The 72,089-nt window shown below is 35.9% G+C and overlaps 4 protein-coding genes across 9 annotated transcripts in view; 3 read left to right on the top strand and 1 right to left on the bottom strand.

The window, feature by feature from the left end:
* The window catches only part of DYNLL1_1 (Dynein light chain 1, cytoplasmic), a 4,876-nt gene extending 3,542 nt beyond the window's left edge, over positions 1 to 1,334 (top strand). Inside the window, exon 4 of the mRNA XM_051209027.1 lies at positions 1,077 to 1,334. The gene's annotated coding sequence lies outside the window, so the exon portion shown is untranslated. The remainder of the gene's footprint in view (positions 1 to 1,076) is intronic.
* Positions 1,335 to 20,034: 18,700 nt separating this feature from the next.
* On the top strand, positions 20,035 to 20,971 carry MS3_00001559 (uncharacterized protein; the record flags this gene model as incomplete). Its single annotated transcript, XM_035733994.2, is given in 2 exon segments — positions 20,035 to 20,215; positions 20,232 to 20,971. The coding sequence occupies 2 exon segments, from the start codon at positions 20,035 to 20,037 to the stop codon at positions 20,969 to 20,971; spliced, it is 921 nt and encodes a 306-aa protein (XP_035590202.1).
* Positions 20,972 to 24,823: 3,852 nt separating this feature from the next.
* FADS1_1 (Acyl-CoA) lies at positions 24,824 to 45,751 on the top strand (the record flags this gene model as incomplete). Of its 4 annotated transcripts, none has more annotated exons than XM_051209026.1 (11): positions 24,824 to 25,039; positions 25,077 to 25,244; positions 26,448 to 26,594; positions 31,310 to 31,471; positions 31,863 to 31,998; positions 37,475 to 37,551; positions 38,936 to 39,033; positions 42,011 to 42,187; positions 43,158 to 43,283; positions 43,598 to 43,675; positions 45,448 to 45,745. In XM_051209026.1, exons 1-10 carry the CDS (start codon positions 24,878 to 24,880, stop codon positions 43,608 to 43,610), a joined length of 1,266 nt encoding a protein of 421 aa, XP_051074444.1. In that variant the 5' UTR covers positions 24,824 to 24,877. The 4 variants fall into 4 exon arrangements, with proteins under 4 accessions (XP_051074444.1, XP_051074443.1, XP_035590203.2 ...); XM_051209025.1 differs by lacking the exon at positions 43,598 to 43,675 and adding an exon at positions 41,860 to 41,973; XM_035733995.2 differs by lacking the exon at positions 43,598 to 43,675 and having other exon boundaries at positions 45,448 to 45,529.
* Positions 37,393 to 64,734, bottom strand: TSPAN3_1 (Tetraspanin-3). 3 transcript variants are annotated; one of them, XM_051209023.1, is made up of 6 exons: positions 64,684 to 64,734; positions 58,727 to 58,833; positions 58,422 to 58,688; positions 58,290 to 58,385; positions 58,040 to 58,252; positions 37,393 to 37,712 (listed from the first exon to the last, which is right to left on the bottom strand). In XM_051209023.1, exons 2-6 carry the CDS (start codon positions 58,784 to 58,786, stop codon positions 37,611 to 37,613), a joined length of 738 nt encoding a protein of 245 aa, XP_051074440.1. In that variant the 5' UTR covers positions 58,787 to 58,833; positions 64,684 to 64,734; the 3' UTR covers positions 37,393 to 37,610. The 3 variants fall into 3 exon arrangements, with proteins under 3 accessions (XP_051074440.1, XP_051074439.1, XP_051074441.1); XM_051209022.1 differs by lacking the exon at positions 37,393 to 37,712 and adding an exon at positions 45,246 to 45,317; XM_051209021.1 differs by lacking the exon at positions 37,393 to 37,712 and adding an exon at positions 54,719 to 55,487 and having other exon boundaries at positions 64,684 to 64,726.
* Positions 64,735 to 72,089: the final 7,355 nt, after the last annotated feature.

The raw sequence follows: 72,089 nt of genomic DNA, 5'->3' as shown, positions 1-72,089 counted from the left end.
ACTATTTTGAATAATTTCAGTCGGTACATCATATTCCTCAGGTCAATTTCATTAGAATGAAAGTCATGGGGTTTGTATATCAATAAGAATTATTTTAACCACTTTCAGAATTATATTGATTTATAAATAGACCAAAATATATATTGAAACACTAAAACCAAAGCACATATTTGTCCTTAGGCAGCTCCTAAATTAGTTAAATTTATAGGCAATTAGTTTAAAGATATTTAGTTAATAACTAAATTACATGAGTTCGGAATGTTTTAATGAGTCTAATGGATAAAGATATAAAATTGGCAATTAAAAGTACATTTTCAAATCTTTTCTGAAATCATAGATATTTAGAAATTATTTATCTTAGAAATATTACTGTAATATTGAATAAAACTTTTAACTATAAACTAGCTATTTATTATTGTTATTATATACTTGTTAGTCTATATTCTAGATTTTGAAGTGTTCTCATACATTCGAAATTTAGTTTATCCTCTCGAAATGTTTACAAACTTTGATTGTAATGATATTTACCAAAAATGTCATTTAACCTGAATAACTGAAATTTCAATGCTTCAAATATTTAGTGCATAACCATAGAATAGCATATACATATACATTATATACATATATTCTTTCATTTGTATTAGTTCACCTAAATTATATAAAATAATTACACAGTTATAACATTACATATCAAATATGCTTACATAATGAGAAGAAATTACTTTTCTCAAATCAGTAGTATTACGTTACCATTCAGAAGTGAATATAATGGCTGTATACGAATTTTTGATTATGCTTTAATGTATACATATATTTCTTCAAATGTAAATGTAATCATAAATTCTTGGTTTACTTATTGTTATACTTGATACTTCTAAGTAAATACATCGTAAACATGACATTTACAAAAGTGATATGATTTGAGATTAGTATGTCTTATAGGCATTAATTTCATCATTTGGTAATTATCCTAAAGAATCAGAATTCAGTGAATTTGAGTCATGTTTATTTTGTAGAAAATATTTTATTTAAAATTTTATGATTTTGTTACAAAAATCTTATATTTTACTGGCCAGTCTGATATCTTTTTATTGGAGCAGTGGATCGATAATTTGGATTCGTGATCAATTGTCCCTTGGCCACATTTAGATCATCTCAGTTGACACCCATACAACATTTTGTTAGTAAATTGAGAAGTCATATCAACATAACACTTAAATCACTTTTGTTTGATAAAATCAACATATCAACTTTTCAAAGCAAAAAAATACCAGACTACATCTCGTTTAACTTACATTTCTCCTTATTCATATAGAATCATCGAAGTAGCTCATAGTATTTTTCTCGAAATTCATAAACACAAGACAAAGTTTCATTTATCAACTACCTTATTTTATACTTAAAAACCCATTTTAAAATTATAAATAGACAAGAATTTTAAACCTCACTTCGTTCTCTATTCAGTTTATTCATGAAAGGAGATAAACAGCATGAGGTTCATGGAAAGGTTACACAAACAGTAGAAATAACCAATAGAGTATGTAATAATTTTTATCATCACTAAAAACTTTCGATTACTGGTTCGCATAGCCTAAATAACATATTTATTTGAATCTAAATTTAATTAGAGCTAATGGCTATTTACTGAAATGTACAAGAACCAAACGACTAATCATTGAATGAAATAAAATTGTTGTGATAAATTCCACTGTTGTTCTTTAACATATATTACCATGTTATCCACAACAACTACGATTGAGTTCTTACTAGACTATTTACTTACAATGAAGAAAATATCATTCTCACCATATACAAAGCTAAATGATAACTCTTATAAGTTTTACTCATTCTTATCATTCAATGATATGCGTCTGAATCGTCGTCTTCAATAAAGTTTCAAATCCATTACAGTCGAAAGCATAAAACAGAGAATATTATATCCAACGTAAATTGCGAATCCTCGTGTTCTTCTATAAACTTATCACGAAATTTATATTGCACAATTCAGTACAACTTTCAGTTTGTAAGATTGACAAATTTCATACATTTATATTTATTTAATATATAATTGGGGTAAGTTGACCCATATTCAATCATTTAGCCTTCTTGGTTCATATATCAACCCTATAGTTTTCAACTTTAACAAAATAATGGAAAGTTCGCTTTATCTGAACACCTAGCAACCAACTAGATATATCCATATCACACCAGGCTTATGCTTTACAGCTTCGAACTCTCATAGTTGTAATTTAGTTACTCAAAATCTTCTTGAACGAAGAATATTCTTTCCGATAAATCCTCTTCAGGTTCTACAATTATACATCCAAATTATAATCCGAAAAATGGCCAGGTTAAGGGCATTCTTTAAACATACTTTAAACTATGTACTTTGCCCTTACCCTGGCTATTTTTCGGAATAATAATTTGGATATATAATTGTAGAACCTGAAGAGGATTTATCGGAAAGAATATTCTTCGTTCAAATATTAGTCTCGTAATATGACGTCACAGCAAGAGGTTCTTAGGTGATTTAATGAAGTACATTCAGCCATCCAGTTTTCATTTGAAGAAGAGAGTGATGGTTGAATAGCCATTTTGGAAGTTCTCTTAACTAAGAGAGAGGATGGATCGTTAAAAAGGAACTTAAACAGAAAAAGTACATAGACTGGACAGCATACGCATTTTCTTAGCTTTGTACCTCTACAGTACAAACGAAACTTGATCAAAACCTTTAGTTACCGTATGCGCACTATATGTTCTGTTGATATAGTTGGAAATGAGCTTAATGACTTGCATAATACTCTCAGGGAGAACGGCTACCCTAGAAAGTTTATAATTAAATATATGGTCACGATGGCGAAAGTAGGCGAAATACAAACAGCGAAGAAGAAATCCCTGTTCATGTGTCTACAATTCAGAGGGGATGCGACTAACGAAATACTAACTCAGAGATTACGTAGGACAATACAAAAGTCTTTTAACACCAGAGAACTGCTATTAGTATTTTCTACGCGCCCAATGGTTACACCTAGGCTAAAACATGAATTACCTAGAATGACCACCTCATTTTGTATTTATCAGTTCGACTGCTCCTGTGGAGCGAGTTATAATGGTCGAAGTTCTAGGAATTTACATTTTCGTGCTCGTGAACACCTTCCAGCGTGGTTATATAAAGGTTTGATGAAGAAGGTGAACAGCTCAATATTGGTCCATTTAGTACAAACCGGTCATAGTGTCAGTATAAACCAATCTTTTTCAATTATTTATAAAGTAAGTAATTTTTTGCCAAAATTGGTCAGACTGAAAGTCCTTCAAACGGCCGAAGCAATAGCCATCCGGATGAAGAAACCGGAGCCATGCGTACCGAAGAAATATATTCAACCACTCCTTCTTCCCTAGCCAACTTCAAAGCCAATTAATCAATAGTAATCTTAGCTACTGAATGACCTAATTTGACTACGACCTTTCGCAGTCAATTGTAATTGACCCTGTTATCTTTATTCACAAATCTTTGTATTATTATTATTATTATTATTATTATCATTATTATTATTATCATTGGTTAAACATCATTATTAATCTCCCCTATAAAGTGGTTCATTCACTCCGCATTCATCCCTCCTTAATACGTCTTACTAATTTTTCACACAATATAGCCTTCCACTAAACATTTGACCGAATTGTAATTGCACTATTATTTCTCTCTCACCCTATTTGACCCACATTTATTCTGATCATGGATCTTAAATTTCACTTAACATATACGCAGATTCAAGTTAACATTCTATCTGAATGATATCGACATTAACAATTTTATTGTATTTTGTTTAGCAATCCTAAATTCACATACTTTAAACGATGTACTTTACCCTTAACCTGGCCATTTTTCGGATTATTAATTTAGATATATAATTGTAGAACCTGAAGAGAATTTATCGAAAAGAATATTCTTCGTTCAAAAATTAGACTTTAAATATGATGGGGATCTTTAAACAATTTTTTATTCAAAGCATCCAACAAGTTACAATCTGTTAATGTTGACGACCTCATGATTTGGGTTGACAATTATTGCACGGTTCTTGTGATTCCTGGTCTCGATTGATAAAAACGTCTTGGGTGTGATTAAAATTTTTTTAGAAATAAGTGATTGGTTAACTTGTTCTTGAAAGTGTGTGCTCATGTGATAATGAATAAACATTTTGTTACCTGTAACAATCTGTATTGCAAAAATATTATATCCAAACCTAGTCAAAAATCGTTACACTTTTAGTGGGGGTAAAAATACTTATAAACAAATTTTTCAGGAAGTCTTGAGATATATTTGCTCAAATGATACTTTTATGTTCACGAAAATATAATTCATAAATGTATTTGTTCTCTATATTTCTCAATCTAAGACACATATACATGGGTTTGTGCCATTACTTTTCAGTAAATAATTCTCATGCTTCTAATTCTTTACCCTCCCCCCTTTCCGTTTGTATCCTAATAATTATTGTGAAAGCACAAACTACATGGACATAATTCACTAGTTTGTGCTTTCACAACCAACATATACACTGAAATCCCTCAAATTCTAGATTTTGCAGGCCATAATTTGTCTTCTGAACTCCAGTACCTAGTTCTAATCGTAACAAAAGTCTATTTAAATTAACTAACATTGTTCTCATATTACAGTGGCAGAAATTAAATATATTGTTCTAAATACTTCGAGCGTCTTTATTACTTTTATTTTCTTCAGCAACTTTCAATAAAATTAGTCTTTCCAAGATTATTGATCTTTGATTTGAAACAGAAGTGTATCATTATGGTGGAAATTGACTTCAAATAGAAAGACAAAAATGAAAAAGTTTTGTTATCACTTTATTTTTCTGAAGGTTATCTTATAAGTTTAATTGGTCACGTTAAGGCCGGAACATCAAAGATATATATCACTGTGTAAGCGACTACTTTATCTTTTATGTGCCATATGCTTTCGTTATCACCAATGAAATATCTTTCCAATGTAAAAGGTATCTTCAACAATTAAAGGTTATCGATATTTTAAGAAAGTAGTTAACCTGTTAGGTATAATTTCAAATCATGAAATGTACCTAAGAGTCTTTGTTATATTTGTACGAATTAATACTTCTTTTGCAAATTATCCCACGCTTCATTTGGATTACAAAATACAACACCTTTGTAGGCACTCACCTATTTCTCTCCGAACTGAATGTCCATTTGTGATAACTAGTTTAGATTTTGTATTGTTCAAGTCCTAAACGATTTACCCTTACTTTAAACGAATGAACTAAACTTCCTGACCATTGTGTCATTTATATATGTGACCTTGAACATTAGTGTACAACTGCAGATATGTGGCTCCTTGTATCTTTCACATTTCTAAATGCCGAGTCACACTTTAATTAACTTCAGTGGACTGGTAATCATTTATCCATATCGCATCTCTTATTGTCCTCCTGAATAAATTAATGTATAAAATAATTTTTTCAAACTCAATTCGTATTTTGCATGCTTTACAACGGTTGCTCAAACGAGGTTAACCTAAATACCATGTACGAAATTAGATGAATTCATGTTCATGGACTATAAAAAGCTAGAACCAAGTGTTGAGTGCCAACTAAGAACTAAACACAGCCCTTCAGAACTCCATTTAGATAAAGAACTATCCTCAACTCTTAACATCGACAAGTATGGGTCGCTCATTACATGTTTCTTAAGAGAGTTCAAAATGACAAAGCGGTTTAATATCACATATTTCATAAGTTCCTATCCAGGTATTGTAATGAGTTCACAGTCTACCGATTCGTACTTCGGGAAGATTTGTGTGGACTCTTTCATGAGTTTTCCTCCAAATAAGATCTCAAGTAAATACTGAGAATAGTTCCATATAATTCCGGGATCGGCCTACTGATACGGCGGTGTAGTGGTAAATAAATCCTAGAAACCAACAGCTCTGTAACACGTTGACACTTGTTGCCAACCACATCAGTTTCAATGGACTCACTTAGCTGAAGGCGTTCGGCCACTCATCCTCACCAGATCACAAGTGGGTACGTCATGCTTCATATCTCTCACGACCGTTATACAGCTTAGATTGATCATTTATCGACATATCGATAACCTACCAAATATATCTTCGAGCCTCTTCTGTTCTGACTTCTGATTTCACTGGGAAGGCAAATTACGATTATAAAAGTTGCTACTGGTTAGGATGTTGTAAAACTCTTAATACTTGTGTCATATTTAAGGTGAACCCGACGTGATCTGGAATACCAGTTTGTAAACTGTGAAACTGCTCCTTTTTGGAAATTTATATATCATTTTTTACCATGGTTTTTACATATTGCGATACTTTTTACTTAGTATTTTTGGATGTTTTGCGTTTATTGCTATACTTCGTAGTTATCATGACCGAACAGACTTATAAATTATTTCAGATCAAGACTCTTACGCCACCCTCGTTCCAGCTAGTGCCAACATTGAAGCCTGGTTCTGTTACTCAGAAGCTGACTTCCACGAGCACGACGTGACATATTCACATGCATAATTTTTCGCAGTAGTGAAGGAACTGCCGGGCGAAATCAACAGGTACATCACATCTAGTATATTCACTGGTGATGTCTCAGAACAGCATGAAACTCCATTCTATTCTAGTCTGATCTGAAATGCGAAGATCTAGCCGATCGACATAGATTAGATCAACTCCCTGACAACATCGAACTACAATATGGCTCAGCAACATACATGTTGTTACGGATGAGAGAGGTCATTGGTCAAAGGACCTTTCACGATGGCTTGATTAGACAACATGCCTTATCTAAGCTTTCCCATCAGGTTCAGGCACTGTTTGTTTCACTTTAAAACAACGCTGTAGACGAGTTTGCTGCATCTGCCGACCGCATTGTAGAGATCACCGTAACCTCTAACGCCAAGACTTTCTCAGTCAAAGAAAAATCTCAAACGACACGACATGACGTTGCGGAATTCTGTCACACTATCACACGTTACCTTCGTATTCGTCATGACCTCAGACGCCCCAAAACTCCTCGAAGGGGTACTTCACGAAGACGATCTGACCTTAGATCACGAGAGATAGATAACCCTGAATGGTGCTGGTATCACACTCATTACAGAAAGTCTTCTCGATATTGCAGGAAACCATGCAGTTTGTCGGCTCCAGAATATCGGACACGCGAAACGCGTCGGAAAACTGTCTAGCCGTCACGCGTTGACGGCAACCGTAGCCAGCAAACATAGTCGTCTGTCATAGACCACCGATGTGATTACGAATGTTCGCTTCCTCGTCCACACTGGCACAGAAGTGCATGTTCTTTCAGCAGATTCTGACGTCCGACTGTACAAAGCAGTTTTCAAATTACAGATGGCTAATGGGAAACCGATAGCCACATATGTTATGCGGTATATGTGCCTTAACGTAGATTTACGCAAATCCACTCACTGGTTGATCATTATTGCAGATTTTTCTATACCAATCATTGATACAAAAACGTGCCACAACCTGATAATCTAATCATCGAAACGAGCAAATAGAGGTTGGTAGACGAAATTGCTGATCTATCTGTTGGTGTAACTTCTTTGCCGGTTGCAGATTATCTTTAGTCACAGTAAAGCACACGATCGATCCATACTACCAACAAATACTCGATAAGTAGCCCGAGATATATCAAACCCGACCAAAAATCAACGTGAGTAACCAGCAATGTTATACATCACATCACGATCACAGGACCACCTTTATTATCGAAAGCGCGCCAACTAGTTCATGAAAATCTAGGGTTGACGGGAAACGAAGTCAAGTACATGATAGGCTTGGGAATTATTCGACCGCCGAACAGCCCATGTGCATCCTCCTTACACATGGTCCCCAAAATGGACAGCAACGATTGTCGTCCAACTGGTGACCATCGGCAATCGGATGCACTCCTAGGCATGTATAATGCCGTGTGGCACTTACAACACTCTGTTGAAGGCCGAGATTTCACTATGTCCACCGACCACAAACCTCATAACTTCTCTCTATGCTCGTCTTCAGACAAGTACCTTCCTCGAAAGTCGCGACAGCTGGAACTCGTTTCAAAGTAAACTTCAGAAATACAACAAACTTTAGGGACAAACCATGTGGTTTCAGGCGCTTTGTCTGGTATAACTTCCTGGAACATATTCCATGGAATCAACCTTCCTGAACTAACCCAGATTCAAAAAGAAGACACCAATCTTTAGCATGAATTATCTTCCACAACCCTGAAACTGTGTATTAAACAGATGGGTACAGGTAAGAAAGCTTTACTATGTAACGTATAGTAATATATATTTTCTGAAAATAATATTTACTGAATTCACACCAGTTTGCAGGTATAATTAGCTTTATATAAATAGTAACACTAAATGTAGAGAACGAACATATGCTATATGAATGTTTTAAGTTTACTAGTTCAAGAATTGCTTAGGTAGTACATTTATGACATGCAATACACAAATGAAATGCGTCCGCCGAGAACTTTCAATTCTTCTTAAGTGAGCATCCTGTTGACTTATGAACGGTGCATTTAAAGTCATTTCCGAAGCCACAATGGATTAACTATAATCATTTACAACTAGAGAGAATGAAATGGAAACAGAGAGCACGGAACAACAAATCAATTACGAAAAGATGTCAGTCAAGTCTACCTTAATGCATGTGTCATGTGACACAGTGATATACTGTTCATGTTGGATATATATTATTCAAATTAGTTAAGGTTGCTAGTAACAGTGTTAACGTAAATTAACAACAAGTAGGTCGTTTTACTCGGAGAATTCAGTAATAAAAATGGCTAAGCATTTAAAGTTCCTGTAATCTCACTTGTGGAACAAGATACACTTACAGGTGATAAAACATGCAATGCATATTCAGAGGAGCAGTACACATCAATGTAACGAACAGACGATGGAAGTGATTTTATCTTACGAATAGATTTTGGTAGACTATTCCAGAGTGTGAAAAATTTATAGGTAAAGTAATTCATATAGAGAAATGACTTAGAATGGGTATGTTTTACCAATGACAAAGAGTTACGAATGTCTTAATTAGATTTATCTGCATATTGGATTGATTGACCGGATGTCAAGGATATTTTATTAAGTATTTTGAAGAAAAACATTAAATTTAGTTCGAGTCTCCTTGTCCATAAAGGGCCAATGTCCAAGTTTATTACATCTGGACTTATATTTCAAGGTACTGTAGCGGTAAATAAATTCCCAAAATAAATAGCTCTGTAAGTTTTCGACATTGGATGCTGACAACATTAGTTTTAATGGACTCACCTAGCAGAAGGCGCTCGGTCATGCATCCGCACCAGGTCACGAGTGGAAACGCCGTGCTCAACATCTACTTCAATCGCTAGCCAGATTAGATCAGACGATTCTCGATATATTGACAGTCGACAAATATATCTTCCGATCTCCTCGATTCTTTCTTTTGATTTCTCTTGGTGGGCACGCTTCATATTAGGTGTCACTGGTTAAAGCGTTGTCAAACACTGAATACCTGTGCCACCTTCATTGGTGAGCCTAACGTGATCTGGTACACCATATCGTAAGCTGTGAGTCTGTTCCATTTTGGGATTCTATATATCATTGCTTTATTTTAATTCTTTATACATTGTGATATTTTTTCCGCATTTTTGGATATCTATATATTTTTCACTCGTGTATTCTCGTACTTAATTTTCCTCTATGACTGAAAATGACCCCCAAGGTATTTAAGATTAAGACTATGTCCCCACCCTCGTTCCAACTCATACCCTTCTGGCCTGGCAATATCGAAGCCTGGTTCTGCTAAGCAGAAGCCGACTTCCATGAGCACGGCGTGAACGACACACGTGCGCAATTCCTCGTAGTAGTCAAGGCACTACCGCGCGAATTCAACATGTACGTAACACCTAGTATGTTTACTAGTGATGTTTCTGAACCGTACGAAACCTTAAAGCGTTCGATTCTTAAACGAGGAGACCTAACCGATCGACAAAGGTTAGACCAACTCTTTAATAACATACACCTACAACACAGTTCTGCGACGGACATGTTGCAAAGAATGAGAGAGGTTATAGGCCTAAGAACTTTCGACGAAGGCCTATTCAAACAACTTTTCTTGTCTAAACTTCCTCAACAGATGCAAACTGTGCTTGTCTCGTTTCAGAACAACGCCTTAGACGAGCTAGCTGCATCTGCCGATCATATCTTAGAAATTACGAAATCTGCTTACGAGGTTTTTTCAGTCAAAAAAGGCCTCAAACGACTCCGAATGACATAACAGAGTTATGTCATACACTTACGCGTTATGTTAAGTTTCGTAACGACCGTAAGCGATCATACGCCCCTCGAAGGAGCTCTTCACGTAAGCGATCTGTCTCTAGACCACGAGAGACGGATAACCACGACTGGTGCTGGTATCATAACCAGTATGGAAAGTCTTCCAGAACTTGCAGAAAACCCTGCAATTTACCCAACTCAAAACCGACTGACTCGAAAAACAACTCGGGAAACTTCCAAGCCGGCACGCGTTAACGGTAACCGTAGCCGGCGAACATAACCGTCTGTTATACGTCACAGATGTGACAACGAGGGTTCGCTACCTCGTCGAAACTGGCGCAGACGTTAGCGTTCATTCAGTGAAGCCCAACGACCGGCTTCACGAATCGGCTTTAAACTTACAGGCGGCAAACGGAAAACCTATCGTTACATATGGCAAAAGGTATGTTTACCGTAGCGTGGGTTTACGCAAACCCATTCACTGGATCCTCGTTGTTGCTGATGTTTCTATGCCAATGAATTTTTGCCAATGCCTTTCGGTCTAAGAAACGCTGCTCAAACATTCCAAAGATTCATAGACGACGTTTTTTGAGGTCTCATCTTCGTACATGCGTATGTTGATGACTACCTAATCTCAAGTCCGGACAGAGAATCACATCTCAAGCATCTGGATCTTGTTTTCGAACGACTACAAAACCACGGCATTACTGTAAACGTTCAGAAATGCCAAATTGGAACCGACTCATTAAACTTCCTAGGACACACTATAGATGCTCAAGGCATTCGACCTCTTAGGACCAAAGTGGCGGTCATTCTGGATTACCCAGAACGGACAACCGTCAAACAGTTACGAACGTTTAACGGTCTTGTAAGTTTCTATGGATGATTCATACCGAAACGCGCGTTACTCATGAAACCTCTAACCGACCAACTTCGTGGAAATGCGAAATCCATTAATTTGGACGACACAGCACGAGAAGCATTCTCCACAGTTAAGGAACTCATCGCTAAAGTAACAGTGCTCGCACATCAGGACACTTAAGCACCCATTAGCATCTCAGTAGACGCATCAGACTCAGCAATCGGAGGAGTCTTACAACAATGGGTTAACAACCTCTGGTAACCTTTGGCATTTTCTCTAGATGGTTGCTAGACGCCGAATCGAGGTACAGCACATTCGGTAGGGAACTCCTAGCTATGTATTGTGCTGTACGGCATTTTCAACATTGTATCGAAGGCCGTGAATTCACTCTTTTCACTGACCATAGACCTCTTACTTTCTTCGTAAGCTCCTCTTCAGACAAGTACTCACCTCGTGAGTCTCGACAACTGAACTACATTTCGCAGTTTACTTCAGATATTCAACACGTTTCTGGAGCAAACAATGTAGTTGCATATGCTTCGTCTCGCATAACTTCCTTGAACAGTTTCCAAGGCATCGACCTTCTTAAACTCGCCCAGCTTCAAAAAGAAGACACTGATCTTCAGCATGAGTTATCGTCCACAACCCTTAAAATACGCATCAAACAGATGGGAACAGGTAAGGAAACCTTACTTTGAGACACATCTACAGGTGGGGATCGCACAATCGTGCCGAAACATTATCGACGCAATGTCTTCAATACATTGCACAAACTTTCTCATCCAGGTGTCCGTGCAACCATCAACCTTATAGCAGAACGGTTTTGCTGGCCTGGAATGAATAAAGACGTGAGCGAGTGGGCACGCTCCTGTGTAAGCTGCCAAAAATCTAAGGTTATAAGACACAATAAATGTCCCTTACACTCATCTGAAACTCCCGATGCTCGTTTCGACCATGTTCATCTGGATTTGGTAGGACCTTTACCAGATTCAAATGGATACTCTTACCTCTTAACCTGCGTAGACCGTTTCACTCGATGGCCAGAAGCAGTACCTATCAAGGACATCACTGCTGAAACAGTGGTCCGCACATTCGTCGAACGATGGGTAGCAAACTTCAGCTGCCCATCAACCATCACTACAGATCGCGGACGTCAGTTTGAATCTGATCTTTTCCGTCGTCTGACCACACTTTTAGGAATCACTCGCTTCCGAACGACCGCCTACCATCCACAAGCAAACGGGTCGGTAGAACGTTTTCACCGACAACTAAAAGCTTCACTATCAGCTGCAAACGTTTCACAGTGGACCGATGCTCTTCCACTCGTCTTACTAGGTATCCGCAATGCAGTGAAAGCTGACATTGGATACACTGCGTCTCAACTCGTTTATGGAACGACACTTCGACTTCCAGGAGAATTCGTGGATCCTTCGTCCTGTTCGATGAACATGGATTTAACCTCCTACACGAACAGGCTTACAAACGCAATGCGTTCAGTTAAACCTGTTTACACTCGACCGTAATCAACCGATATTTTCGTTCAACCTGACTTACGATATAGTACACACGTTTTCGTTCGTCAAAGCTCGCATCGACGACCATTCGAATCAGCATACGAAGGACCTTTCGAAGTTCTTCAGCGTGAATCTATGTACTATATAGTCGATAAGAACGGAACAAACGATAGCATCAGCATCGATCGCTTAAAAGCAGCGTAGTTAGAAAGAAATCCTATTCACGTCGATTTCCCTTCGGTACAATCGCACAGCACGACTTCTACGCTTATAATACCTCAACCGAAAGGCAACACATCCGATGATACTTCAATAGTATCAGAAAATAAACTTAAGACGACGCGTTCTGGAAGAAGAGTAAGATTTCCAGAACATTTAAATGACTATCGCACGTAAGACATTAGTTAACATTTTACTTCATCTCGATTGTCCATGGTATTAAATATAATATTAAAAAAATCAATTTTCATCTGTTTATATTTATATATATTTATTATGTTGCTAATATGTATATTAAAATTTTTTTTAAAACACAAAAGACGTTTTGTAAAAATCGCTTTTACATTATTTACACTTTTTCGCCCATTTTGTGTCTTAAAGATCGTACGACTTTATTTCGACATGCACTTACATATTCTTTTTTTCTTTTCCAGGACGGCTGGAAAAGACGATAAAAAGAATGATGAGGTTTACGAGGAGCCAAAATTTTGATTGTACATTTTTTCTGCTATATTGTACATCATGGTCCCCTATAGTAAGGAAAGACGACCAGACGCTGCTAAACCTAGCAAGCTATCAGAAGAATGTTTACCAGCGACAAAACCCGTTGTGTTTAAACTTCTGACTGGCCACGTCTTAGGGTCATCACTACCCCACTAGGAGGGAAGTGGTCTGTAGCAGTAAACAAATCCCCAAAATAAATAGCTCTGTAAGTTTTCGACATTGGATGCTGACAACATTAGTTTTAATGGACTCACCTAGCAGAAGGCGCTCGGTCATGCATCCGCACCAGGTCACGAGTGGAAACGCCGTGCTCAACATCTACTTCAATCGCTAGCCAGATTAGATCAGACGATTCTCGATATATTGACAGTCGACAAATATATCTTCCGATCTCCTCGATTCTTTCTTTTGATTTCTCTTGGTGGGCACGCTTCATATTAGGTGTCACTGGTTAAAGCGTTGTCAAACACTGAACACCTGTGCCATCTTCAGTACAATCAGTTTCGAAAATCCTGAGCGTTACTTGTCTCTGTACTGACTTCAACATTCATTTATCATTTACACGCACACTACGGGGAATAAACGTGTAATATTTTAGGAGCGGCCGAACACAATCTTCATACATCAAAATACGTGATTCATGGTTATAAAGGTTTTGTTATGCAACCTGTAAGACGTTGAGACTTCGAGTTCTGTCTCAAAACCTGTTCTGTAAACGACAAATCGTAGGAGTACCTAAGTCCTATGTCTACTACAACATGTAACTTCGATAGCACCACACTATTTATGGTGCGGTCTAAGTTGAATGATGTACTGCCGAAGCATATCCACATTTATTTATATTAAGCTCCAGCTACCATTTTCAGCACTACTGTGCTACCTTGTCATGCTCCACGCTGATTCATTTTTTATATTGTTCGGCTCATGGGGAGTAAATGAATACGCTACTTTGAGATCATCTGCATACAGAAGGGGCTTGCCCACACAAAAGCACGCACAAATACCATTGATAAAATCTAAAAAGAGCAGAGGACCTAATACACAATTTTGTATTACACCACTTCTAACAGGGACAGCGTTCGATAAAGGAGAGTTAACTTCAACTATTTCATGTCGATGGTTGAGGAAGGAATCGAACCAAGCAAGCAGAGGCTGTTAGGCTAAGTAGGATACGAGTTTATTTGCAGGAAGTTGGTGGTCAACCATGTTGAAGGCTTTAAAAATGTCAACGTATATCTCCAAGACTAGATATCCCTGGTGATGTTGAGAAAAGACTAAATTAAAGAGGTTAAAGGGGAATGTCATACGAGATCGATGTTAAGAATCATGGATAAATTTTTCAGTGAGTAAATAGTCAGAGAGTTCATCACTAACAATTTTTCCATTATCCTAGAGCCAACCAGAGTAATACTTATGGGCCGATGATTGATCATCTACGACTCATTTCCGGATTTGTGACGTGATATGTTATGAGCAGTATTCCAACAGTAAAGGTAAGTACCTGTTTCCATAGAGAAAGTAAACTACTTTAGAAGAAGTGAAATAACTGGACCACCATATTTGTAGAGAAAGGATGAAAAACCGTCTCCTCCGTGACCTACTCAAACCTTAAAGTTATCTGTAGCCTAATTTTTAAGCATATGAAGGAGATAGATTTTATTCTGTTAGTAGTCACAAACAAGACTCTTAAAACAGTGCCATTTAGGAATTCTTTACCATTCGCAAAAATACCACTGAAAATGTCTGCTATAGTTTTGGAGTTGTATATAAAAGTGCTGTTATACAGGATGCATGATGTACCAACATTTTAACTGCTTTAACGCGTTTATTGAAAGGTAGACTTATGTTTTGCACTTTTGAGCTAGTATTAAGTGCTAAAAAATCGTTATTAATGGCTGTCAATCTGTGCTTGTCTTTAATTTGATTAAAAATTATTGCTATTTGTGCAACTGCTGTGAAATCGTTTGACTTAAAATAAGGTTTCTGTAGACGTCTTAGTTAATTAAGCTATTTAACTGGTATATAATTCGTAAGGTTTACCAAAGCCTGTACGCTTTAAGAGATGCAAGGTAATCTAAACAATAGTAAACGATCAGACAGAATGTGTCTATGGCATCCATAGAATTATTGCATGATAAAAGGTCATCCCACTCTGAGAATTAAACCAGTGGGCGCAGGAGGTCCCAGTTTGCATGCTAATAGTCTCTATATTGGCGGGTTTGTTGCATGGCTTGGTTTAGATTTGGGTAGATAAGGAGAGCACAAACTACTATTTTATGGTCACTGCTTTAAAATGAGATGATACCTCTATGAAATATTAGATCAAGTATATTATCACTCTTGTTAGGGCACAAATCCACTGTGGCCAGCATTGCATGCTAATGGTTGCTGGTCACCATCACATGACTGACAACTACTGGTATTCCAGTTTACTGCAGGTTAATTGAAAATTCCTGTAATAGCCTTGGCATCGTAGTTTAAAGCAGATGCATGGATAATTGTATTGATAATAAAATCATTCACATTATCCGAACTATCAGGAGCTCTGTATATACATCTCAGGAGTGGACTATCATTCAGCGTGTTGATTGATATCCAGGTCGATTCAAGTAAACTATTAAGGACAATGTCCTCAACTTTGTTAATTGTTAGGGTAACCAAAGCATACACATGGCAACCACCAACTCGCTTAGTTTCTCTGTTACACCGATGGGGCTCATAGTTCTGTATATTTAATTTAGTAAAGGCACTTGCCTGTTAGGGTTGGGTTGATGGTGCGTAATCTAATACTCCACCTTGCCTATTGGAAAAATGATGAGAAAAGTTACATCTTGCAGATTTATTATAAAACTTTTGAGGGTAACCGTGGGACTCGTTGGTCCTCTGTGGTCTCTCTAGTATTAGGTTTGCTTGCACAACGGCTGTGGTGGCCGTCTCGTGCGACGTTTGAGCAATGTGTACCCATATAACCAACCTACGATTAATAGAATAAAACAGTGTCGTGAAGTATATTTTCGTATGGTGGGGCTACTGTGATATTTTTGGTTTGGGCTCTGGAACCAGACGGCTCTCTATACGCATTTTTCCTACATGCTGTAGGCCGTTTAATCTTAACAGCGTTTTTAAGAGCTTTCACATTATAACTAGGTATTTGGGCATGGGCTTCTAATGGTACACTGGAAGTTATCGGACCAATGTCTTCATTAGGTATGCATTAGCTACATGAGGTCATTACAGGTATAAGAGGCAAGTTGGCACTCTTCATTGGCAAATGTGAGTATTGTCTAGCATGAGATAGGTTAGCCACGTCAGTGTGTTCAGCTGCTGAAACAATGAGATTATTTGGTTCAAGGTATGCTTTTGCGTAAGGTTTTGATTGGTGGTTTCGCCTGAGACTATATAAGCGTTCCTAAACATCGTAAGCGCGCAGATTAGCCGTTACGATTCTATCGATTGTTCAGCTAATAAATGGGAATAGAATCTGAGCGAAATAGGACACGAGTATTTCGGGTGATTTTTATCGAGACGAATACACTGACATGGACTATCTTGAGGGCTAACTACTTTCAATATCGAATTCTCTACAGATTTAAGAGCGATTTTGTCAGGTATGTCACGTTACCTAGAGAAATCATTCACTTAATAACTTCGCTAGTAATATAACCGATAACAGATTCTCTTTTGATGGTGTATTTAAGTTCCACAGGAATCATATCCTTCAATAATGGCAGTTTAAGGGGTGATAGCATCTTTAGTTCTTGCTTAAGATCATCATGCTTTGATAAAATGCCTGCAAGCGACTCCATTTTTAGAACGCATACTGCTTAATTGCTTGAAGTTATTTTATAATTCACTCCTAATATTATCGACGCTTTTTGATCTTGATTTAGAACTCACCATTAAACGAGAGACTGAGTCATCCAGCAGTAGTTATGGTGTAAGTCCACTCCCAACATTATCTGACTTAAAAGGAGACACAGAGCATGAGGTACAGGTAATAGCAGAGTTGTTATCACCTAAAGTATTAGGGCTTTTCCGGGCTCGTTTCCTTGACAGTCTGTACATTATGCTATGTGATAATTCTAATGCAATTTACGAGTTATACAATAGGATTCAACGGTATTTAAACACCTTATATTAGATACTGTATTATTGTAACGCAAAGTTCGAGTGTACCGTACAATGCACAGGTAGGAATCGTCCGATGGTGCCGAGATATGACCGACGCAATGTTTTTAACACATTGCACAAACGTCCTCATACAGGTGTTTGAGCAATTATCAATTTCATCTCAGATTTTGCTGGCCTGGTATGAATAAATATGTGAGGGTGCGGGCACGCTCTTATGTAAGCTGCCAGAAATCTAAGGTAATTAGGCGCAATAAATATTACTTAGACTCTTTCACAAATCCTGACGCTCATTTCGAACATGGTCATCGGGATTTGGTAGGACCCTTACCAGGTTCAAATGGACACTGTTACCTCTTGAAATCTGTAGAACGTTTCACTCGATGACCAGAAGCAGCATCAGGGATGTTATTACTGAAACAGTGGCCTGAGGCTTCGTCGACCAATGGGTTGCAAACTTCCGCCACCATTTAACCACCACTACAAACCTTGCACACCAGTTCGAGTCCGTGCTTTTCCGTTGTCTGACTACACTACTAGAAATCATACGATTCCGAGCAACGGTCTACCACCCACGAGCAAACGTGTTGGTAGAACGACTTCGCGAACAGCTTGAAGCTTTAATCTTAGCTACAAACGTTTCACAGTGAACTGATGCCCTTCCACACGTTTTACTCGGTATTCGCAGTTCGGCAAGGGCTGACATTGGATATATTGCAGTTTATCTATCGATACTCCGACTTACAGGGGAATTCTTGGATCTCTCATCCTGTTCGATGAATATGAATCTAACTCCTTACACGAGCAGGCTTACAAGCACCATGCGTTCGGCTCAACCTGTTTCCACCCGATCGCAATCAACCGATGTTTTCATTCAACCTGCCATACCATATGGTTCGCACTTTTTGTACGTCGCGATTCACTTCGCTGACCTCTCGAAACGGCACACGAAGGATCCTTCAAAGTCCTTCAGCGTGAATCCAAGTACTATGTCATCGATAAGAATAGTATGAGCGATAGCATCGATTGCCTCAACATCGTGCATTTGGAAGGAAACCCTACTCATATCGATTTCCCTTTCGTACAACCGAAAGACAAGAATGTCACAAGTACCATACCTCACCCGATGAACAACAGTCACGACTTTCGGTGGCATCTGACAACAGACTCAAAACAACGCGTTTTGGAGGACGAGTAAGATTTCCAAAACACTTGAGTGTTTATTGCATGTGAGACACTACCTACTATCTTGTTTCGTCTCAAATTTTTGTATTATGTTAAAAACAAACTAATTTGAATATGCTCATATAAGTTAATTCTTCTTACTCCAGACAAACGAAAACAACTTTTTCGTTGTCGGCATGCTCTCTTATATGTAAAAAACCGAAAAAAATCATTCTGTGAAAATCCTTTCTACGCTAATGTATGTTTACAAAACGCATGTATGTATGTGTATTTTCTTTTTCGCCGGTTTTGTGTTTTTACGCACATACGAGTGTTAATCCACATGCAATTACAAATCTTTTCTCTTTTCCATGACGGCCGGAAACGATGAAAAAACGAAAAAGTTTGCAATGAAGCGAAATTTTCATTGCACGACATGGCTCCTTGTCGTAACGAAAGATAAAAAGCTGCTGCCGAACATAGCAAGATATGAGAAGAGCGTTCGACAGTGACACATTCGCTGGCCACCTCTTAAAGTTATGACCACTCCAATGCTGAAGGGAGTGATCTGTAGTGTTGGATAAGTCTCCAAAATCAACAGCTCTGTAACACGTTGACACTTGTTGCCAATCGCATTAGTTTCAATGGACTCACTTAGCTGAAGGCGTTCGGTCACGCATCCTCACCAGATCACGAGTGGGTACATCATGCCTCACATCCCCCACGAGCGTTATACAGCCTGAATTGATCATTTATCGGCATATCGATAACCTATTAAATATATCATCGAGTTTCTCTTCTGACCATTGATTTTACTGGACAGGCACCTAATATATAATGAGTGTATTCTCGGTTAGTGTCGCTGTGTTTTATGGGCGAATAAATCTCCACTTCTACCAGTTTTGGCTTTTTTATTTCGCGTCCTGTAAATTTCAGTAGTTCTTCATTATTTTTAAGTACAAGTTATGAGCGTTGAGGATACAATAACTTCTCAATGTTCCGGAAAGTCACTTCAAGGCAGAGCACATAGTAGTGTATACAGAACGACAATGGAATGATGAAACGGCGATGTATGGAAGTTTTTCTGCAGTGTATTGTGATGGTGCTATCACTAAGAAAGCATTTGGTGTACAAAGTAAGCTCTTACCAGTATTGTTTGTTTCTTATAGATCAAGCATACAATATCGTTACAATCTATAGTCTATATATGTTTACAAAATGGGTGTATTTCGGGTACAAGAATGATGTTCCATGCTCCTTGACTGCATAACTCAACGACGTTCTGGATTGTCATGTCCACATGTTAATATTATTATTGGCAGTAAAAAAATGTCGATTTCTTTAGAACAGTTGCAGTTATTATTACAGCAACAGCACCAGCAGATGTTAGCCTTTCAACAACAACAAAACGAGCAGATGTTAGCCTTGCAACAACAACTATTTGAAACAGTTTTGGGCAGACTTTTCACTCAACCAGAAAATAAGAAATCTATTTATAATGCAGATAATGGTGCAGTAATGGACAGAAGCATATCCTGCGGATGGTTCAAATCCCTTTATACCAGAAGGAAAACGTAGTACTGGTAAATTGTCCGGCTCACGGCAAGACAATATTGTGCTAAATGCACATGAAGTTGTGACAATACCAGATGATCAGGAGCCAGATCCTGTAGATGAAGCCCAGAGTCCAGAATTCAATGAAACACTACTGGCCCTGTCTAGCTCTGAAAATAAACTTCAGCTCGAACAAAATTGTGATCCACGTGATATTGCTCGAGAAAGCTATGGGGACTCATATTCAGAAAATAACTGGAGCAACACGATGAGCCCAATTGTACCGAATGTTACTAAAAATCAGTGGGAGACAGAAATTTATATTGAACCAAATTATCTAATTTCTCATGACAGTGTACCAGATATGGGTTCTAATAACAATGCACATAATTTTGATGAGATTTCTTATAAAAATGAAAATATATCGGCTGAGTCAAATGATGGTCAAAAATCTAATATAAATTTGTTAGACGTTGATTTTCTTAATGACTCATTATCTACTAATGAGATTGATAATGAATTTGAAAGTAAAGCTTCAGAAGAATCAAACTCTGACCTCAAATCAAGGGTCGTTCACTATCATCTAGTCATTTCTAGTGGAATCTCCATCCAATGCGAGAAACATGGACTAAACAAGGTCCTATTGATTGTAATTTGGAGACATAAGGATCCGACATTATTTCGCGGAGGAGGAGAATGTTGGAGAATTTAAAGTTTCACAATTTTTTTAAAATCAGAATCTAAACTTGGAATCTTCAAAAAAAGGAGGTGTTATAACCCAGTGAAGATTAAGTTACAGGTAACTTCCGAGGACTGTTGATAGACTAATATTCTATAAATATTCTTATTGTATAATTATTCAATAATTACATTACGTGTATTTATATTCCCCATATTATAAGCTTTATTTTGATCTATAATTTATTATTATACGATTCGCGGTTCTTAATCTATGTTCAGTCTATTAATTACTATCTCCCGCGTTCACAGCCACTTTTTGGCGTATTTGTGCACACATGTTATTTTCTATTTTATGGTACGTTGTGGTCTGACTGATTGGTTTATAAACAGAGTATGTTTGAAATACATTATATTCATACTGCGGAAGCTGGTATTGCGTTTTATTTGGACTCAAGCAGACGGGCTAGAGAGACCTCGGACCAACCAGGTGCAAGACTGCCCACACCGGTTGAACGTCATTGGTTGGCATAGAGTGAAAATTTATATAAGTCGTATTCTGATTGGTGGATAATTCGCGTGGTAGAAAGGCCAGACATCAAGGACCATAACACATGTATCCTCAAACCCATGGTTCAGGTGAGAGGCTAATCATAATATGGATTGACAACACGCCTTGGCTTATAGTTCCTTAGTTACCTTGTTATATGATTCCGTCAACTGTCGTTTTTTTAAGGTGGATGTTGGTTAACCACTTTAAGTTCCCCCTCAACAAATTCTCAGTCTCTGAACACTATATTGCGTCTAACCTCAATGTTATTTACTGTATTAGTTCATTACAGTAATAGAAAGATTTGAAAAAATCTAATTCCATGCACTAGTAACCCACGAATACCCTCTGACTTTAAAATAAGTATTTCAAAGAAATAGGTCAGGAAATCGAATTTTCGGGTCATTAATGGGCGGAAAGATGTGTAAATGTTTAGCCTACTAGAACTGGTAATAGTGCTGTGAACGCTTAGCCTACGTAATGCTACGTCAAAGGCAAAGCACGACAAATTCTATATTTTCTGACGTGCGCTGACGTGGTTTCAGTGTACCCTACTTCCGTCGTATAATTCGGGAGCAACTCTTCCGGTTTGAAGTCGTATATTAGATAACTAAAGAGTGTAAACGGAATAATGTACGGTGAACATATCCCTGATTTAGTCAAGTGATAGTGATTATCTTTGACCTTGACAATATTTTGTGAACAGTTCAGCGTCTAGTCGTCAGCGCTCTAACGTTTAACAGATTTAACCTGATGAATAGTCTGTTTGGTGCTTTACGATATTTCGCCGACCTTACAACACGTCTCGTAATCCTTAAAGATATTGTATTAAAATTCCTGTTCTCAGTAAAAAGTAACTAACAGTTGAATTATCTGTGTGTACATGTATAGTCCTAACACGCTTTCAAGTACGTGGCAGTGTTTGGTATATGAGAGAAACAAATTTTTTTAAATACCACTGGGAAAAGTAGAAAATACAATACCTGCTGAAAGAAAGAATCCTACATTAATATTCAAGTTACTTTCTCTAAATATAAGTTCATATTAAATTATTGTAACCTATAGAATCCGCAAATCGGGGACTTCAGTGAAAATCATTTAACTCCATAAATAGCTCCCAAGACTTGATCAAGAACCACTCTACTAAACTTGGTGGGAATATCAAGATAAATCGGATTATCAAAGAGCTTATCTAGTTCATTCACTATATTCACATCAAGCCTTGATTTGGAACGGTCATGAGTAAATATCTTAACATAAGAGTAACAGAAGAATCCTGAAATTTCTTGCATTATTGCTCAAAGTGTTTAACAAGAGCCCGCATATTTTTCAGGATATTCGCAACATTTATGTTCCAACTCCATCGTAGTGGAATTTCAACTTCTGAGTCAGATGAATAAACCATTACCTTCACCAGGTTTGTGTAACTTAGTTATATGCAGACTGGGACATTCGGAAGCCCCAAAGTCAAATTTTGTGATGAAAGTTGGGCACTATGCTGAAGTCTGTATAGTAGTATCCATGTCTATTTAATTCTGTAGGACACCTTTTAATCTTATAAACCACTGTGAAATCTGTCTGTCAATGAAGCAAACAGTATGACTGCTGCTTTATATCATATATTTGTAATTTTTGTTCTATCCAATAAGCCTGCTCAACATTGTTGGGCATTTCATCATGAATAAGAAACTCAGTAATTTCATCGAGATATCAACAAGATCTTAAAAATGCCATGGGTATTCGAAGTTTGACAGAGCCTTTACACGTAACACCTTTGCAATCGAAATATACCAAGCCAGTCAAATCAAAAGCCAGAAGTGAAGAGGTTTGAATATGTGTTTGGGAGGCTATAGACATATCGGGTAACGTTTAATCTAAGCTGGCTAGTTGTTGTAAGGGATTCGTAGCACGTCGTACCCACTCGTGAGTTGGTGTGGATGCGTGACCGAGCGCCTCCAGTTACACGTGTGCGTTAAAACTAATGAGGTCAGCATCAAATATTGAAGACTAACAGAACTATTTAGTTTGGGGATTTATTTACAGCTACATATCTATCTGTGGTAATTTACATTCATTTATATTCAGTCGTTATGAACTGTCCACCTAATTGTTTCAGATTTCTTAATGATTTTTGGATCGCCTCGATGATTCTTTGAGAGAGTCAATGTATAAACACGGATTCGACAGAACCAAACTTCATATTTTTCCAGTTTACAACCGACCCTGAATAACCAAGAGCATGCAACACAGAAAAGTTCGAAGTAGCTGCTGTCACATCTATATGTATTTTATGAAACATCCTTTTCATATCGTGGACTTCAGCGATGATTTTCAGTCAACATTTCCTGAGGATGTAATTTAGCAAGCACAGGAAGCACAAATGCCGTTGTTAAAACCTATTGATGCTCCAAACTCAAATGATCATCACCTAAATGTTAACCCGTAACTTAAATTTAATTCCTTTCTATGCAGAAGTGGCAAAGCCAGAGCGTCCTTATTCACAGGGAGGTTTATCCTTTTGGAACTTGATAGCCAATGCGTTTGTATTTCACAAATGTTAGTTGTCTATTTCGGTAGTTGATCAACTTCAGCATAACGAGAATGGCGTGACCTTCTAGCTCACGTCGAAGGAGCACTTCAAAGTTATTATTGCCTTACCCGGATTACTCTACAGATAGTTGGGTGAATCCACCAGAATAAATATTTTTCGCGGACAACAGTATACATTGGTAAAGACAAGTAAGTATAAAGCTGAAACGCTGATGCAAGCCCTTGTGTATGAAAGCCAATTAATAAGTCCGCGTTGCACATTCCTGGCATCTGTGATATTTATTTAACTGTTCAGCTTGCCTTCACACTTTAGCCAATTACTGGGGTAGTAGTCAGTACCTAAGGAACTGAAGAAAATGTCGAAGAAATTTTGAAAGATTCGGTGGAAAAGGACGTTACCATTGTTGGTAGCGAATCCTACGTCTTGCAGATTTCAACCATGAAAAATGTTGATGAGAATTTGTATGTTATTTCTTTTACTTTCTTTCAAAACAGGATGCTTCCTTAATCGTGTTTTCGGACTTAATTCTATAAAGGATGTCATAGAAGGGAGAGTATTGTGAGCTATAACATAAATCATGACAAGATAGTCCCCAAATCTGCTGTATTACAACCTTAACAACTTCACCCACCAGGAATTTTTATCAGGTGTCTTGGAGACCAACAAATCATTACCTCTCATCATATCTCGAAGTCAATAAACGTGCTCTAAAGAAAAATGTTCAGGGATAATCTGACAAGTTAATTGAACAATGTTTGTGGTGTTTATTTGTACAAAATATTGTGTGCTGTGCATTCCGCGTAGTATCAATACTACTTTTGGGTTTTCGAGAACTTCGGATGGCGAAGGGTCTTATTAATTGGGGAGAAGTAAAAAAGCATCAGTCATTGAAAGACCGTTGGATTGTTATTGACAATAAGGTTTATGACGTGTCAAGTTGGCAGAATAGACATCCGGGAGGTCGCAAAGTTATCGGTCACTACGCCGGTCAAGACGCAACAGTAATTTAAAATATAATAAAACCACTTCAATTTGTAGGGTGCATTCATTGCATTTCACAAAAACCGTCAGTATGCTGAAAAGTTTTTGGGTGCATACTACGTCGGAGATCTGGACCAAGATTGTCCAGAAGACAAAGATATAAATTGCAAAATTAAGGAGTACCACGAGGATCTAGAAGGTGTACGTAATATCCTAGTTCAGAAGGTAAGATTTAGGTATTGTTAGTGACTTTATCTTGTATTTCTCCATATCACGGACATCATTTTTTCTGTTGCCACTCAATGAGTTGCTTATATAAACAACACATTATGGCAAGTAATTAAAACACCATCTGAAATCCACGGCGTACTGTGAAAGCTCATTGGGTAAAAATTATACGGAAAGTTATTTTGAGCCTTCTATTTGATAACCGATAAATATTATCACCAGTTAATTGACTATCCGTCATTATACTCACCATATTTTCGTCTTTTGGTAGCAGGTACGAAGGACTTCGTCACTTGTCCTAAAAGATTTCATCACGTACTCAGGTTTCTTTTGATAAAATATCATTGGTTCCCAGTTGGGCTTTTAAGTGCCAATCAGATTTTATTAACACGAACATTCCATACATCCCTGGTCTAAGTACATTTTAGTCTTGACAGATGCTAAGTTTTTCATATATAGCTTTATCTGAAAACGAAGAATTTGATGGGATAGATAAAGACGTTTAAAGGACTCCTCGTGTTGAAAAACATTACGGAGATTTCAGTTATTAAACTTTTTCATACGGCTAAGTAAGACATAATTGATAAATATCTGGAATTATTCTCATAGATGTTAAAAAATAATGAGGCTAATATGAAAACCTTTGAAATCAATCTATTTTTCAGATAATAATTTTTTAACACTAGTTAAATGATGCCATTTAGCGATGTGTTAGGAACAAACCTTTCGAATTAACCAACTATATCAGCTCTCAAAAGACTATCATTTATCATTCCATCTGTCAGTTGATTTTGCAAACCATACTCATCAATACTTCACTAAAATTTCGCGAATTAATGTTTTTCTTCTTGAGAGAATAAGTAAGTATATATATCTTTTCATTAATTTCAGCCCTTAACACCACTTTATACATCAATAGTTTCTAAAAAGTTAAATCATCCAAATCCTAAAGCTTTGGCGTTAGATGGTGTGAATTTGTAGACAAACCCATTTTCAGAAACCTACAATTTGTACGCTTGTGTCTTAAACTGAAGTAGCTCTGTCTCTGTAAACAAAGAAATTATCAAATGCAATTTGTATAAACCTAATCGACTTAACCGGGCTTCTTTTCAATACTACTAGAAATTGTATTTATACACTGATATTTTGCTGAATTTAGGTTAGCTTTATTTCTTTTATGCATGAAAATCTCAATATTAGGGACTATTTGATGGAAGCAAACTCTTCTTTGGTACAATGATGCTTCAAATTTTTGTGCTCGAATTACTGGCATATTTAAACTTGGCATATTTTGGAACCAGCTGGTGGCGAATTATGTTATCAGTTATACTGTATTCAATATCTCAAGTGAGCGTGTTCATACCCTTTTGAAATAACTCTATTTAACCTCTCGGTTCATATATATATATATATATAAGCGTCTAAATTGATATGATCACCTCAGCTCCTTATCAGGTATTAACAAAATATAATGAGCCTTTTAGTTACCATGAACAATATTATACTATTTCGAGTGCTGTTTTAAGAGCAGTTTCACAAGCAGTCGGAACTGCAAAATTTTACTTCCAACTGCAAATAAATAAACTTCTATTTTCAAAGCATCAAGTTTAATTGGTGAGGTATATGATACAAGTCCGACTATTAAGTAACAAGTCTCAATATAAGACACTAAATGATGATAATTTACTGTGTGAAAATAAGTTATTGCTATATGCGTTTCCTACTCTCTTTAAAAGACACCTCTTGTCAGACTGCTTTTGGGGGAAAATTACTTCTTTCACATGGAGTTAGCATAAAAATTGACTTAGCATCACTCAATATATGAATATTTGATAGTTTTTTGGACAAATTTGTATACTACAAACAATCCAAATAATAATAACTGCCGAGGCAAAAGTGTCACAGTTGAGTCTCTTAGTGATCGTCTTAAAATTGACACTACTTCCCCTTTTACAATTTTGTTTAAACTTATTCCTTAGTACTCGAATTTTTTAATAAACAAGCAAATACCGCTCGCATTTTCGAGATGAGTCTCATGAAACTTCACATTTGCGCACGGATTTTTAACGGATGAAAAACCCATCAATATTAAACAACATACTTAATGTCACCTTTTAAAATGATCCTTGTCCATTCACTGTAATTATATTTTTAGTATGCTTACCAATAAAAGGTGTTTGTTAATAAAATCGATTTCGCATAAAAATGGTGATTAAAAAATTAAAAACAGTAACTTGTTTCTCAAGTTGGACTGTTGATTTTAACATGTAAAAAGACCACTTTCGTATTGTGGTGATTTTTTAAAGCCAGAAATACCATAAACAGTCTTTGGAACCTAAAAATAACTCATTCATTCCCTGTCACGTAGCTACAAGTCTACCTTTTCGTTAGCCACCTCAACTCAGATGTGAAACGTATCTTTTGTGTCTTGATGAGGTAATACTATATAATGTCAGTTTATTTCGGCTCTTAAGATGCCTCCTTTCTCTCTGAGTTTTGTTCTTATCACGTTTATCTCCACTAAACAAATTTTCCTTGTAAGCTTCTAGATTCCCTTACATACTGATAGTAGTAATAATAACTTTAGCCAACATGAAGACAAGTTATTCTCCAAAAGATATTTAAATTCCTTACCTTTTAGTTAAATAAACTTAAATGAACAGAAGTCAAGTACTCCCGACTGCGAATAATTATTACATCTAAATTCATAGCTCAAAGAGAGTCAAAACCTAAACTGTCTACCAATTCTGTTGAACCTATTCTCTAAACTTCTGTTTCCATATGTCTAATGTTCATAAACTTATATATTACTGTCTTTTTCTTGAATATATCATCAAAATTCTACCTCATACAGTCAAAGACTTTCATGGCTTTTCGTTAGATTAAAAATCCCTACTCAAAATAAGACATTTCTCTTATTATATGATCAATTATCGAAATAAGAAGTGAATCTCTAAATTCTGTTGTAGTTCATAATCGTTAGATCATGCAAATCTCATTTTATAAAAGTCACCATTTAATGCATACATCCGCTCTTCATTGATTCCTCTGTGAAAGTGATAATTACATATACCAGGAAATCGAAATTCAGTAGTGGATTAGGTTATAAGGTCACAGCATTAGACTGATATAATATTAAAAACTCCCATAGTATAAATTAGAACAATGTATGTCTTCAGATGCCGATGACAACTTTGGTGGCGACTGTTCACAGAGAAATATATAACCAGGAGACTGAACAGGCCTAGTCAACAAGCATAACTTCATTGAAAGATTGTATGTAGTAAAAGTGTAAATATTTTAATGAAGGCCGAGTAAGCAAGTAGTCAAATTTATTCCAGTTGAAAAAATAGCACACATCAAATATAAATGATTCATGATTTATAAATTATTTTGGGAATTATTTATAATTTTTTAACCTACAAATGAAACGTTTTCATTCACGCTGATTTTCGTAATTTAATATCAAGACACAATAGACCATAATGTTTACCTAAAAATTTATTTATCTTTGAAATTGTTATTCATGTTAGTATATCACAAGACATTATCTGCGTTAGATTTAATGTGAATAAATTGTTCACGTAATACGTTTATGGTATTGTATTAAAAATAACAGCATACTCCTGGGTTATGTTGACTTTAATATCCACCCTTCGAAAACGAGAAGAAACACGAATGAAGTTTAAAAATATGATTCTAACTAGTTGTAATTTTAAGCAGGCTGCTTCATGTATTCATTGTGAATACAATCATTTATAGAATGCGTAACTATTACCATTTGAAATGAATTGTCTTGATTTCAATACACATGTAAAACATAGGTGGTTGTTAAAACATGCATTCTGGGTTGATACCCTGGAAGATTTTATAAAAAGCTAAGACATAAATATTGACTAAATACCGTGTTCCATAAAGCATTTCTGATTGTGCAACTTACGAAATAGTTCCAAATTCAGGTCACAAACATTGCAGCAATAAAATAAAGGGCTCGATATCGTGGTTCAAAGCTTTAAAGACAACTTGTATACAGAACTTGTAAAAATACTGAGCTGATTTCAGTCACGTACCGAAGTTCTGTTTTATTCTTCCTGACCATGCTTGAAAAGCAAGATTTTTGATTAAGTGACCATTGATAACCATTACAAACGTGTTTGTAAAACAGTAAAAAAAACGATTTACCATGCTGAAAAATGAATGGCCCGGATTTATGATCCAATTTTGTGTTACCAGTCGAAGTGGTTTACATTCCCGTAGTTTTGATTTTCCAGTTCGTCCTAATCGAACAATTGTTCTTACTGGCTAAAGATGTAATATAAACTAGATAATCATCATCAGAAAGTCACAGTGCAATAAAGTCCAAAATAAATATATTGTTCGAATATTGTTTTGAAAAAACTGATGATACAAATCATTCTAACTACTTATCTAGGCACTAAGTTCAATCTAACCAAGTTAAATAAAACTTGCTTCCTTGTGAACACCTATTTATTGTATATGTCAATATTTTTCAACATTCTAAAACATAAAATCATTCCTATCGTTTGGGTTATTTGATTAATCCTAGGTAAAGCAACATTACTAAGTTAAATTCACCATCTACTGTCTGGAGATTGTGGCGGCTCTAAATATAGGAATCATAGTCTTTGAAAACAAAAACCATTGATAGATACTTACGCCTGTTGCCTCTTGTCGAGGAGCATAGGACGACCACCATTATTCCCTATCTAACTCCCTTCCAAGTTGTTTTCACTTATTATTTCATCCTTTTGATGTCTGCTTCCAATTCTTGACGTAGTGTGTTCTTTGGCCTTCCTCTTTTCGTTTTCATCCGGGATTCCAAGTAAGAGCTTGCCTCGTGATGCAGTTTGATGATTTCCTCAATATGTATCTGATCCATTGTTTATGATGATGCTTGTTAAAGCCTAGCAGCTAATGACATTTTGAAGTCAATGTTTCATAAATCCCTTTTCAGTTGTTCCACATAGTAGTCTCTGATTCTGTGAGTAGATCTTGTAAGGTTTGGAACCTTTTGCTTACAGGTATCTTCCATTCATTGAGTTTGTTAGTATCTCAAAGGGAGGCTATATTGAACCTTTGTAATACTGTCTGTCCAGTTGTCCACTGTTTCTTTAGCTTCAGTTTGATCTTGGCAACTACCAGTTGGTGATGATGTGAAGCTATGTCAAAAACTTTCCTGGTTCTCACGTCTCCCATTGACCTTCAGAAATTTTCATTGATGAAAATATAATCAATCTGATTCTCTGTGTTGTGTGATCCGGTGAGACCCACATAGCTTTGTGTATGCGTTTGTGGGGGAATGTTTTGCCACCTAGAACCATTTTGTTGAATGCACACAAACTTAACAATCTGTCATTATTTTCGTCCCTTTCTCGCAAACAGTTCATGTCGTCCCATGTTATCTTCACACCTGGTGTTGTCCATTCCGACTTTAGCGTTTAAGTCTCTCATCAGGTCAGGTCCTTTCCTGAGCACTTCGCTATGATCGATTGAAACCTCTCGTAAAACTGATCTTTATCGTCGTGATTGCTATCACTGGTGGGTGCATGACATTGGATAATATTCATTGTGATTCTCTCGTTCTTTGTTGTGAAGGATGCATTGATGATTGCGGATCCATGAGATTCTCATCATATAACTACTTTACATGCTTCTTTTGACAAAGTTAGAGCAACTCCCTGAGTGTGTGGAGCATTTTCTTCTTCGTGACCAGAGTACAGAAGGATCTCTCCTGTATCTATCCTTCTCTGTCCAGCTTGGGCCCAATCAGTTTCACTGATTCCGAGCACCACCAAGTTGTACCTCCTCATTTCCGTAACTATTTGACTGATCCTCCCAGCTGAACATATAATTACAGAATAACTATTTCCAATCTTAATTGTAATCATATTTTTCAATTTACATACGCACAGTTCAGCCAGTAAGCTTCCATTGGGATTTTATGGTCTTGGTACACTTTTTCACTCGAAGGTGCTTTCACTCATAAAATCTTTGAAAAAGTCATTAAAACGGACAATATATTATTGTTACTTTTTCTTCAGGGTCAAGCAAGTTGGCTGCAACACGACTTAGGACATCTATCGGTATTTGGGAGTACGCGAATAAATCATATTTTCCATGAAATTATCCTTGGTTTAACTAAGGGAGCTTCTTGCCATTGGTGGAATCACATGCATTCTCAACATCATGCTAAGCCGAACGTGGTAAGTTATATTTTGTCACAGAAATTACTACAACTTTAGCTGACTTTTACAGTGTCCCTGAATGTAATGAAAATTTATTATCTATTGAGTGTAAACCATGTCGTTAATTCACAATAAATGCATAAATAATTGATGATTTGATCTCAGGTAGTCCATGTTTGATTATGTATCATCAAAATCGAATATAATAATAAATTGAATTAAATTGCAAAATACCAAACAGATGATTTTTTCAGTAAATTATTGTATATTCTATTTTGTCCTGAGTATTTAAATATACTTGATAGCTACTTTTGTTTTAAAAGTTCAACTTACGAGAATACTTTCATCAGGTAAATTTACAGTTTTACTATTTCTCACAAATTTTGTTCTATCACCAATCTAAATACAGATTGATAAAGATCCAGATACCCGACTAGAACCAATTTTTGTTGTTGGTGATAACGTGCTTAGAAGAGCAGCTAGTCCTGAAAGTAAATGGACGTGGCATTTTCCTTATGAACACCAGCATAAATATTTTTTCCTAAGTAAGTCATTAATTATTCCATAAATATTCAACTGATATCGATAAATTCATTCTACATTCTTACCAATTCTACTAATAATCGCTAATTGATTTGACCCGTTATTTAAATTCTAGGAGGATATTTAGTCCCTCATTAAAGAGATTACGCTAGAAATTTAGTTTAATCTAAATATGTGACAAATAATTCGTGGTAATTATCAGACTAATTATTTTTAAAGGAATTTCTTTCGACAGAATATATGATCTATAAAATCCTAATTTACACAACTGAACGAACACAAATAGATCTTAACTTAGCAGTGTTTTCTATGTTATCTCCTGTTTATACTGACATGACATTTAGTTTATCTGAAAATAATTCCCAATACATTATTGCTTTATCTCCTGAAAATTATTTGCACTTGAAAATTCTTTTGCGTTTCACCCAATATATGACTTACTTCTTAACCAGTTTATACCAATTAAGGAGATGGGCTAAAATACAACGAACAGATAAACACTTGTTGACCCTAGAATGTAAATTACTGATAGCTGAATAATAAGAATAGTTAACCATACAATAACCTGAATACGAACCGAGTTTAGAGCTTGTAAGTGTAACATTTTATGTCCACTGAAAATACCACAGTACAATTAAGTGATTAGTTCCTCCTCAGCTTTCTATCTACCTGAAAAGCACATTAATGAGTACCATTATTTAGGCAAGCTTAACAGCTATTCTGAATTATCGATACCTGCTATAACTGTGACGGCAGCCGATTAGAGGACAGCGAATTATCGATCGGACCAAAGACGCGCAAACACGTAAGAACGGCCTGTTGTTCTGATTAGTCCCGCTCCCCTCCCTAGCCCAGCCAGTTGAGTCCGGAACACAAGTCTCAGCCTCGGAGAGATGAATCGTTATATTTCAAACATGCTTTGTTTATATACCAGTCAAACAGACCACATCGTACCATAAAATAGAAAATAACATTGTACAATATTGACCAGTAGGCAAATGACACGTGAAATAAACATTGACCAATGAGGAAATGACACCATCTCAAGTCCAAGGATAGCGTTAGATTTAACAGAATAATCTTTGGGATATTTTTCTGAATATCCCAACAATACCAAAATTTAAATTTAAATATTAAGGGTTTTATGTCTATTACACCTCAGTAACTTTAAAAATTAATATATGGAATTATTCATACATTCAGGTGTGGTATCAGAAGCAAACACCATAGAAACACCCTGGACCCGAGTACTGGATTTCTGTATACTTTGAAAGAAATTATATAGCTCCTATTCATCGTCACTATATATATCATTACACGTATAGAATTTAACAATTCATTTTCCTGATACAGAATTCAAATAATTTGATCATACATATTCAAAATGTTGATGAAAGAGTATGTTTCTAAACATTTACAATCTTCACATAGATCTTATGGTTTTCATTAATCTCCAGGATTAGTAAATTTATTTTTAAATTTACTTGCACTGAAGCTAAGCAGTCCACATTAATTTTGTTTAAAAAAAGGTTAGATATAACTGTCTAGCCTAGTTTTATTGATTTTTCCACAAACAAATTAAAATGCTTTCGAAAGCATAGGTGTTTGAGTCACCAATTTAAAGTATTTGTTGAAAAATGACACTATAAATTGACTTATTTTGTATGAAGTAGATTACTCAATTAGGCTAAGTCTGAGTTGTTATTTACATGAACGATAACAATCTGGATTTGTATATGTTTTATGATGAGTACGCTTTTGAGAGTTATAACAGTAGAAAAACCAACGGCGATAGATAACACTAGATTACTGTTTAGAATAATTAGAAAAACAAGTATTAAGAATTCAGTTGTTGCTGAGACGTTCAGAGTGAAGTGGAAAGCTGACCTAGTCTCTATCCACGAGATTGAATCAACAGACTAAATAGTTGAAGTTGCAATTTATCCGATATACAGCTACTCTTCAACTACCTCTCCCTCCCAAATAAATTAAATAAAATTTATCCACAAGTCATCTAGCTCTTAAAGATGGGGAGAACAAGACATGATAATTTGATTTCAGAAGTCATTAAGAGCTGTGGTCTGTCGTTATTAGTTAATTTGATCGAGATACTAGCTAGAATCTGAGAGCCCGACGTAACCTCGTTTGACCGATTTCGTTTGTTGGTCGTCCAAGTCTACAAAAAAGAATAAGATTATTGTTGCGAAACACACAAACATAATCATTCACTTCTTAAGCAGAGCTCGAGAAAGATGTACCTGAGAAAACCAATCCAGTCTATGACCTAGATGCAGTTATATTAATCAAATATTTACACTTCAAAATGTACAACCTAACCCTCTTTTATCACAGAATGATAGGTGGGGCATAAATCTATCTGTCTACATTGACTACCAAGATCATGTTCATGTCTCTGTTATTAACAGCTTACAATCCCATAGTGTACACAACCAACCATCATGACCATCTCTTTCTTTTTCTAGATCTCATCCATTATCATTTGAGGAGGGATTAACTCAATACTTTTTTTCAGCTAAGGAATGTCAACCTTTAAATGGAAAAACTTCATACTAATATTAAAGGACTATAAATATGAAGCTTCACTCATATCCAAATAAGCCATCAAACGGTTTGTATCGATTTGTGTCTCACATAGTGTAAGCCATTCAAGAAAGCTCCGAAATAATGTTGATAAGGAATTCCTAAACTTAACTAATTACTAAGTTATTTCTCACCTCAGATGACAACGAACGTTCACAATTTACGAGATAATTTATCGAGCAAGCCTTAGAGGCTATTCTCTGACTCTTGCCGCCCAGACACTATATGATAATATTTCCACAAGCATAACTGTGAGTATGAATAGCGCATTACTGTTCTAAAAAGTATGACCTCTAGACTCACATAAACAGACATTATGCGTATAACTCTTTTTCAAAATCTAATTAAATTTATTTGAATAATTGCTCAACAATATTTTGAGTAAAAACGAAGTCTATACAAATCGATGCTTCTAAAACCATAGTTTATGTTTTCATTTGTTCCTGTAAGAATATCATGCAGAAATCTACATCATCTCTTATATAAGTGATCTTCATGGGTACACAAAGAGCACTGTTTATGTGAAGGCATATAATATATGAATACTTCTTCAGAGAATTTCGCTACCCTAACAGTGTGTGAGTATATGACAATGAACAAATTCATTTCTTCATTTCTCCATGGGTTTTGAACCTCAGTAAACACAATCTAAATAACATTCATCTTTTTACACTTATAGCATAAAGTGTTGTTTCCTCCTTAATATTATTGGTTAGCACGATCATAATTATCAGTGAAGTAATTAAAGAGGATTCTCTCTAATTAGCTATTCCTGAAATATTCAGCAGATTAATTTGATTACCTTAGTCCTGAAGGTTAAACATACATATTTGACTAGGGAGTTGTTTTTTAAGGTAATTCTGTATATCTACTGATTTTTTCTGGGCATTGACTAAAGTGTAAAGGTTAACACCAATTAAGTGAGAGACCTGAACTAAATTTGGACAAGATAAAATTTCAGGAAATTCTCACGGCCTTAAACGACTGGTTGGTGTTTATTAGCAAAACTCATAGCCATTAAGGCGACGCAATACAAGACTGAATTAAATTGAAGGATTGATTCGAAACAAATGTATCCAAGACAATTCTATTCCACTATAAACAAGGATTATCGTGGTGTTATTAGTCATATAATATGCCTTTCCAAAATGAACATCACACACCTCGTTTCCCATAAATGTATTATCAATTGCTAATTAAAAAATGAGTGACACCAAGAAATCTTAGGGCACTCATTTTAACTTTTATGTTCACTATGGTAAACTGTCCTTATCACGTTGCGTGGTTGGTCTTCATAATATATCTAACAGTGGTTACAGCATTCTGTTTTCATTAAAATATTTTGCTTTGTACTCTTGGCACTTAATTTTAATATTATATAGACGAAAATTTAGTACTAGTAAAAGTCATTATTTTACTAATGAATTTGTCTTCGGGAAACAAATCCAACAGTTTGACCACACTAAACTATTTGTTTATACGACAATCAATAATTAAACATTTACTCTGGAGTATTAGTTGAATCTAGGTCAACAGTTTTTGTAAACTCCGACTGACCATGTAAAGTTCAATAGCATGTACAATTTGTCTAATATGTAACTTAATTCTAACTAGACACCTACAGTTCTTTAATATTTTGTTCGATTATAAAACCGTTTCTACTTAGTAATAAGATTTAGTGTATTATTCAAATATTGTTAATTTAGTGGGACTAAAGTTTAAAAGTTACATTATCATTCCTTAATTTGCAAACATATTAGAATCAGATATTTCTCGACCATCAGAATACGTTTATCGAATAGATCTTTTTGTCGTTTACATCGTAGTGTTGATTAATATTACTATTTATTAAATTTGTAGCCGCAACATTTCAAACTATTACACTACTTTAGGGTAAGAACTTTATTTTGGTACATATACCAAACTTCACAGATTAGCATTCATATTCATGAATTTGATCTTACAAGATTTTAGATGAGAAAGCAGCGATCAGGAATAAGTTTAGCAAATCTGTTTTTGTACATAAATGTTCTTAATTAGTATATGTGTGGTCAGGTTGTTCAAAGTGTATTGCGCTAATATACCACATAGTTCTGATAATCTTCGTCTTCTTATTACATTATCTAAATTTATCGAAGAGACTAAATGCTTCAAATCTATTAAATTAATAAAATCACCTTTTATGTTAGGAAAGCTTTTTTTCAAAATTCTATTCATCATTTCTAATTTCTATTGCATACATAACAAAAAAACTTATTCAAAACCACTTCAAATACTTAACTAACTAAAATAAATATCAAAGGTTGTTAACTGTTTGTGGCTATATACCAATTACATTTACCGAAAAAAAGATGTATGAAGACTCAATCGTCTATAAAAACAACAATTTTCTTCATGTTATATATATAGGCTTTTGATTTTTATAGTCTCATGAACAATTAGTATTAAGAAAATGTACTTAACCTGACGGAAAGTAAAATGATAAATCGTAAGGGAATGAATATTAAATTCTAGAAAAGTAGACTATAACCAATGAAATCACTTTGAGAAATTCTAGTCTAATAGATTCGCTCACCAAATCTAGTAAAAACATATCAACTAAGTATTTGATTTTCCGTACAAAAACTTCCAGAAATAACACCACACTGTACAAACTGTAAAACACTATCAACATGGGTTCAATTAGATTTGCTAGAGAATCTATCACTTTACAAATCAATTACATGTCATCTTTCTTCCCTCATATGGACTTTAGACATTCAACATCACTGCACTGAATCACGAGAAAATAGGTATTTTAGTATGAATCTTGTATTAAAGAATGCTGTCAAATTATAGCATATGAAGGAAGACTAACAGATGATTCTTTTCTTTCAGTTGGTCCCCCTCTATTATTTCCTGTTTATTTCCAAATCATGTCCTTCCGTCATATGTGGATTCACAAAAGAATAGAGGTAAGCAAATTTACAATGTACGACATACATGTAATTGTCCACCACTCAATTACCAAATGTCAGTAGATTCTTGCATTCAATGGTAGACGAATTGACAACCTAGGCATTCTAAAATTTACGGTCTTAGGGCTCAGTAGGCATGCCCAAATGACGCAATATACCTGTCAAAAGAAAAACATAATATGTTCTGACTGTATAACTAACCTACCAAAACTACTTAAATCCGTTTCACGATTATAATATGCACTTCAGATCAAACAAAAGTCATATTAACTACGCTTTACGTCCAAGAAACAAAAAAATATTAGGTCAGCCAAATAAAGTTTGATCTCTTGACTTCATGAAAACTGCTTTATTTCGTTTATTGTTAATTATTTTATGCTTTTTAATTAAGCATGAGCACAAAAAACGATTACAATAAGCAAAATCCTATATACTAAACCATGTTCATAAATGATAAATAGGTTCAATCTTAACAGAATATCAAACAACCTCATATTTTTAACGCTACTTGCAAACGAATTATGTGACCCTCGCTGGAAGTTACTAGATTTTAACTATTGATAGGAATCACTTTTTACTCGTTTCTTTGCTTAGTAATTTTTTTCTGAGTTCTATTTGCAACTATTATGAAAGACTGAAATAAGTGACAGAATAACACTGAACATTGATCATTACATGAATCAACTAAAAGTATTTTACAAAAACCATATATAACCTGAGTTAGTTGTTTAGTTAGCTTGCAACTGAAGTGCCAAGCCCACACACAAAATACTCAAAAGAAATAACTTGAAAAACTTTCTTACCATTTCTTATTAGAATAAACTAGAAACTAATCGTATGTTAATGTCATTATCAAACCCGTAGCCATATTTCTAGGGTCTGTCTCACCCACGTTACTGCGATGATATAAGAATTTTAGTTTCCTTTGAAATAACAAATGTGATTCTCGGGTTAGTTGATCGTTTCCTGAATATGCATGTATATCTTATTACATTCCCCATGTTTACAGTTACAATAAATCAACTCAGGAGATGAAACAATGGGAATATATTTCCTTATGGACCGATGATAAATGCGATAAACTCCTTTCTATATAAAGTTTGATTATTAAACCTATTGCGTGCCCAAGGTAGAATCTTTCAATTCATAACTAAATGTATAACGAAGTAACTCAAACATTTAAGATATCATTCAAAGTTTAAACATTAGAAAACTGTTGTAGGGTACTAAATATTAAATTAACATCCATTAAAATCATTACTTAATGGGCTTCTACTCAAATAACATAATTGTATTTTTCTGTACTTCGCTGTAACTTACAGTGCTTGATAATTACATTTTTAAGATCATTTTTAGATTTTCTTTATTTAATTCGTCTAAGGATTTTCTGTACGTCACGGGATTTTGCGTAAAGTTACTCTCTCTTTATTATTCATTGCTTGGATTCTGGGGAACTTTGGGCTATTTTTTTGTTGTAAGGTATGTGATCATTATTAATATTACTATACTTATAACTATTGTCATATGAATCAATTTTCGTTTTAATATGAAACTAAAGGATTACTAATCAAAGGTCTCGGTATCAAGAAGTTCTCGGCAAATAGATATGTATTAGAAATAGAATAGAAACCATCCAATTTAAAATAGCATTGAGAAAGATAAAAATATATTTTAATATGCATGCAAAATCCTTTATTACCGATTCTTCAAGAAATGAAAAAGCCATTACATTAACGTCGATAAAATTTATGACAATCTCAAATCATAAAACATTTTGATTAACGCAATCATTTTTCATGTCCGGCCTGAAAGTCTCACTTTTCCTGAGAATAATCCCGAACATTCTAGAAAAGTCTATACATAATCGATCTAACCATAACCTAACCTAGGTCTATATAAAATTACATAATGGTTGCATGGTACTGCTATTTAAAAGCCAGACATGAGTTCAGAACAGAAAAATATCCGACTCAAACTAAATTAATGGATACAACACTAGATAGTCAGAATCTAATGTTAGGTGTTAGGAGTCAGTCGATGAAAATCTTTGGACGTAGGTTTCGTGCTAGTTAGTACTCGTCCGGTAAGTATAGCTTTAATCTTTAGTGAACTGGCTCTATCTGCAAGATCTGATATCAAGTTAATTAGCTTGACAGTCTGAGATGTTACAACTGAGCTACTCTGGTCACAACTGATATGCTGTGGAACTGAAATACTTAAAATCGAACATATATGTCATATAACTTACATTAAGCATTAATTTTATTTAATAATAAAGTTAACAATATTACTTCTTCAGTTTGTGCTGTGAAAATAACTTCGAATAGAAACTTTACACGATTTCAGAATAAAATAGTACAACTATAACCAAATACAGTTAATAATAATACCACTTTAAAGTACAAGTAAATGAATTAATAACATAATGTAATAACTCCTGCTGAATTATCACGTACTGTTTTTATGATTATTTAGTGTAAACTATTTACTTAAGGACAAAACTGGATAGTAACAGGCTATGCCATATAAAATAAAATATTGTGATCTCGACATAAACTTAAACGCTAAATAAAAATAATTTTTTCTATGAATGGAGTTTGCGTGTAGATTTTAAGCATTTGATCGTGAATTCAACGTAGTCCCTTGCTCATGTATAATGCATTACCATTCACGCTATACCCCTGCTTCATAAACTGGCTGACATATAATTAGGTTAGAAAAAGGCTTAAAGTGACCAGACCAAAACACTTTATCAGCTCATGAAGTCAGAGAATATTAACTTGGTTGGAAAATGTACTTGATCATCGTAATTAATGACTTAATATTATTGCTTATGTGGCTTAAAAACAGTTACAACGATACAAAGGCACTCATTGTATATAGTTCTTCAAGTATCGGATATAGCTTTATTCCTTACCTGAACTTCTCGATTCCATTTTGTCCTTGGTTCCCTTTTTAGTTTTGTACTGATTACATTATCTTTATTTTGTGACTTATGCTTTTAGTCCTCTCTCTTTTGGTTTGCTAATTTGAAGTCCGGTAACATGTGCCAAAATAACACTTAAAAACACTATTTATCCTCCGACTTTTGAAATTTATAATGACATTTCGTTAGGATAATGAGTAAGATATGCCTACGTTAGTGATGCTCCGTAATATTCCATTAAACGGGCTAAAAAATTCCAAAGTTTTTTCCAAGTTTCCTTCATTATATACCCAATCTGATCATTTAAATATCACTTTGATAAAATAGTTACTATGGTATCTTATATTCGGTTTTATCAGTTGTGCTTATGTCAGATAGTGTTTGCAATGCACCATCTCTCAAAATTCAGGAAATGATTTAATTTCTGATAGCTGTGCATCTGCTAAAGTTGATAGGTTCCCTAATATTACTTCCACAAGTTACTAAGTGAAATCTGTTATGGAAAAAATCCAAGAAGGAATACAGTTAAAGATGTCTAGAGAGTAAACAATAGAAAATCAATAATGTATGCATGCTCAAAGACAAAAAGCATTTGTTTCACAAATACTAAATGTATCTAGTTTCACATAAATTATCTAAAACATGAGTTTTAAAATAGTTTCACACTAATGCTACATTTATCTACTTTAACGTAAACACTTGTTTCGTGTTGTCTCCACTTTATTATCGTTTTAAACACGACTATTGTTTTGTAATATAATATTAACTGTGTAAATTATTTACAGTTAACTAACACCACAAGAACAAATAAAACTGAAAAGTAAGGTTTGATTGTAGTTAGAGTGAACAACTGATTCATTAATTGGGATTAAAATATTTTTTTTAAAAAGACGTTAAATTATGCTAATTGATTATGTTACTTCCTAGACTAAAATTATTACGAACTATCTATGTTAAGGTTAAACCAAGTTAATCTACGCTTTTCATAAATCATAGCTTCAAATTAAACTGAGCTAATAGTTTTCACTTAATAATGTTCACAATGTCACTTAATATCTAAATGACAGAATGTCACAACAAATTTTTGTGCACGTACTACACCAGTTTGTTAGGTCATGTTTATTTTATTTGCTTACCAGAATACAAAGTTTTTGTTAGTGTATTGCCTGATTATAAACTAGATATTCTCTCATATTCGATTGAAAGATCATCGATACATAAACTATTTATTTGAAATTCAAACAACCTGAATTCAGAGTGATGTATCGGATTAACTGATTTATTTTGTCTTTTCCTAAACATTATTATGGTCAAGAATAGTGTACGTATAATTTTCGTAGTGGCTACAAACTGCCTGATACTTTTCCTTCCTTTATTAGATATTACCTTACGATCATTTGCTAATAATCCTTTCGAAGTTGTCATTGATTTATTTAGCAATGCAAACTGAACTGTAACGGTATCAAATGCATTATTTCAGTGATCGATTTAAGGTAAACCTGCTTCGTTTCCACACATTTCGATTTCTAGAGTCATAGAAAGTCACTGGTTCACTTGGGTTAGTCAGTCAAACCATTTGGCTATGCCAGTAGATTATGATCGAGCTGAACCATGGTTTCGTTTACAGCTAAATGGAACATGCAATGTTGAAAATTCACTATTCAATGACTGGTTTACAGGACATTTGAATTTCCAGATAGAACATCAGTAAGTTAAATTGTCACTTCTCAATCTTTAAATTTTATATTTATTTCTTCCTGATGCTCTTAAAATTACTAATTTTTATCGTTTAAGATACCTCTCGTTGACAAGCTCTGTATGTAAGTGATAACCACTCTGGTTGAATAATATGCATTCACCCAAGTGCAAACTGATAAACTCAACAGGATGAAATTTAGTTGTTCACATTGTTTATGTAAAGACATGAACTTTGGTTTCTAACTTTAAATCGAGTTAACTGCATAGATATTAGTGAATTTTAAAAATTAGAATATTACGCTTAAAAATAAGTAGTAAGGTCATGAAGAATAAACATTAACTTTTCTCAATACTAGTAAATTCCAATTGATATTGATCATTATCCATTACCATACTATGATTCCACTACTAGTAACAATCTATCGACTATGGAAGCTTATGATAAAATGACTATATGGAAGCGATTCGCACAGGATGCACGTATGCCAACAACAACTGATCAAAATTTAGTCAAGTATATCAACAGCAGAACAATTCAAGTTGTTTTCAACAATGAAATAATGTTGATCAGTTCATTTCTCGCATACATGTTTAGAAAGTAAGCACTAAAATAGGATTTTAGATAGAATTTGACTAAAACACTTCAAAAATAATGTAGTTAGTAGAATATATTTCACTATCGAATTTGAACCTAATTAAAGACCTGAGCCAACAAAATATTCAAACAGATATTTCTTATTCAATAGCTTAATCAAAGTTAAAAATTAGGTGCGATTTTCTCGATCGATTCTATCCAATAACACAAAATCAAGATAGAAAATGTAGTTTGACATCTATTAGATTGACTTTGTGATCTGCATGTACTATAGCTTTGAAAATAAGATGGTCATTTTTCACTACGTGAAGCTTAAAACACTTGACAGTATAGCATGATACCTTACTAACTTAATGAAATTATACCGTTTTTTTTTCATTTCAGCCTATTTCCAACTATGCCAAGACATAATTATCATCTAGTAAGGCCTTATGTAAAAGCTTTATGTGAAAAGTATAACCTTCCCTATCGCGTTAAGCCAATTGGAATAGCCTTTAAAGATGTTTTCAAGTAAGCTTTCGCAAACTTATGCGTTATTATTCACCATATTACTCGGAAAACTTGATAACATTTGTCGTTAATTAACACAGCGAAATATTACTCCGATTTGCTTCACTTTTTATTACTCCTTGACTATGTATTTATATGTTTAGTATAACTTAACTTTTCCAAAAGTTCAAAACAACAAAGTAACTATAGCAGTAATAGTTTCTGCATACTTTATTTATTACATTTCAAAATTAACTATATTTTTTTATTCCAAAATTTAAATAATATATATATATCATATTATAAATATTGTTTATGATGATTGACTCAAATAGGTTACATTTTTAAGTAACAAAATGACCAATCTTCAAGAAAAATAATACATATGAGTTGACTATTCAATATAGTGTTCAGTAAGTCAACTAATAAAAATAATATTATTCTGATTCAAATCACAATGTGAACATTTCCAATCTTTGTTTATTTTTTTTTAATTTTTGTATTATATAAAATGTTTTTTTCAAAAAAAACAAAACAAAACAAAAAGCTTTTCGATCGCTTTTGTTACTTTCACTTAATTTGAGAATATTTTAGAAGTTACAGGAAAAATGATTGTTCATTAATGAACTAAAATCCTTTTTAGTAGATAATAGCTCTTGTCAATATTTACTTAAGAATAAATGTAAAAAAACTGTAACACAAGTACTTATAATAAGACAAATTCGTTCTATTCATTTGCAGATAAATTTCACCAAACTTTGTATTGTACTTATGCAAGCTTCTATTAATAATGTTACAAATCGATACTAGAGGATTATCAGCATCTTTCTAGTACAGTATAGGTTTAGATGAATATCGATTGTAGACTAGACCTAAATGTTACTAAAAATATTCACTCTTGTTTATTATAACGATCGACATTGAACAATCAATTGGTTTGGGTCACTTAAAAATGTTCCGGTTCTTGAGAAATTTTCTTAATTGATCTTCATATTGATATTAAATTTTACTCATTTTATTGTGTTATTGTTTATACAAAGTATATCAGAGTGTTCACTTAACAAACTGGTGTGTAATGAGAAATATGGAATTTATTTAACACGACCAATTAATCATGTATAGTTAAAATGTTTGTAAATTTAACCTTGTACGAAGTCCAAACATAAGTGTTACAAATAACCTGGATAGCTCTTAAGAGTACAATATGTTTAAATCTGTGTACAGTTTTCAACACAAATCCATACAGTGGTGTTATTTATGCTTCGTCAAATACAATAAAACCTTCAGAGAAATTTTATCTTAATTGTATATGCTCTTTAATGTTATAGTGCGGAATCGCATAATGTTTTATATTTATTGTTTTAAATAACTATCGGATCTATACGAAGAATATTATGATAAATGGTTACTCAGAGAGACACTTAAGCGTGGATATCGTAGATTACTTTTAATTTTAAAGCATTTAGAAAGTTACCTTTCCATTTTCCTAGTTAACAAGCCTGAATAATTTGTTATCAACTTGCATCACTATAAACTCACATTTACGACCTAAATCTCACATTCACATAGTTGCATTACAAAGCAAATTCTAAATTACTGATCAACCTTTTAAGAATACAATACTCTTATTTGTGCTTTCATTATTTAAACATATGGAAACTTATGTAGCTACCAATGTATTCATACTCTGCACCCATTCATTGAGATCTTTTAAATGTTTCTTATTTAGATTGAGATATTAATGAATGACTTACAGAATTTTCTGCACACTAGCTTCCATCTAATATGTATTTCAGAAGTTGAAATTTTTCTTGTATATACAAGTAGAAGTTTATGCAATTTGCAATATAAACGACTCAAGAATCGATAATCAGTTGACTCCTGATTACAAATTTACCCATCATGAATTTTTTCCATCCTTAATAATAAGAATTTGTTATCATTAAAAGCTGTCTCAGAAATAAAATAATAAACAGTCATAGCTTAATTCATCCCTTCATTTTTATTGATAAGAAAGAGTTTAAAAAATTATTTCGTTTTGTTTGATAAATTAATCTAAAAAAAGAACAAAAACAAATCAGCATCTCAATATCATATTCATTAACATTTACTTTTTATTTATCTGTCTGAATGAAATAACGTAAAGAATTCTTTCTACTGAATATCTCTTTTATCATTATTTTAGAATATTGAAATCAAGTGCAGAATCATGGAAAAAAGTAAAATGTGAAAAAGAAAAATGTATGAAAAAACTTCTTGATGAATAAATGAATATCTTTATTATCATGTTATTTACATATTTCATAATGTATTGTTTCTAATTAAAATTGAGCTAAAAAAACATGTTCATATATGAACGTATTGATCTTAATTCATAACTAATGATTGTTAAAGTGCTTTTCTACATAAATAAACATCGACATAATTTTCTTTTGGTAATGATATTTGTTTATTTAAAAAAAAAGGTATTACTTGTTTGTTAATTGAAAGTGTTCTTCTTAGTTACAGAATAAATGCTTATTCGTACAGCGGTAACATCGTATGGATTTTTTTATTGCAGGAAATAAATTCCAATAGGTTGCATGAACTTAATCTATGATTCTTTTTCTTCTTAATTCTCACTATGTATTTTTATAATTGTGGAAAACATAGAACTTATTTATTCAATTTTCGTTTTATTAGTTATTGTGTGTTTAAGTCCTAAAAAATGAAGCGTGTATCGTTTATGTATTTAAACAGTGACGTCATCTTATTATCGTTACTTTGCCTATAACATCATGTCTCATGTAGAAATATTACTGAGTATTGTAAGTAAATCAGAGTTGGAATAACCATTACTAAATTGAGCCCAGGTGGCCTGGACAAGAAAGTACACATACTGACAATGTAAGCGAAATGTAGAAATAATGAAAGACAAGACTCGTTTCTCAATTCTATTCGACTAACCGTATAGTCAAGAAAAAGTGAATAATAATATTAATACAGAATTAATTGTAATAATACCATAATGAAATACCTATTATGAAATTTTCGGCGTTTAATTTCTTCATTTCTCTTGTAAGTATACACAACTTAAATAACCTATACACTAGATGATTTGTTTACAGGAAGAGATAGTACTTTCAAGTAATAGATATACTAAAAACTAAATTTTCAAAACTCTTCACGATACTAAACCAGTTATCTAAATTAAATAGTTTATTAGAAATTAAACAGATTCTGTACATACCATTTGTTGCGAAATTTCTTAACACAACAGTATAAGCGCGTTATATTGAACGTGTTGTTCTTTTAATATGGAAAAGATAGACTGAATGTGGTTAGTAATTGGATCCAGGACGCACGCTTCGTCTTATTCGGGACTCCTCAACTGGATAAAGCAGGTTGACGTTCATTCCGAAACTCGAATCCAGTACATTTCACTCCAAACTTTATCACTCCACTCACTTAGCTACTGAGTCCGAAAATCCACTGACTTGTGCAAAAGGTATGAGACTCAACTTAATATGAAACGTCTTGGATTACGTTCTTTTTAAACTAAATAAGTGCATCTAACAAAATCTTATCTGCATAAATAGGAGTCGGAATTTAGGGACTGAAGTCACAGTTGCTATGTACGAAGAAACTCTCAAGGTAATTGTTTGACAATTTTGTCCACAAATGAACGACAAATTTGACGAAGAATATGTGGTTCCAGGCAAGTATTTCGTAAATGAACTGTAGGAAACTATCAACGGACAAACAGTGACGTTTCAAAACAAACTGAGAATATTCCTAGTATTCTATGAATGAGGAAAACTATGAGAGTGAAATTTAATACTTAATCAGACTATTCCTAACAGATCATGTATATTAAACAAGCTACTAACCTATAGTGATTCTCAGTTTTAGATGAAAATGTAGCAGTTAAATTAGTCGGAAATCTTACAGAATACTCATAACAAGAATCTTTGGAAAGGCCATTTTTGGTGTGAATTCATAGCTACAAAGCAGTTAAGTTAACCAAAGAAATAACGCCTTTTAAAAATTGGGCATTTAGGCAAGAAGCTAGATAACTACACTAAATATGTATCACCATCACTTTTAGTGTCATTAGTATGCTCTTCTTTATTCTGCAAATTCGTACAAGCTTTTTTTATGTTATCCTTTGAAGATGGAATTAAAATATTACTCCCAAAGAAATTTTCGATTCATGATCACTTAGAATTAAGGCGTCATTATCGTCATCAAAAATTCTTCATTACTCTGTTTTGTCATTGTCCCTACCTAAGATCTATCACTATTAAGAAAATTATGAGCTTCTTGTTTAAATTCTGAAATGAAATCTTTAAAACCATTCGGTCACTCAGTAAGCTATCCCTAAATAGTAGATTGTACTAGTAATAAGTTTTTTAGCTCACACATGAAACTATGAACCTGACCAACTCTTATTAGGGGAGTTTAAATTCTGATGATACTAGGTGATAATAACGAACGCTAAAATCATAAATCCATATCAATGGATATAAAGTGACTAGACTGCCCTAGAAATCAGTACTCCGATCTCAGTGGATTAAGGTGGGTACACAACGAATTCCAAAATTAATTAAACAAAACCCCAACTCTTTATTTTTGTAAGCATCATTTACAAACCTTCAAATAAGAATCAAATGATCGGTCTAACGAAATATCTGATTTACAAGTATTCATGAAGTAAATTAATATTACACGCGTTAATAAAAAAAACATAACTGTCAGAACTTTTAGCATAACTTAACACAATTCTCAACATACTTTAAATTCTCACTAGCCTTACACAATTTTCCAAATACGCACAGCTTGTAAACGTAATACAACCTTCAATGTTATATGTCCATATTAATCCAAAGTTATCGTTTATATTGTACATCTTAGTATTGTAATCCTTAGTAAAATATTACAGTGATTATTCATTTAACAGTTAAATTCATGAGTCCATTAAAACTAGATCACCATGAAAAACCTGGAACCACTGGATGGTCGTTTTGTCCCAACATGGGACTCCTCAGCAGCGCACACCCACGATGTCGCACTCGAGATTCAAACCTACGACCTTCGATCGCACGTGCGGACGCCTAACCTCTAGACCACTGAGCCGACTGGCATCCAACGGTGTTAATGTCTAACTTCAATCAATCCACTGGTCACGGCTTCTCAGTAAAACTCCGGGAAATACATTTTGAAGCCAGTCACTAGTGAGTACATGATGGTTATTATCAGAAAAAAGGTTTTGTGGAGATTGTAGTAATTTAATACTTGAATTCATGAGTCTATCCCGCGAACAGGATCGTGAATGCGCACTACCGAGGAGCCCTGGGACGAAACAGCCGCCCAGTGCTTCCAGGTTTACCATGGTGATCTAGCTTTAATCGACTAATAAACTCAACTATTAAATTACTGCTATCTCCACAAAACCCCTTTCTCATTATTCATTTGTTTAGATTTCCTTATTAGCCTTTAAAATTTCAGACAGGTTAGAGAATATAGAAAGCCAAAAATGGTTAAAGGTCAAGGACAACTAAATGGTGGAAAACCATGGTACGATTATTTTTCTTAAGTAGGCGAATAAAGGTCATTTTGAAAGACGGTAGGACAACAGAATAGGGATATCCGAATGAGAATATTATCATATAATGAACTAAGGGAACAATAATTTATGAGCCATAAAGATTAAAAACCGTCACATAATTTAAGGAAAATAAGTATCGATAAAACTAGGGCCATGGCATACACAAGTATCTGCTTCTACGCTCGAAATATATTTAGGTAAATATCTGTCAAGAAATTAAGTCCCGGTTTTTATATATAATTTCAAGTGATAAAACTTATTCTGTGTAGTTGTAGGTGCCTCAAAGTGGAGATTAAATGTTTGTCCTTGAGATTTAGTGAAGCGCAAATTGAGAACCTAGTCCGTAATTCTGGATAAATGTGCTTAGACATATTATTTTCATATAGATTCTACATCCTGTCTGGTTTATATCAACGTGAACACATAATACATAGCTACTTTGAGTTTCCACAGAAAAATAACCCATGTGAAGAAACCATTCTTATAAGACACGAATTTTGCAAGGAGTACTTAAGAGGTTGATTTCTTAATAGTCAGAAGGGCCCAGTTATCCGTTTGGCGATAGAATGATATATGGAACCCATTATATATAATATTCTTTCTGTATTTCGATGTGACTAGTCCTCTTTCGTTCCAGAATCTGTGTGTAGTCCATCGATAATCCCAATTTTGTTCTTGCCCCCATCAATTACAAAACTTTACCGTTAGTTTCAACAGCTTAAAACATCGTATAATCAGTCGAGGCACAAAGCTTCACGATTTTCGCCCATGCTTATATCAAGTGATCAGAGTCTTTTATCACGTATGACAATATCAGAAAACTACGGGACTGTAACTTTTTTCTCCTACACGAACGGTTACATACAAATTGGCTATCAGTTCACTGACTTTAACAGAAAGCAGTGTTTCTCATTTGACGTCACCTGTGATTAATGAGGAAGACGTTTAAGTTTGCAGAGTATGCTACTCACACAACTGAGACAATTAAATCTCCATAGATGTAAAAGAATATAATTTTACTCTAACCATTAAACCGAACTCTATATTAAAAAACAAGGATAATGATGCAATTAAATAACCAATTTCACACTCTGAGTTGAATGATTCCATATTCTGTGTTTTTTTCCATATCCTTCTCTATTTGGGATTAAAACAATAATCCTACCAAGAATAAGACGAGCAAACTTCTGTTATTTTCAACATAGCGAATTCTTTAAGAAAATTGGCCATTAAAACAAGATCCATCTCCTAAAAACAAACTACTATCTCCGTAAGTTTGATAAGTGGACCAATATTAACCATCTGTTCCCATTTGTTTCAAGTTAACGATAATGCCTTCAGCTTTGCTATATTAGAAGGTCAATGTCAATTCACCTTTTATTTATGTGAAGATATAAAGATCGGTACGAAGGGGGGCCAAATATATATGCGCTACAAAATAAAATTGAGGTTGTGAAAAGATAAAGAAAGGAAAGGGAACATAATAAAAAGGAACAATGAACAGAAAAGTGTGTGAGAGTGGAATAATAATAATAATTAATGGAAGAAGCAGTTCAGTTGGAAAAAATACAACCAGAACGAATTCTCTCAGTTAAAGAAGTTACTCTAACTTTTATGAAGAAATTTATAGCAGGATCACCACTAGCTTCCATTCTTAGCCAGTGTGCTGTACCATCTTCTAGGACCGTAACTAGGAAGTCGTGAATGATCAACAGAAGCCAATCTTAAACAGCTGTCTTTCAAACCACGGAACTATGTCAAGTACTGATCACCTCTCTTTTCCGAACCAGTCTCCGCATCGGCAAATAATGCACGACGTAGAATCTGCTAAAACGAGCTTCGCAAGACATATTCAAACCATCGAAATCGGTATTTCAAAGTAGCAAAACTAATTGAATTATCGTCGTCGTCCCCGGATACACATTGCGAAACTCTGTATTACTAACGTGTTGTCACTGGAATCCAGGAGTCCGTCGTGGACAAGGACGATCAAACACTGAGTTATCTGGTGTCCTCAGTTCGGAAAACTAGGTTTCACAAGCACAGAGGAAAATTGCTCTCCCTGACGCACTGTAAATCCGACCTTTTACAGCCAGACCAACTTTGTGAAGACTCCAAAGACCGTTCAGATTGGCATAAGCCGCTCTGGCTCTCACTATACGCGAATTAATCTCATTATTCTTGACACCACCAGCACTTACACAGCTACCCAGATACACGGATTTTCCAGCTACTTCTATCTGATCACTACCAAGAGTGAGTGAAGGTCCAGAGTTTTATTGGTCTTGCAAAAGTACTTTCTGCTTAGGTGCAAAGCATATGCCATAACTATGAACACTGATTAATTGCAGATTACATGGCTTGGGTATCATCGTATAGCAAGACAATATCATCCACATACTCAAGATAGAAGTATCTTCCTAGACAACAGATCCACACTACCATCTGGATCCGTCAGAGCTATTTCTAAAATGTCATCGACAACAAATTTAGAAAGGAATGGTGAGACTGAGCAACTTTGACTAACCACAATTTGACGAAATAGATCTGTTTAGGGAGATGAATTTGTTCGCTACTGAAACGTAAGATAAGATTAGCGTAAACAAAGGCGTGATCAGAGTCTAGATAAGTATTTCAGAATGAGTGGAAGTACTGTACAAAACCACGCCAGCGGTAGCTGATCACGATGTGATCAATATGAGTACAGGTCGGCGATGACTGTGACGATACTTAGTGCTAGCCAGAAACAGGTTGTGGTCTGAGAAAAGTCGCAGTAGATGATCACTGTTATCTGAAGTAAGACCACTGACCACCCAAACGACTCCTGTGACTAGACGCCCGAACTGCGCAGTGAAATTTTCGACTAGTACTACAATATCTGTCGAACGCACTTTACGTAAAAGAACACTTAAATGGTAGTAAAACTCATCCTTGATCACATCTGGGTTGTAGTCTGTCGATGCGTAGACGGAGATGTCGAAAAGACATCCTATCTCACACATAATTCTCCACACTTTGATGGAGCTTCCTAATCTAACAACACATAACCGACTGTCAAAGGAGATCCGATCGATTTGTGCTGTCTCAGCTGTAAAGCTTAGTGTGACACAAGAGCCAGAAAAACCAGACTAAGATGCCACAGCGTCCTTGGTTAAACGTACATGAAACCATTTCTCGAAGAGGAGATTTGTAGTACTTAACTAGAACCTTGAACACAGGTCTCAGATAGACAGCAGACATCGATGTTGAGAACTTCTAAAAGCATACCCAACCCTGTCTGTTGTCCGATCTTTATTAGTGTGCGAACGTTGGAAGTCAGTTTGAATGGCACATGTGGTTTCAGAATTCGTATTCATTGGTAGCGCTCAACTTTCAACCAGTCAATAACTTGAGATCGTTTAGATCGGACAAGGTTTCCGCCATAGAAAAGCTGCTACAGAAGTTGAAGAATATAGGGATATACAAAATGAGAATAGAGGAATAGACAAGTGATGCAATTTAAAATGAAAACGTGTCTTAACAAGAAGTTTTTGCATGATTTGCAAGGACTGAAATTAAAGCGTGAATGGTTTTTCCCAATAGTAGTCATAATTTGGTTTTTATGTGGGTTGGGATATAGCCCAGACGCCCGAACCAAAGTAGGTAGTTTTTTAGAGAGCTACTCACCGAACCTTTGACCTAGAGGGTTTTGTGCCCTGTTGACAGGACTCCAATTTGACCATATGATGATGTTAACGAAGTATACAACTTGGCCACCTTTGTATATAATTATCGACTTCATTCGTGTCAAAGAATAATGGAATAAAATATACCAAATACCATAATAAATTCTGAATACGTATATTACATACATTCGTTGATCCAGGCAGACAATCAGAGAAACGAAGCAGATCAAGAATGACTCAATATTTAAAGACGGACAAAAATAAGCTAAAGAAATGTGATGAATAGGGTAAGAGATTGACACACATGATCATATAAAAGCAGTCAGGGTCACAAGTGGATAAGTGACAAGGTCAAAATGTGACTCGAGAATGAATAAGTTGGTCTATCCGGAAGCTAGAATAACCCACGTCGGATTGACATATTACTGAACACTACAAGGCAGTGGAGCAACGTCAGGAAATGCAGTCCCATGGTGACCGGCAATAGGTTCATATGCCATTCGTTCTCTCAGGATGCTGGAGCCTATGTGCACCACTGGTTTGGAATAAGTTTTCCAACTCCCCTAAGCAAATGCTCCGTACCTGCCGACCCGGCTAAAGCGCCGGATATCAGCTTTTCGTCCTTTCAATTTTGTAAAAAGCACCCCCGCCTCCATGAGGCACTGAGTAGGACTTCCCTGACAGTGGTTGTTTACACTTGATCATATGAGAGCATTTCGAGAGGGAGAGTGAACTGTTCTTGCCCTCAGCCACACCAGGACACTAAGGATTGCTCATGGATATCAATCAGGTGAATGGTAGCACTAAGGCACATGAACTGTTAATAATTTTCCTATCCGTCTTTCTCAGTATTAATTTTACTAACCTTGTGCTTTTTGACTTTAGTTCACTTGGTAAGACTAGACAGCTATCTACTGTTACATGTCATTGTCGTATCAGTCTATCATGCTCTTATTGCCAAACGTTTATTTATTTGAACACATAAATATTGGTACAAGAGAGCGCCAATATATATGCGCCACACAAAACAATGAGAATTCGAAGAGAGAAAAAAAAGGTAAGGAGCGTAAAAAAAGAGAACAATAACGAAGAGGTTGGTGCAAGGTAGTGTGGTAATAATAATGGTAGTAATGAGGGAACGGAAAGGTACAGTCAGGAGAAACCTTTCAGTTAAGGGAGACATAACCACTTTTTATGAAGAAAGTAAAAGAAGGTTGCAGCAGGATCGCCACTGGCTTCTATTCTGAGTTATATCTGATAACGTCTCTAGCCACTGTGTGGCACCATCTCAAGGACCCCAGCCAGGGAGTCGTGAAAGACCAACACAAGCCAGTCCTTTGCAGCTTTCTTTCATACCACGACACCATGTCATGCACTGACCACCTCTCCACTTTTTACAACCAGTCTCAGAGTCGGCAAATAATGCACGACGTGGAGTTCTCTGGGACGACATTCGTAGAACATGTCCAAGTCACCGAAGTCGGTGTTTCCAGATGGTGACATCGATTGCATTATCATCTCTGTGCCCGAACACACGATGCCGAACCTCTGCATTACTGACATGGTGTTGCCACTGAATGTCAGTAATCCTTCGGAGACAGCGATGATCGAACACAGAGAGTCGTCTAACGTCCTCAACTCGGAGAGGCCAGGTTTCACAAGCATAGAGCAAAACTGCTCTCACGACGCGTTGTAGATCCGACCTTTTACAGCCAGACTAACAAAGATGGCCCAGATTGGTATAAGCCGCTCTGGCTTTCACTATACGTGCATTGATCTCATCACTCACACCCCCACCAGCACTTATGCAGCTACCCAGATACACGAACTTCTCGACTACTTCTCTCTGCTCACCATCCAGGGTGACTTCAGGATTAGAATCCTGCCAGTCTTGTAGAAGTACTTTGCACTTCGAAGGTGCAAAGCACATACCATACTTACGGACACTGATTGCCAACTGATTAAGTGCGGATTGCATGCCTTGGGCATTATCGCACAGTAAGACAATATCATCCGAATACTCAAGGTCGAGAAGTCTTTCTCCGGGCAACAGATCCACACCACCATTACTTACATCCATCAGAGCTGTTTCCAGAATGTCATCGATGGCAAAGTTGAAGAGGAATGGTGAGATTGGGCAACCCTGCCTAACCCCACTGCTTGAATGGAACAATGGAGAAAGGTGGTTGTATGCCCTTATTCTACCTGAGGTGTTTGTATATAGGGCTTTTAGGATGTTAATAAACTTCTCAGGCACACCCTTCTTCAATAGACAATCCAAGAGAACAGTCCTATCCAACGAATCGAAGGCAGCCCTTGATGCCAAGAAACACTACGATTGTTGGCCTTTGATAAGTATGGCGGTGCCAAACATTGGGTTTGGAGCTAGCCGGAATGAGTACTCAAGAGTCCAGTCATATAAAAGCTACCATAACATATGCCTTTTCTTACCGTTTGCTAGCCTCTGCTAAATCCCTTTACTGTCAACTTTATATCAGAATTAAAATCATCAGACGAACGAACACCGTTATCTGTCTGTAAGAAAAGAATTCCTACTTTTTCTAACTTTATTAATTGTGCACCAAAGTTGCTAAAATAAAAGGTAGTGAAATTATACCCCCGTCATATCATAGTAAAATTTTTAGTTTATTTAATAATTTAATGTATTTGATGATGAAATAGATCGAGAATTATAAACAATAAAATGAATAAGCGTACGATAGTCCTCCTGAATGGTCTCTGTCAATGAAATCAACGAATGACCTATGCGTAAAGAAGCAGGGTATTTAGCTTAGGTATGGAGCACTACGAGTCCAATATACCTCCTTTGTAGAAATACAAAACACTTCGGTACCCAAAATTAACCATAAACTTAATCACGACAGATTATATACTAATATAACCCTCATTATGCCAACGATGGATTGACTGAGACCGACAAATCACAACGCACATGCTGTGCAAACCGATAAGCTAGTAAAAAAACACAAAGTAGGAATAATTAAATAACAAATATTCCAAAACTGACATTCTAACAATTATTTACTGAATACCAATACCCAAGACTTATTAAGTCAGTAGCTATCGTGATATTGTAATACTCAAAACAAATTCTTTCCCGCAACCACCCCCTTCTAGAAATAGCATAGTGTCCACACTGAAACTGAGAATCATATATTTCTAAGGTGTCAGCGTTAATTCTTTAGACAGTAGTACTTCGTAAGACTAGTAAGACCTTCAATTTTGCTCAGACTTTTAAAAACTAGCAGTGACCGGAATCTTAAAAACTTCACAGCTGGATTTTCAGGGGTGCTAGGCTTACAGAAATCTTGTCAAGCACCGACCAAAGATTAGTCCAAATATAAGTTCTACCATTAGTCTGCAAATATAAATGAATTGAAGCCTGTTACTAAGGTAAAGTTATTCTTTTACTTAGGCAATAACAGAAAATGGAAAAAAGCTAACTGCAATAATTTATATTCTAGATATACCAAGCAATTCTCTAGATAGAGAAATCTAACCAACTAGCTTCAAACATTTGCTCCAGAAGACCGAGATCATACGTTAATTGATGAAGTCAATTACTTGAACTTTGGACTTCATGAGCTTCTTAGTTAATATCCAAAAGAAAATTTTAGCTACTGACAAAGATTTTGAGTGTTGAGGCTTATAAACAAAAATAAATAACTTTATTTATGATCTTCCTACAAATTTGGAACATCCTACTATTCTATGTTTTTCATTTTTGCTCTCACTTCTAGCTGTTCTTCCAGATTTCTTTTGCTTTTTGATGTTCACAAAACGAACGCTAACGGCGAAAACTAAAACCGAGAAATATTTGTACGACATCTGACTGTTTTGGCACTGAGATTGAAAACCTGACCTGATAACCAGAATTCGACTTAACTAGATTATCAACGACATTTAATTGTATGTGATCTATTCATTCACATATTTTTTCTACGTATCACTTACGATATTAGACTGATTTCACGCTTCAGTCTGGCTCTGCAAAGCTTTCTTTCATTCTACTGTTATGCAAGCCAACATTGCATATCAAGATACATAGTAACCAAGTATACGTAACATGTGTATGCCACCCATCTCAGTAAGATGAAGACTCACAATCTGACCACCTAATTTTCTACCCCTATCAAGTACTCTGCGTCTAGCTCACTGCCTTCTCGTACCACGGGTGTTGTTTACGAAATTGAGAGGAAGAAAAGCGAACGTCCGGTGTTTTAACCGGGTTGGTGGACATGGAGGGTCTACCTAGGGGAGTTGGAAAACCTGATTTCAATCCAATGGTGCACATGGGCTTCAGTATCCTGAGGGAACAAATGACGTATGAACCAATCGTTGGTCACCGGCTACCATGAGATTGCATCTCCTTACGATGCTCCACTGCCTTGTGGATCAGACCTTCAGGTCCAAGGCTCAGGGTGTGGCCCCCTAAGAAAACCACCTGCTTCGGTTCGGGCACCCGGGCAGTATCACAGCCCTTGTACAAATCAAATGAGATTTGTGTGGCAAATATGCATTTGGTGCCTCCTTGTACCAATATCTGTGTTAAAATAAAATAAATAAATCTGGTCGAGGATGTATTGATCATACATTCACCCTCCGCCAAATGTTAGAACACCGTCACACTTATCACAGGCCAACAATCGTAGTGTTTCTTGGCATCAAGGTCTGCCTTCGATTCGTCGGACAGGACTGTTCTCTGGGATTGTCTATTGAAGAAGGGTGTGCCTGAGAAGTTCATTAACATCCTAAAAGCCCTATATACAAACACCTCAGGTAGAATAAGGGCATACAACCACCTTTCTCCATTGTTCCATTCAAGCAGTGGGGTTAGACAGGGCGCGAACCAAACTTTTGGGCAGAAAACTAAACGCCTTAAACCACTAAGCCACAGCTCTAAAAGGATAAGTGATATCATGTAATTTCTCTTATATTGATTTGATAAAGGGGACAAACAGTTTACGCAATGATGAAATTGAGTGAAGTCCTAACAAAAGGACTTTAACATAAACATTCTAGTGGTCAAATAAAAAACTAAAGGATGTGAGCTTGGGTTCATTTAATCGCCTGCGTATTTTGAAAGCGAAACAAGCTGAGCCTATGAAAATTTTCTTATATTGTGTCCTGGCCCTTGTTATCACCTTTGAAAGTTTTAAGGTATCTATTGATATAAGATAAATAAATCTAGAATAAATCAAAATACGAAGCATTATAGATCTAAACAGGATGTAAGATTCCGAGAGTTAAGTATCTTACAACACTCAGCTTAAGAATTTTATTCGTAGTAGTATGTGCTCTTTAGAAAATTAACCTATACATCCCCATTAGTTTTGACTTAGTCATAAGTAACGTAGGATCTGGCAGTGTGCATTCGAAAGGACAAGATGACAGTGATGTCAAATAACTGACATGTCAAGCAATAAACTCTTTTATGCTATATTAAAAACCAATGATAGTCAAATCCGAATAAACTTTAAAAGAAGTTTAGAAGATGAACTAACCTGCAACAAGAAAAAGGTACATGCAGATCCAATGACATAACCCAAATATCTTTTAACTTCACGTTCCAAGAAATTGAGGCAGCCATACTGATGGTAGATGCACTCTTTATTGCTAAACGATTCTTCTAACTGACGATTTTTACAACTTTGAGGATAACTGCTATCATTGTAAAATTTCCAATCTGACCGATTTTCCACTCCGCAACACTCAAACTAAAATACAGGATGAATTTAAAAAACTTCAGTTTACGTTTGACTGGATTAAATCGACAATCTGTCGAACTTCAGCAACTTTATTATACATCCTCAGATCTTCATGAAGAACTTCACTTATTTGTTCTCTAACCTAGAAACGATAAATAATTTCAAAAATATGCATTACTTTTGGCCAGTAAAATATAGAAACGATGATAACAGCCATTTCACATAGTAAAATAGTGAGCAACAATGCGTACAACAACACAAGTAGACAGCGATTATGTTTGATGCAGGCTATGAAACCAATCACTCCAGCACACAGAAGCAATAAACCTGTGCCAAGCACAATATAACCAGGAAATTGTAAGTTTGTTACAGTCACAGCGTGTTTGTAACGCGCAGCAATTACAAGTATGCTCCCCCCAACAGTTATAAGTATCACCGAAGCGACCTGAATCGAAAAAATGAAACTAATTCACAAAGACTTACCAAAATCAGTGCATATGAGACGGCCGTAATGCATTTAGATAAACCATCAAGAATCGCCATTGTGAGTAGCTAGTTTTTTAATACGAAAGTTGGATAGCTCCAAATTCCTAGATAATCAGAAACGGTACAGATTAAACTACACAGAAGATTGGACCTGTCAAGAAAGTAGGGTCGAATAAAAAATAATAGGGACTAAGTGGTTTGAAGTCGGATGCTGTAATTACCAAGTTTAGCTAATTAATAATGGGGATCGTTTTGTGTAGTTTGAACCAGTCAACCACCTCTGATGACTAGTTTCAACATTATGGGTGATATGTTACCAACACAACAAATATAGATAAGCCTTATCAGCACAAGCCATTATTAGAGAAAATACGTGAGAAATTCCTGTTTTTTTAAACTGAGTCTGGACTTCAGTCACCTACTGCTGTGGAACGGTGACTTGGTAGTGGAAGCAATGAACATTTTAACTCCTTGTTTATTGCAGTTTGATTGGTTGGGTAGTATCACCAACTGTCACACCAAAACAGTAGTCCAATTCCAATTATACGAACTTGTATTCGGTTACTAAAACGCATTGCTGGCGCGGATTTATCTGAATGAGAACTAAGAACAGTTGGTGCTTAGGGTTTATTTGATTAAAAATTGGTACTACAACTAAGAAACATTTTTTTCGGCAGCAAAAACTTATATATAGTATCATAAGGTCGAAAGTTATTCAAATTCAGTGAATCTCAACAGCATTATTCGGATCGTCATATGTGAAGACTCGTTCTGAACAACCGAGATAAAGCACGCAGAAATAAGAACGGCCAGGAGATTATGAAACGATTAATAGCAGAGGCTAATAACATAAGATATGGACAGGGAATTGAATAGTTATAAATCTATAACCGTCTATATTTGGTAAACAGACTGACACAAAGAGTAATACGATCAGATGATAGCAACCGATGGTTAGAGACCCTGAATGACATGGCTCAAAATCGTTTGCAATGGCGCACGTGCATACACTCTTTGTGTTCTCCCAAATTCTAATCTCCTGATTCCTCCTTGTCTCTTTTTTTCTCTTCCCAAATTTATTTCACTGGATTATACTCTTTAAATAACATCTCCAAACCCTAATCTTTCCGACTACTGCTTATACTCTTACTACCTCTAACACTACGGGATTTGAATCCACAACTGCATCTCTGCGCTAATGTGGTATGGCAACTCGAACTGATGTACATACGTACGAAGTTCTAAGTCGTTACTGACTGATTGAATACGATCAGTGTGACTATTACCGATGCAGACGGCACTCGACATCTCAGAAGACCAAAACGTTTGGCAAGGCAAACCGAAGCGATTCAACTTCTATGCACTTGAGATCTATATCCCTGTGATACAACAATCTGGTTGCGGTTTTGTCTTTTCAATTCCAACTGAAGTTTATAAGGCTACGGCAAATGATAAATACAGTGGTCTTGAGTGCCGTTAGAGGTATGAGGGCGGTTATCACTTCCCGGTTGCCCACACCGTGGAAGGGTTCTTCTGGAGGTACCTGAAAAGGAAATTGGATTAGAGGTGGTCTTAGTGACCTGAGAGCGTGACCGCAGTGCCCAAAGAACAACTGCTTGAGGTCGGTCACACACGACCTTTTTATGGGTAATTTTTGTGTTAGCTCCGTACTTGTTGAGACCTTACCACTGGAGACGGATATCCGTGGGATAAGGCGAGGTGTGCATTTTTAGGGTCGACCTTTTCTAACCCTACCCCTCCTTGTGGGAAGGCAGAATCGCTGTCATGCTGGTTGTCTGAAGGAAACACCTTACTGCTGTCACACCTCTGTACAGTCAGCAGTACGACTTCGCCTTCGGACCTTAGGTTTGTTGCTTTTAGTCTTACCGCTCTTCAACCGACCTGTCTGACATGGTAGGACCTAGAGGAACGGTCTTTCCAACCAGTATAGCTCGGTTGCTTCATCACTATAGGCGAACCCGACCACCACGTCAAGATAACAACAACGGTTGGGCTACGACAAATATCAGAAATGGAAAAAAAGCAAGACATCAGGATTTGATTTCACATCTCTTTAAAGACGGAAATTATGTTGATGTTTACAATTTCGTGCAGTTAGCTGAAAAATCAGGTTTGAAACGACTCAACGTAGCAGGAGTGAAACATAACATTGGCTGCTGAAGTATGTGACTATCAGTCTGAGTTGTGTAGCAAGGTGTGAGCTTACTGTGAGATGTCGCTGTGGTGATAGAAACCAATAGTTAGAGACCTTGAGTGAAATGCCCTACAGTGAGTTGTTTTGTAGGATTAAGAATAATATGCAGGTTAATTCTGGGATTAACTTTAACTTTTGCTTTGGAGGAGGTCAATGATGAACCTGATACCATTACTTCTGAGGTTTCAATAACTGATTGCACAATAGGTGATTTGGAATTCCAATCTGTTTACTTTATCATTTTTAAACTTATTCGATAGTCTGCGAGATAATTATTTTTAGAGACAGCAAAGTGGTAAACCACATTACAAACTAAGTCATCGTTTAAGGGGTGTAAGTATAAGACCACTCCCATTTCTATGGCTAAACAGCGATCCAATGCTATTTGCTTTTCATAGGATAGATTGAAAAGTCTAGTTACTGAGTTAGTACTTACTAATCTAATCACCAAAAATAATGTCGATATCTATAGTGAAGCTTAGATTGGCTGCTGGAATGTAATGCTTCATATTGTTCAATTTTGTGGGACAAAAATCTGAATATGAACTTATAAAAACACGAGGTCGGACACACCAGCTGCACTTGCAAAGCCTTGTTGTTTACAAGTCATGACATGCACTTTTATGCTAGAGAACTTGAGATAGTAAAGTATTGTCGCAGATATAGCAATAATACACAGTCTTCGATATGGACTAAACTTTACAGAAATTACATTTTTACAACTAACTTCCAAACGACTCAAGTAATTCATCTAAATAGGACTAGTGAAAATCTGTTACTGTTGGGGCATATATTAACCTAGATCTTCACATAATATGCTAACAAAGAGGGCATATGGTTTGAGTGTTTACAACTAGACCTAACAGACCTTATACATAATCCTTCTCCGATAGAACAATATCTTTAACGCGATCGAATACTCAAATTAGTGGTTTAGTCTAAATGATACACCTAATCTATGAAAAGAGGTAGCTCAGTGACACTGTGAAATAAGCGGGTGTGGTTGGGATTTCATTAAGGTAATTGACAACAATCCTGACAAGCTCACCAATTTGTAGGAAACCAAATTCTGAGTGTTTGATTGATAAATGGTTAGCAACTTAACTGAGTAAATCAAGCTGGAGCATTTTAGGGTTACTCACAGTTCCAAGCTTAGATAAAGGGAGGTTGGGAGTAGGACTTCTAACCTCAACCCTTAAGTCAGACCTAGCTTGAACAAAAGCTGATCACAAAAAATCATTTAAAACATTCAAACTCCCATCCTATAGGAGTTGAAGGGTCTTCATACATAGCAGTTATGATGCCTTGTGGTGAAAAATGATATTCTTCGGTAGTCACGAAGCCGATAGCCATTTTGACGACTAGAGTAATAATTAATAAATTGAATGTCTGGAAAACGTGGGAAACCAGAGGGGTAGCGAAAATGAGAAGATACGACCTAACAGTGCTAGAAATGTGTAACCCACTGAACACAATCTGAACAGAAAAAGACTAATATCAGGAGAGCTGTCGTGTTACAGACACGAAGACAAAGTTTCCCGACCTACACAAGAAGTTGCACTGATGTTCTACCAAGCATGAAAAGCACTTATAGGATGGGGACCTCAAGTCCCAAGGATCATCGAAGTATCCCACAAAACAATAAAGGAAGGGATCACAACGAATATCATCCATTGCTAAGCATTCACCGATGATAGGAATGGAAACGGCAAAAACCAATTTCATGGGAGGCTGAAGTCCATCCTAGAGAAATACCCCGAAAAATACGTCTACTCTAATGGGGGACCAAGACACCAAGTTTAGCATGGATAACACTAAGTATTAGGGCATCATGAGGCGACACAGACTGAGAGAAAGGAGCAAAAATAGTGAGAAACTGGCAGATCTGTGTACATTTGGCATATTCATAAATGCTGTCATTTCCCTTCACAAACGTATACACGAAGCCACATGGGTTTCACAGAACCACACTACAACAAACCAGATCAATCAGATATGCACCGATAAACAACTCAGAAGGCCCAAAGGAAGCATAAGAAAAAACCGAGGAGCTGACACAGGTTTAGATCACCAACTAGTGGCTAAGCTAAAGGAGCACTAGACAATCGGGCAAGCAGCACTGTAAAGGCTTAATATGGACCTAACTCAAGATGTTAACAAGAATAACGAGTTTAAGAAGCAAGTTCTAAGCCTTATAAAACATACTAGAAGAAACCACTGTGGAGAACAACAGACGACCGGGTTGGGGTTCGTGTGATTATAGTAACCAATGGTTAGAGACTTTAAATGGCATTGTTCGGAATCAATCGTAATGTCGCGGTTGCTTGTACTCTTTGTACTACCTCAGATCTTACGCTTCTAACTTATTCATAGTTTTTTCCGTCCTATTTCAGTGATTTTATATCTCAGATAGTATCTTCGAGGTCTGGTCTTTTTAATTATCACTAATACTGTTACTACCTCTCCCACTTCAGGATTTGCCCTGGCATTTTCATCTTGCTCTGCTAGTAGGATGTAGTAACAGGAATCGCTGTAGAAATGCGCCAGGTCCTATGTTGGGTTTGGCTGACTATGAAGAACTGGGAAGGGATTGTGGAAGCAATAATTTTGCAGTATCAGTTGCTATGTTAAGCCCACATAGCTTGTTCTGACTTCCGGACAAGTCAATTTACCCATTCTCCTTGAGTCACATTATTCGCTTATCAGCTCCGAATGTTTTCGTATATGAGCAATTGTGTGTGCACTTCCTATACAGTATAAATCTCGCTTCACGCCTGGTTAAATTTAATCGGCTAACACAACTCCAATGTGTCATTTTTCTTTGCTCTCTTCGCTTGATCCTCTTGATTCTGCCTAAATCAATGAGTGTACAAAACCCAATCTCCTTATTTTGAGGGAAATTTTATCCGTTTAGAGTAAATGGCACAAAACTTTGGGGAAAAACCTAAATTTACCCAAAGTAGGGAGATTGGGAATATGCATATTCAAAAACCCATTCTTGTATTTGGATTACATAATTCCGTTATTCACTAATGCGGATTAATTCGACAATTATATACGAGGATTGGCGATGTTTATTCCAACAATAATCAATCATGCAATATTGCTGTAGTCGGATATCTGGCCACTAAAACTTCAATACCCCATGAGGTGTTGGGTCCCAAGAAGCACCAGAACAAACAGTCGGTCTCCATAAAATCTTGGAAAGGTTCAAAGGAGGAGAAACAAAAGGAAGACAGTCAACAACAGCCGATTTAGGTGGAGTTTTGTTCTTCGAGTCGAACAAGCGCAGAGGAAGTCATGGTACAGGCCCGATATAAAAAAGCAAACAAATAAGTGACGAAGAGCACTAGAGTTGGCGAGCGTGAATATGTAGAAAACTAAGCAACTTCAGAAGAATAATTATCTTGTTGTATCTTAAGATAGAACATCAGGAAATATGAAGAGACCATATGACATATTCAAGCAGTTTGCAGTGAAATACAGCAGACTAGAGAAATCAATCAAGATTGAATGAAGAATACCAATCAGTAAGCGTCAAGAGAAATGAAACAGATGGGTAGAACACCTCAAAGAGCTCTTAAATAGACCAGACCAACTGAACTCACCAGATACGGAAGTAGCACACGCCTTATCATAGATGATATTCTACCAAACACAGAAATTATAAAAAGATGCTAGCGAGAGTTTTGTTACTATTCACATTTTCTTCATCAATTTCCATGACTTTTGTAATTACCATTATCGACTGTAAAATTGTCGTTTAAAAAAACCACGACCTTTGGTCTTTGATCACCTCATACCGTGACACATTTAAAACAACTCACAATTACACTGTTGCACAAATAAACCATTCTAGCTGTAAACAGACCAATCAGTTGATTCTTCTCAAGCCACATTTCGACCTTACCACTTATTGGCTCACTAACCACGACTGTTTTGATATGATCGTATATGTGTTAATTGATTGCGCTATTCATTACGTGCCTGTAATTTATTTTTTGGCTGAATACAAATATTGAGTGACGTTTAATTAAATTTAATTGACTCACCCGCCTTCTCCACCCTGGGTCGTTTCGCTTCTCTCTCTCTCCTCTTTGACTTCTCCACTTCGTTTTCCTGATGGTCTGTCTAGATGGACGATCGTATGAAATATTCGTATTCAAAATCCATACTCGTATTTGACTTATTTTGTTCCGTGATTCACTAACGAGAATTGAGTTGATGTTTATATACGAGGGTAGCTGGGATGTATTGTATGGCCAGTGAAATGTCACTAGGCCCAAGCCAAATCATCCGGGAATTAGGTCACTGAATGTCGAACAGTTCGCCGGTCCTCGTCAAGTCCAAAGAAAAGCAACGCGCGTCAATTAAACACACTCCATGATCTGACCTATGTGGCGGTGGTCACCCTCTCTTCCTTGTATCGACTCTTACCAACACATCTCTTCAATAACGTCCTTTGTGTTATACGAACTTTAAAACAGCCATAGTACCTTGATAGGAAAAAAGGATAATCCGCGTTAGGTGCTAGCCACGAAGTGTAACTTCGACGTCAGCTGGTTGATCACACCATTCCCGTTTAACTCAAGTAGGACCTCCTCTGTGCCGAGGTTTGTTCTGCCGAAAAGAAGCATCGAACTTCTCAAAATGACCACATACTTTGAGAAGTTATCTTAATATTCATCGCAATCATAGACGCTCTCAAACTCCTCGACGAAGCTCGTCACAAAAAAGATTTATCTCCAGATCATGATAGAGAGATGACCTTGAATGGTTCTGGTATCACAATCAGTACGGAAAATCTTCTTGAAAGTGCAGAAAACCCTGCAGTTTACCGCACTTCAGACCATCCGACATGATAAACGCATCGCGAAACTTTCCAGTCGGTACGCGTTGACGGCAACCGTAGCCAGCAAACATAGTCGCCTGTTATACGTCGCTAATTTGATTATGAAAGTTCGCTACTTCATCCACACTAACACAGAAGTGCGCGTTCTTTCAGCAAATTTTAACGGCCGACTATACAAAGCGGTTTTCAAATTACAGACGGCTAATCGGAAGCCGATCGCCACATATGTTAAGTGGTATACGTACCTTAGAGTGGATTTACGCAAATCCACTCACTAGTTCATCATCGTTGCAAATTTTTCTATCCCAATCATTCATACAAAAACGTGCCACAACATGATAATCTAATCATCGACACGAGAAAATAGAGGTTGGTAAACGGAATTACTGATTTATCTGTTGGTGTAACTTCATTGCTGGTTGTGGATTGTCTTCAGTCACAGTAAAGCACACGATCGATCGATACCAACAACAAATAGTCCCTAAGTAGTCCGAAATATTTCAGACCCGGCCGAAAACCAACGTGAGTAACCAGCAATGTTACACCTCACATCACGACCACAGGACCACCTTTATTCTCGAAAGCGCGCCAACTAGTTCACGAAAATCTAGGGTTGGTGGAAAACGAAGTCAAGCACATGATAGGTTTGGGGACTATTGGGCACTATTGGACTATTGGTCACACCCACGATTTGACAGCCACCTTGAAATGCACTACTGTTTTTCGGAAGTCGACTGTGTTAAGGCATATAGTCAAATTTCCATGACTTCTGACATTATCACATCTTACGTATTTTCGCTCATGCTTTTCAGCCTAATAATTGCCGCACAAACGTCCCAGGGATTCATCGATGTCGTATTTCGAGGTCTCAACTTCGTACATGTGTATGTTGATGACTATTTGATCTTAAGTCTGGAGAGAGAACCTCATATCTGGCAACCGGACCTTGTTTTCGAGCGACTGTGAAAACATGGCATTACTGCAAGCATTAATAATAATATTATTATTATTCACAAGCATCTTATGGGTACATAAATGTTGGAAAGAAACCATTTCGGGTTTCTTCAAAAATGCAATAATACACAAGTTTCAACAATTTTAGCATTATATTTGCCATATTTGAAAAGGAGAGTAATACTAGTAGAATGATAATAATAAATCAGGTTCTGTGAAATCGGGAAGAATATTGAATTGAGTTTAAGGAAGGAAAGGAAGAAAATAAGGGAATAGAAATGAAGGAGATGTGAAACACGCAAATAGTTTAATGGGCGTGTTTATGAACACAGAACAAGGATAAACGACTATGTATGTACCGCCAAATTAGTAACAAAAATAAAATAGAAAATAGTGAAGGGAAAATAACTTATTATTGCAGTAAGACATGACGCTAGACTAAGTGTTTGTGCAGTCATAGTTTGGAGTGATGCCATGAAAGTCTCAATTAAGTGCAAAGGATAACCAAATATCAATATGTATGAGTCATACATACGTAGTGAAGATAAAACGAGTCTGAGAAGTTAATCTAAGTGTGGCGAAAAAACTTCGTAATCTTAAGAATAATATTTACTTGGAAGGAAAGAAAGAGAGTGAAAAGAAATGAACACCTAGCAAAAGGGTTAAACCATGATAATAATAGTAATTGTGTAATGAATATCGACCTCTGGAGTAAACCAATAATTTAAAAAAATAAAATAAGACAAGATAAAAAATCCTTCACTGCTCTCGGATAAATACATGTAGATTTATTTAATAGTATACATAGTGAAACCGGATGTTAATATAAACATTTGTGCAATAATAATTAAGAATGATGTTGTGAAATTCACAATTAATTTGAAAGGATAATGAAATATAAATTTATATGTGTTGTATTTATGCAGTGATAATAAAATGAATCTGAGTAATTATTCTATTTAAGTGTACCGTGATATAATTTGTTTTTAGCTATAGACTTTGGATGTTTAGGAACAATATATGTTTGGAAGGATAAGAAGAGATGAAAAGAATATCTTATGTGTCGAGGGACCAAAAATGAAATTAATAACGGTAATAATTAGAGATACGAACATAAGCACACTTCAAATATTAGGATGAATAAAAAATAGCTGTGAAAAGTTCTGAAGGTTACACTTTGCCTTCCAATCAATTAGATAGATGGCGGACCTTGTTTGTATGAATCATTATTAAATACATTGGTATTCAGTAGGTGACACAATCCACTTTCTGAAAGAAAATCATCAAGGAGGATTCTGAACTGGGATGTAGTTTCACTGCAACGGAGGTTCACTGGCGGTCTGTTCCACATGGTTGAGTAGCAAATAACGAAAAATTTCTGGCGTCAGTTTGTGTGTGTTCTCGGAATCACTAGAATATTTTCCTCATTTCCTAGATTTTTGGATGATATCATAGCGTATGAAGGGGTGGATATCGAAGAGTAGAAAGTACCGTTAATTTCTGTTAACTCAAATACCGTATTTTAAAATGGGCAAGGTACATTTTCTGTACAATAATGATAATCTCGGTTCGATATTATTGAAGTTTATCATTATGAATCCGATGACCTTACTAGATTTGGATACCTGAGATGCAACGTGCTCAGAAGAGCTCAAACTGTTTCGATATCTCAAACCTAAGTCATAAACAGTGTTGAGAGATTTGAGTGTAAGTTTGTGTATAGTCAGATTTAAGTTAATGCAGAGGCTAATGTGAATAAATACACTTTTGTCAATATTGAGTGGCAAATTTCACGAAACAGTCCATTCGTATAACTTGTTTATTTCTTCTTGAATTACCACCGAAACATAATTTACTTTAGTGTTTCAACCAGCTTGTTATATCTACCTGGTATTGGAGTCGAATCCTATTTAATGTTTGGCAGATTAAAATCACCTCCTCCAGAAATGTCAAATCGACACCGACTTCCTAAATTTTCTCGGATACACTATTGATCCTCAAGGCATCCAACTTCTGAAAAGCAAAGTGGCGGCCATTCCGGATTTACCAGAACCGATCCCAATCAAGCGACTGTATACGTTTAACGGCCTGGTAAGATTTTATTAACGGTTCAAACCAAATTGCTCATCTCTCATGAGACCCTCAACAGATCAGCTTTGTGGAACTGCGAAATCTGTCGATCTGGACGAGACCGCGAATAAAAACATTCTCCACAGCTAAGGAACTTGTTAGACGAGAATCTTTGCTCGCACATCAAGGCGCCTATTAGTATCTCAGTGGAAGCATTCGACCTGCCAATCGAAGGAGACTTACAATAATGGGTTGACTACGCCTGGCAACCTTTGACACTTTTTTAGAGGCGGTTACTAGACAACGGATCGAGTTGTACCATTTTCGGTGGCCATGTCTTGAGCTGCATGGCATTTTCAGCACTCTGTTGAAGGTCGGAATTCACTCTTTTCACTGACCACAAACCTCACGACTCCTCTTAAAGCACGTCTTCAGACAAGTTCTCTCCTCTAGGGTCTCGACAGCCTCAGCTATACAAGACAGTTTAGTCGCGGACGCCTTGTCTCCCGCAACGTCTTTGAACATTTTTCAAGGAATCAACATTATAAAACTTGTCCAGGTTCAAAAAAAGACTGAGGGCAAGGAGAAAAGAGTAAGACCAAGGAACACATTGAGTCGGGAACTGGAAGCATGCATCAAAAAGGATGAATAATAACTGAAAACAAATTGGGGGGATTAAGGGAGACATAGTTGGTTGGAGAATCGTGGTCGACGGCCAATGCCCTTTCACGTGGTTTGACAAGAGTAAGTAAATAAAACTGCTTCCTCGGATCCAAATCATTGTTTTCTCTAACAGACTGTAAATCTTTAGCAGAAGATTAAATTTCTTAATTTTTCGGTGACCATCCTTCTGTTTAGTATGCATCTACTGTGTATTCCTTCAAGGTTTATTTAACTGGTTGGGCCGTGTTTGCATAATTTTTGGGCACAGTCAGGCCGTTACGCCATGAGATTTTGCGCACATGTAACATATTATGGAGGATTCTGGGATGTCGTTATTTATCAAATATTAACAGCTTTTTTCAGTTTCGTGTTAATTTTCGTAATGTTTGTGCTTGTTACATGACATTTATTCCAGTTTATTAGTAGTTTGACACATTGGTTGCTGACAACGTGTGTGCATGTTTAGTAAGCTTAATGTACCTACTTAGTTATTGAACATTTCGTGCAGTGCGGAAAGAAAACTAAACACCAGCTTGTGAGGTGGAAAGGTACATTTAAATCCACAAAGTACCTATTAATACCATAATCTAAAGCTACATAGACCTAAGAACTGTTCTCTATGACTAACAAAAAAGGATCTTTTTTTCTCTACACTCTCTGAAACGTTTGGACCTATTAACAAAAATAAAACCAGATTATGGAATGAGGAACATTTGAGATGAGATTCTTGAAATAGTCTTGAAGAGTATGACGACATGAACAAACTGAAAATCTCTTCAGAGTACCGTGGTGAATACGTTCTTCATCTGTTCGCTTTTACACCCTATCTTTTATTTCAGTATTCACTAAATTCTCTCGTAACCACGTTTCATAATCCTTAGTCTTATTTGTCTGTGTCTTTGTAATTTAACTTTGGTCAAGATATGTGTCTGTTATCTAATTTCGCTGGTGCATTTTGTCGAGAAGTGACTAAGAGTTCGAGCTTGACCAAAGTCGAGGTGATGGGGTGGTAAGGACTGTGATTGATTCTCTTAGCCACCCGATGAAACGATCACTGGAATCCTTACAAATAGATATTTGGTCCTATTTTATTGTGAACACTAATTGATTTCTAGATCCCGAACCAGAGAACCAGTTCTCTTAACGATTTCTGTGCTACTTTTTTGTTTGTAGTTCGTACCATCTGAGTTATTTTCTGCTTCCGATATAATTTGTATTCCACCTTAAATCGGGACTGACTAAATTGGGCAAAGAGTTTGTGTTTCGACCTAATTAAATACGGGTAACTTAAGACGTTTTACGCTATGAAAAAGAGTATGGTTTTATCCAATCAGATGAACTTATCAAATCAGCGCTCTGGTCTACTAATGAGCTTTCGATTGCCATAAACAGTTCGTTCCACTTTGTTGAGCGATAAAGGCAAAGAAATGACGGAAGACTGACATCCATAAAATTCCACTGGTTCGGGTAATCAATGGATTTGACATAGCTAAAGCGTCATCAGTTTGTTACGGTAATGCGTTTTTCATAGACGATATTTAAAACCGACTATCAACTTCAGTAATGGCGTGCGATTGATAGGTTCTTTGTTTATTGAAAAAAGAACTGTCCTATGATCACTTTGTAGTAGTAAATAAATCCCTGAAATCAATAGCTCTGTAAGTCTCCGACATCTTATACTAACCGCACTATATTCAATGGACACACCTAGCTGAGTGTGCTGGGTCATGGATATACCCCAGATTATGAGTGAGTACGCTGAACTTCTCCTACAACCGCTACCCTGCTTAGATTGCTCACTTCTCGATATATCGATAGCCTATCAAATGTATCTTCAAATCTCTTCGTTTCTAACTTTTGATTTGGTCGGACTGGCACTTTTCGATTACGTAGGGTGTTACTGTTTAAGGTGTTGCCAAAGTACAAATACGTGTGGCATTTTACAAAAGCCTGTTATTTCGAATAACCTTTTAGTGCCCGTCCTTGAATCATGAAAGCCATGGGAGTGATAACCCCTGAAATACCAGCAACACTGCACTGTATGTAACCGAAGCAAGCAAAACTGGCATGGGACTGAAAAGACTTAATAATAATATATTTGTGCAAGGCAGGTACACGCCATGTTCACAGGCATGATCTACAGATTGTAGCATTTGTTGGCTCACAGCATGCTTCCCATGACCTTAAGGAGGCGAGTATGTCAAGTTTGTTCCGGGCGTCAGAAGTTCCATAGCTGTGCCCTCAGAGCAAGATTCTGAAGAACAAAAAAGAAAAACAGAAGAGCAGCAAGGCACTTGGATATGAACACCAATCGCTGCTTAACATTGTGTAGTAGAACAGACATAGGTATAATAAATTAGTTTAAATTCATATTATCTCTTGCTAGAGTGAAATGTAGTCAAAGGCTCCATATAAGAGAATGTAGTAATGAAGGACAATGAGTTGTGATGTATGACAAGTTGGAGTAAACTCAAATGAAGGAAGTCAAGGTTGGTACAAGGAAAGCGGTTTATTAGAAGGGAGTGTGCATATGGAGGGTGAAGTGCCAAGAATACTAATAACCACATCTTTTATTGTCTAATTTTTTTCTTTTCTTTTTTTGTCCA

This window comes from Schistosoma haematobium, chromosome 1 (assembly GCF_000699445.3).
Source record: "Schistosoma haematobium chromosome 1, whole genome shotgun sequence".
Lineage (NCBI taxonomy): Eukaryota > Metazoa > Platyhelminthes > Trematoda > Strigeidida > Schistosomatidae > Schistosoma > Schistosoma haematobium.
This window is presented reverse-complemented; position numbering and strand designations above follow the sequence as displayed.

Excerpts from the sequence above, each read along its gene's own strand:
- TSPAN3_1 (XM_051209023.1), bottom strand. The coding sequence starts at position 58,786 with ATGGCGATTCTTGATGGTTTATCTAAATGCATTACGGCCGTCTCATAT. Across the intron at positions 58,253-58,289 it reads TCGATTTAATCCAGTCAAAC|TTTGAGTGTTGCGGAGTGGA; the intron begins GTAAACTGAAGT and ends CCTGTATTTTAG. Across the intron at positions 37,713-58,039 it reads GTACCTTTTTCTTGTTGCAG|GTATATTGCGTCATTTGGGC; the intron begins GTTAGTTCATCT and ends TTCTTTTGACAG.